Genomic DNA, 70,464 nt, shown 5'->3' on the forward strand with positions numbered 1-70,464 from the left:
TGCATCTTTTCTTTGGCCTTAGGTAATGATGATCGATATCCCAAGTTAGATCTATCATTGTTGGATCTTTAGCTATCCAAAATCTTATCAACTCCTTTAGATTTAACAATGAATTTATCTTAAGACTTTTGGTCATTGAACAAATGTCAATATGAAATCTGTCAGGGTTCTCAAGGATAAAGGAGCATCTATTCCGGTATCCTTGGCATGGATTTCATTGCATTTTAGGAAATAAAGGAAAGAAGTATTGTTACTAACTCATTTTGATTAATGCAGATCACTTATGGTGATCCAAATTATCGATTGAACTCGTTAAGGAGTGTCGAACTATGGAATATAAATCTGCATGTGATAGGTCAGTTTTTACTTTTTATGTTATTAATTCTCTAATTGGTTCTTCAGAATGATTTGATATTCTTTAGTTCCCTACATTGAAATGAATAGTATGAACAAAATAATCTAGAACGACAAAAGAAGGATTGGAAGTGAGTGGAAACTGTCTTAATTCTGCGCATGATTTACTTCATCCACAATTCTAGCAATGTCATTATCAAATTGTTGACCTATCTTCAAATTTCCTTTTGAGTATGTCATGAATTAAAAAGAATTTGTTACTAACCCAACCATGACTTTTCAGAATTATGGTGGGTTTGCATATGCTCTAATGGAAATCATGTGTTCATGAGTTAAGACCAAAATTATTTGTCATTCTTTCAACTAAGCTTCATGCATCTTAGCATTTCATCAAAGAATGAATTATAGCTCTTCTGACGACTAATGCATATTGTTTGTTTGTTAACGGGTAGTTCATTGGATTTCGGCTGAGCTAACAGTGGTTTCAGTTTTATTACGTTCACTCAGAATCACAAATGTCTCACTGTCACTTTTAGTCAACATGATTTGGTGCTTCCAATCAGATTCAGGGATGTTTTACTGTCATTTTTCCACAATCATGTTTCCTTCTTGTTTGCTTTTATGGGTGTGGAAAGGAAGTAAAAATTTTCCATAAGCTCCAAGACAATTCTTCTATAATCTTAATATTCTTACATGTTCGAACCTGAATCTATCTCTACATGAGTCTTCATATCAATTTGTACTATTTTGTTTCTCACTATTATATGCCTAATTGAGCTCCAGAATCATGAGTGTTTCTTTATATTCTTTCAGATCTTCATAATCTTTTAGATCTCTGTGTTATAACCTAGCTTCACCTAGCTACTTTAAACTATTGAACAAGAAGACAATGATGGATTTTGCTTGTCATGGATATTGGATCCTCGTCGATCATAGTCTTGATGCAGCTATCATGTTGACCTACTTAGTGTGCTTGATTTACAATGCCTGTGGATTTAAGCTATAGATACCCATTATGCATCAAGTATTTAGTTTTGTGAAGTATGATCATCGCTTTGTCCATACAGAGAGACTGAAGAAGAATTCAGGGCAAGAAATTTGGGAACTGACCACGCCACTGCCGTTAGATGAGGATGGTACATCGGTGGCCGCAGTTCTAGGTTCAAATCCTGAAGTCCATTACATATATGTCTGCATCAAGGTTAGTGATCGTATCAAAATTGTTAGAAAGACTCATGAACTCTTCATCTAGGTATCATTTTGTTCCCCACTTGGGCATTTTTTTCAAGGTGAATCCCTAAGAGCAAACCAAACTACAGACATTGGGACATCAAGATCACAAAGTGATACTTGATCAGCTCGGGATACCCCATCACATGTATTGTATCAGTATTCATCTTGCGGCGGTCGGTCAGATTCCTAACAAATGGAACTTGAGCTGTGTTTCCACAAAAAATCCATGTGAAGAAGTTTTGTGGTACCTCTTCTTCGCAGTTTCTTGTTAAGTTTGTTCGAGAACGAATATCTAAATTGAGTCTTTCTACTAACAATGAATTCAGAGTTAGAGACTCTTCTGAAATGCCCAATCCAACCCATTTTAACCTATATGATTATTTTGTTTATGAAATTATTTTAATTTTTGAATCATTTAATCAAAATTTAAAAAGGGAATTGAAATCAATCATTTTTTATTTATTTATAAATATGTGCACTTATATATCAGATATTCAGATTTTATATCAGATATTTAAATTTTATAATCTGATTAATCCTGAAATAAATTCATCCATAATTATTAAAAAAAAATTGTGTTATAATACCTCATAGTTGAGATCGAACTTTAAATATTTGATTAAGCGCTTGAGTATCTAACCGTTACATCGGAGGCACGGAGCACAACTTAATACATACATAGTCCAAAAAGATGACGGACATGTCACGTCGTTCATGTAACCACGTGACATGAACCAAGACGAAATTTTCAAAATCTGGACACAAGGCCAATTTAATTTTCAAAATCTACCCCTACAGTTTGTCATTTCAAATCAAACTGATAAATTTACTTAGCGTATAAATTAAAATCAAACTCATATTTTTTTAATACTAACCTTAATTATTCCACTTGAGGAAATATATAACGTTATTTTATTATCATGAAAATTTACTATGTAATTATTTTATTAGATGAGATAATAATAATGTTGATGGTTAAAAGATAAAAGAATAAAAAATATATTTTCACGAGCCGTGGTAAAAATTGTGATGAATTTGAAATTACAGGAGCACTCTGGAAAAGCAAGAAATTTCATGGGGTAGAATGACATTTCCAAAGCATCTCTTTAATGAGTCATTAATCCGTTCGCTTTCCTCGCCATCGCTGCGCTGCTCGCTCAGGCAGTCAGGCACTCTCACTCCGCAGCTCCAAATCCCAACAGAAGACGACGAAATCGAGCGATTTCCGAGAGATATCGACGTAAAAGGAGGCATCGAAATGCTCCCCTCGCCGTCTTCCTCGCTCCGAGTTTCTAGTCTTCTCTTCTTCCTCGCCCTTTCGCTCATCGGCGCGGGCTACGGCGGAGATCCCTACGTCTTCTACCAGTGGGAAGTGGGCTACGTTTCCGCCTCCCCTCTCGGGGTCAAGCAACAGGTCAGAACTACCCATTTCTCCTCTCTTTTTCCTGAAGGGCGCATTTTGAAGTTGGATGCTAGTGCTAGGGTAAGTAGAAGAAGATTAGACGGAGATGCGATCTAGCAGGACCTCAAAAGAGACTTCTTTGGTGCTTCCCTTCCCTTCTCTGTTCTGTTTGGTTAAGCTTATGGCGGTTGCTAAATGTAGATCAAGAATTTAATATTAGGGAAAGTAGAAGAAGATTGGGCGGGGCTGCTATCTCGCAGGAGCTCAAAAGAGTCTTCTTTTGGCCTTGCCTTCTCTATTATGGCTGATTATGCGTAATTGCAATGGTGATAGTGAAATGTAGATCAAGATTAGACTATAAGTGATAGAAAAATGTAGGTTATAGTATCTGAGAGTGTGTGATAGGTTAACAAGGAGAATGGTTGCTGTAAGTTAGTAACCATTGCTAGTTTGGTGGCTTGGTCACAATAGATTTAAAAGGTAAAGTACCAAAGTAATTCATTAGTTTGGGTCACAAAATGGACAGCCTTTGATGGGTACAAGTTGAGCTCAGTTGAGATCGAGTGGAAGCTATGTATTCCACCTGAAGTGACCAGAGGTTGGACAATGTGCCTTGTGAGGCTGTTGAGTTCAATTGAGGTCCGGTCACATTAGATTAAAAGGAGTATGCCAAATTAATCAATTAGGCTTGGATCACAAAATGCACATGCGATTAGATGAGTACAAGTTGAGTTGAGTTTGATCGAGTCAGAGTAACTGTTATGTATTCTGCTTGAAGTGACCGTAATTGGGTCAGGGTGCCTTGTGAGGCTGGTGAGTGCACTTGAGGTGGGATACATTTTGGCTAAGGGAAGTGGCTTCCAAGGGATGAGTTTTGCTCGTGTCAAGTAGACGGTTCGTCGGAGGTGGGAGTTGATGTTGGCTCAGCCAAGGTGCTTGGCTTCTCGAGGAGGGAAGCATATGGAAACTCCTGTCAAACTTGGGTCTAGGAGATAAATCCTTGTTATGATGGGCTATGATATGTAGAAACACTTGGAAATTTTAACACTGTTAGAAAATCCTTGGAAGAAGTTACACTTGGTAAATCTTAAACTTAACAGAGCAAAAGTACCAAGGACCTTGTTTCATATTGATCTTATAGTTAAGAAACTTAGAACTTTTGGGTTTGTAACTACAGGTTATTGCAATCAACGGACAATTTCCAGGACCAATTCTGAGTGCAACAACAAATTGGAACGTTGTCGTCAATATCCTGAATAGATTAGACGAGCCTTTTCTAGTAACATGGTACAAACGTCATCCATAGTTCTTTTTGGTGCTTAATATTATTGTTACATAAACAAAACTATGGAAATGTACAATAGGAATGGTTTGCAGCACAGAAAGAACTCTTGGCAGGATGGTGTTTTAGGGACAAACTGCCCCATTCCTTCTGGATGGAATTGGACCTACGAATTCCAAGTCAAAGATCAGATTGGAAGTTTCTTTTATATTCCTTCAATCAACTTTCAGAAAGCTGCAGGCGGCTATGGTGGAATTATAGTAAACAACAGAAATGTGATTCCTTTGCCATTCGGGTTGCCGGATGGAGATATAACAATCTTGATTTCTGACTGGTACATCAAAGATTTCAAGGTCATTCTATACTTATTCAGGACTCAGTCTTAAGCATGATAGTGATTTTCTCGCCTACTGACTGAAATATTGACAGGACTTGAGAAAAATCATCGAAGATGGAAATGATCTCGGAGTTCCTGATGGAGTTGTCATCAATGGTCTGGGACCCTTCCGTTATAATGAATCAATCGTCCCTGAAGGCATCACCTATGCTACAATTACTGTGGATCCAGGTATTCTACTCTACTATAATTGCTACGTTCAGATAAGTTGGCAAACAAATTATCATTGTTTCAGTAAGATGCAAATAGTTATGCTACAATAACTCCCCTCTGACTTCCTTGAAAGATCTTGGATATCATCTCTCAAGGATTGATTAACAGATGATTATGTGATTTATGCATTTCTGATTATATTTCTTTATTCTATTTTCTTTAACATCAAAACCATTTCTGATTCGCATGGGTTTCATGGTTGTGGCTCTTGTATCAGGAAAAACATATCGGTTTCGAGTGCATAATGTTGGATTCTCAACTAGCTTAAATTTCCGAATACAAAACCACAACTTGCTGCTTGTAGAGACAGAAGGTTCTTACACTGTTCAACAGAATTATACAAATATGGATATCCATGTGGGTCAATCATACTCCTTTCTTGTCACAATGGACCAAAACACAGCTAGTGATTACTATATCGTAGCAAGTGCTCGGTTTGTCAACTCAACTACTAGGGATAGATTAACTGGTGTAGCTCTATTGCACTATTCTAGTTCCCAAGGACCGGCATCAGGTCCACTCCCGGATGGTCCAGATGAAGGTGATACATACTTCTCTGTTAATCAAGCAAGGTCCATCAGGTACCGTCATTTCCTCTTGTTCATCAGGTCCACTGCCTTCCTAACATTCATGTTGTTAACTAACTGTAGATGGAACGTCTCTGCTGGTGCTGCTCGGCCTAATCCACAGGGATCTTTCCGGTATGGTGAGATCACTGTGACTGATGTCTACGTACTAGTTAATACACCAGCGGAGGTGATCAATGGGCAGATGCGAAATACTTTGAATGGTATCTCTTATATTGCCCCTTCGACACCCCTTAAACTTGCACAACAATTTAATATACCAGGAGTTTATAAGCTTGATTTCCCCAATCGAATGATGAACAGACCTGCAAAAGTGGACACATCCATTATTAATGGAACTTATAAAGGTTTTATGGAAATTATTTTCCAAAACAATGATACTATGATTCAAAGTTACCACATGGATGGATATGCATTCTTCGTCGTGGGGTACTAACTTAAAATCAGAATTCTTGTATTGGACAATTTACTTATTGTGCACACATTATGACTTCTTTGCATGAATTTGATTGTAGGATGGATTATGGAACTTGGACAGAAAATAGCAGGGGTACATACAACAAGTGGGATGGAGTTGCTCGTAGTACAATACAGGTGTGCGAAAAACAATGTTTTCTTATTGAAGTTTCCTCATTGATATCGTGAAAGATACTGTCTATACAATGACTAGAATAATGACTTAGACTATAGCCAAGAGTAAATTTTGCAATCAGAATACCTCCCAGTGCTAGAGTTAGCCTTTTGAGTGTATTAAACATATTGACTTGACATACTCCTAATGAGGATGACCTTAGATTCAATCTCAGGAATTGGCCTTTCTAATTTAGGTTTTACAATTTCCCAGTCAACCCGCTTAACAAGTAAATACTTGAGGAGTTAAGATAGTATTAAACAGATGACTAGTTTAACCTGCAAGCATTGTAGCATAGGGATTGCTCAAGAATATCCATGGAAGAGTTCAATTTCTGGAAAAGACAGGTATCTTTCATGCAGGTTAAAATTTGACTGTTTGCGATGCCAGATTCTTTTACTATTTCCTTATCTAATTGTTCAAAAATAGCAAAACTAGAAATGTTAACCTACCAAGAACTTGGAAGTTAAATTTCTGAAATTTTCAATCATAGTATGATATTGTTTCTTGTCAGAGTTAAACCATCACCGTATCCAAGACTATCTCAAAAAATTGAAATCAATACCAATTGCTGGATGCAGGTATATCCTGGAGCCTGGACAGCCATCCTTGTTTATCTTGATAATGTCGGCATATGGAACTTGCGTGCAGAAAACCTTGAAACATGGTACAGGGGCCAGGAAGTATACATTAGTGTGAGCAATCCAGAGGACAGCAGCAACAAGACTGAGCTCCCTTTACCTAATGATTCAATATTTTGTGGCGAACTCTCAAGCCTACAGGGGTAAGATGCACAACCATCTCGTTCTTCTAATACTCTATAGCTAGCTAAAACGATGATTAAGTTTAATATCATCTAACATTGTTGTTTCCTCATGACAGAGAACAGTCTCATAAATTTAGATTTTCTGAAGCATCATCAGTCACAAAATTGAGCAAAATCTTAGTGATGTGGCTGCTATTTGCTTGGCTTGGAGTTTGTACATTGTAACTTTTGTAGGTCTATGTGGAAGAGAATTGAAGTACCTTGAAGTTGATAATTGTAACTGTGTCAGCATCAGGTATGTTGATCTCTCAAACTTGAGTTCATTCTTAGAAGTTAGTTGATTCCTTGAGCATGTTTTCTTGGTTTGACTTGCTGTTCGTGGCTTTTTGGAGTTTGTACACACATGTTGTCATTGATTAGTTCGACTCTACAAAATAGAAATGATTTATTATAAGGTGCAATGTTCTAACAAGGCTGGACTGCCTAGGTGACTTCTTAGGCAGTGTGGATAAGGGATCGCTTTGCCTACTCAATAAGGTCGGTGCAGGAAGTTCAACTAGGCCATCCAGTAGAGTTCATCACTCAGCTCTTTTCTGTCCCTCGTCTTGCATTTTGTTTCCTCCAATTCTTTCATTTTATTTTCTTTTAACTTTCACTTGGCTCTACATGAGTTGCACCTTGGTTGATTTTCACACAATGAATCAATACTTCTCGGTTTGTCTTAACAATCAACAAACTGCACTTGACATATGAAAGATTTCTCCTCTGGTAATATTATTTCAACCATGATAGATAGCCTTCCTTAAGAAAACTTACTTCGTCCTATTTATTTTTCCGGTAAACATGTTATTGGTTTTCTGTATCAGTAGCAAGTCTTGAAACTCAGGTATACTTCACCAGTAATCTTTGCAAGAACATTCTCCTCCCTTGAAATGGTGGAAACGGTTCCGGTCCCTCACAATGATGTCCCTATTGAAAACTTTAGAGATGAACTTACTTGCCACATGGCAATCTTTGCAAACTCTCAAGTTCTTTGAAATCCTTATAGTGTCGCCTGAACTAGTATTTAGTAGCCCAAAAGCTATAGCAAGCTTCTCACTGTGATAGTATAAAGGATTTTCTTTCTCCTCCTCATCGATATCATGAAATACTCCACTAGTGTCCGGTACATAACCCTCTGCCCTTATCCTCTCCAGCATCTCATTGACCATGGCGTATATTTCTCTGGCTTGAGGGTGAGACTTGCCACCAGCAATGAACTCATGGACTCTACCATCCATTTCAATCATTGAACATCCAGGCTCTTTGTTCACCCCTCTATCATTCATCAATGTCCTCATTTTGGCCACATCATCCCACCGTCCGGTACTAGCAAACAAGTTAGCTAGAAGTACGTATCGACCACCATTATAAGGATCCAATTTGATAACCTGCTGACCGATTTGCTCACCCATATCGACGTTGCCGTGAATCTTGCATGCCCCAAGAAGGGCCCCCAAAACTGCAGCATCAGCATCCACGGGCATCTCTTCTATGACCTTCTTCGCTTCTGCCAAAAGCCCTGCTCTCCCTAGCAAATCAACCATGCAACCAAAATGCTCCATCTTCGGCACAATTCCATACTCATCGACCATGTACCTAAAATAATGCTGCCCCTCTGCGACCATTCCCACGTGCGCACAAGCACTGAGGACATTCAAGAGTGTGATATCGTCCGGCACCATTGCTCCCTTCTCCATTTCCTTGAACAGTTGAATAGCGTCCTTCCCGTGCCCGTGCATTGCAAGCCCTCCGATCATACAGTTCCACGACGAAAGCCCTTTCTTCGACAACCCGTGAAAGACTTCGTAAGCCTTGTCCAAGCAACCACACTTGCAATACATGTCTATGATGGTTGTAGCCAGTTTAGGATCCAACTCAATTCTCTTCCTCTCAATGTAGCCATGGATCCATTTGCCCTGTTCCAATGCTCCCATTCCCGTGCAAGCCGCGAGCATGCTCGCTGCGACGAACCTGTCAAGCTCGATGCCTTGTGATCGCATTCGGTCAAACAACTCGAACGCTTGCTTGAATCGTCCGTTCTGCGTGTACCCCGAGATCATTGCATTCCAGGAAACAGAGTTCCTTTGGGGCATTCTGTCGAACAGCTCCCGTGCATCGTCCACCATGTCCAGCTTTGACAGCCCACTGATCATGGTGGTCCAGGAGACCACATCTGGTTGATCCATTCTGTCGAACACACTGCGCCCATCGACTGCGAGGCCGCAGTTGAGATAGAAATGGATGAGATTGTTCTGGGAGAAGGGGTGGGTGTGGAATCCCAGCTTGAGGAGGTGGGCGTGTACCTGGCGGCCAGAGCGTAGATCGCGGGCGGCGGAGATGGGGTTGAGGAGGGAAGGGAAGGTGAAGGCGTTGGGGGCGACGGATCGACGGAGCATGTCGGCGTAGAGGGGGAGGGAGAGGGCGGGGCAAGGAAGGGCACGGAACAGGGTGTTGAAGACGAAGGGGTCCGGGTGGGGTAGGAGGGCCAGGAGGCGGAGGGCGTAAGGGATGTCTCCGGAGGGGTGGAAAGCGAGGAACTTGATGAGGCGGCCGGCGGCGTCGTTATCGGAGGATAGACCGAGGCGGATGAGCTGGGAGTGGTACTGCCGCAGCTCGGCCAGTGATCTGCACGAGTCGATGCTGCTGCGGAGAGTAGCTCTTTCAGTGGCGAGGCGGCGGCCGGAGGCCGCCGAGGAAGGAGCCGGCGCGGGCGGAGGCGAAGCGGGCACCACGGCGGAGGCGGCCATTGCGAGAGGCGACGAGGAGCGAGAATAACTGAACTAAAAAAGAAAAAAGAAATAAAAAAAATATTTGAGCCATTGAACCGGAAAAATATCCTTTGGGGAAATTTTACTTCTTAAAATTCATTTTGAAATTAATATTATTAATTCATAGAACAATACTGTGATACGATTCAGATATTTCGACTAATTTTAAAAATAGATATTTTTTTGATAAATTCGAAATATAATATATATATATATATTATAAAATAAAATAACTTAATGAAATTGAAAATTGAGAATGAAAAGGAGAATGGTCCCTCTATCATTCATATGGAATGCTATTAGTAGAATGATTAATTTTATGTTTGCCCACTTCGAATTGTTTGATTGTTCTAGTGGATCCTCAACAATCAAGTCCTCTTATGTAATCTTTAAGTTCACGTAGATCACATGGATTGTCAAACCACTTAGCCTAGCCTGCCCTAGCTGCCTAGACTGCTTGAGTCGTGCAACCCCAATGGATAGTTCAACTGGACCGCCTGACGCGCTTACCTTGCCAAGATTGATCGGCCAACTCAAAAGGCCAAACGAGCCTAACTTATCAACCCATCAAAATCGATTGGTCTGCCTGGTTCGAACTGCCTTATCCCCCTAGTCGACCAACTCGAACCGCTTAAGTTGCAAAGGCTCACTAGATTGATCGAATCAACATCCCTCAGATCACCTTGCACACCTGACTAATTCACACAGACTTGGAAATATGAAAAAACAAAAAATTCCTCTATCAAACATGGAACATTGTTCTTGTTTGTAAAAACTTGACCCCATATAAACTTTTTAAATTTTGTCTTTTAGTTTGGCTTCAAGCGACTTGAGTTGGCTCACTGAGTCAATAGAGGTAACAGCCCTTATTGTCCAACAATAAGGGGTTTTTATGAGGTGCTTGTCTATAAAAGATTCAGAACATAAATGACAATCTACATTCATTCGTGGACCATATAACCATATTCGATATTGCCTAATTCTAAGCATAAATAGTTCATAAAGGTGACAAGATCAATAGCGAAAGAGATGCAAACACAGACATCAGTCATTATGGAGTTAGAACACAAGAATGATCTTCAATGGAGGATGCCCCACTACAAGATCAAGGACAGATGGAAAATCCAAATCCAGGAATGTAACATCCTAATGAAACTATTTTCTTCATTACCTTTTGTTACTGAAGCCTGCTCGAATCCTCATTCTTGTTTCCATTAACTACTAGATTGTCATTGATTACTTAGAACTGTCTAATATTGATAGCTCTAGTTGCTCTTATGTAACACAAGAATCCGTTCTTCTTGATTACCTTGAGTTTACTGAAACATCTTTGAATTCCTAATTCTTGTTTGCATTGACTGATTCCTAATGTATATGCACACACCCACTTCAGATTAAGCTATAAAGACATTAAACAAAATATAATGAAATATCTTGAGTTCTTAATCTCGTTAGCATTGACTTCAGTAGATAATCCCTTTACCCACACCCCAGTACAAAAGACAAAACTATAGAGAATCCAATTCAAGAAGGGTTGATTAAGATCCAAATGAGGCTCTACTCAATTGCAAAGGATTGTTATGGACATGGTGAAAGGTTTAACCCTATGAATCTCTTCTTGAATTGACAATTGACCACACAATTATTGAGGCACATAGCGGTCAAGACCAAAAAAAAGGGCTACTCCATTATATCTGAGATCAACCAGTAACTAACCTTAAAATGTCTTTTGTTTATTACCTTCTGTTTGGGGATGCATCTTTAAGTTCTCAATAGTTCTTTGCATCGGCGTCGCCCTCCATGGAGCCAAAAAGACGAGTCTTTTTCACTTCTCGTTCGATGCGTTTCTGCTTTGAAGAAAAAGGTGCGATTTTTACTGGATTATTTGCGTCAGCTGCTGCAACAGTGGCTTCCGCACCGGCAAGAGAAGGGGCCTTAGACTTTCTGCGATCGGTGGTGCCCTGGGGCAGCCCGTGCTCCGTCGAGATCGGCTCGTGCATTCTCATCCACTTTTCGCGTTCCCTGCTGTGGATTCGCCTCTGCTCAGCCGCCATGGGTTTGCTGCCTTCGTTAGATGAAGGACTGTTTGAGTTGGGAGCTTTCATCTTCTTCTCTGGATTCACTGCCGCCGCCATGGGAGTGCGAAGCTTGTTATTGGAATCATTCGCTCCGTGGACCTTCTCGCTTTCCTTATGAGATATCAAGGCGGCCCGCTCGAGCATGTCCTTTGCCTTCGTTCTGGCAATTATGGCATCCTTCACCTTCCTCTCGGCTTCCACCCTGGCACACGCCGCAGCCCTCTTCATCGAAGCTACCGAGAGCTTTGACGCGGCAACAAGTGCTTTTGCAGATTCGGTGTCGATCGTCCTCGTCTCCGCCTCCAAGGACTCGATCGGGACCTCTCCGGCAGGGTAGTAGGAGAAAGAGTCGGGATTGCGGCAGCAATGGCAGAGGAAGCGGGAGGCCAGATTGGGGTGGGGGAGGCAGGAGATGTGGGAGGCGGAGGGGCACTTGGAGCAATGCGCGATGGCCGGTGCTGGGACGGCATCGAGTACGGCGAAGCAAATGACGCAGAAGGAGCCCGCGTGGGACTTCAGGACGCAGGACGTGCAGAAGCGGCGGACGCCGCCGCGGTAGCGAATGTGGTGGAGGGGCCAGGGGTGCGCGGCATCGCATCCGTCTCCGTCGCAGCGTTTATCGGGGTTCGACCTCGTCGTCGTCGCCGTCGTCGTCATGGCCGCGGCCGGATGGAGGAGGGAGAGCGTCGTTAGGGTTTGCGTGGGGAAGGAGGAGATTGGGGAAGAAAGGAGGCGGCGAAGCGGATAGCGGATTCGGTACAATCGGACGGATCCGACAAAAGGGGTGTGGAAAATTACTATATTAGCCAATGGAATATCCAAGATTTATCTAGATTTTTACTATTATTTACTCGGAAACTAAAATTCGGAAATTACATTTAACCCCTCATATGTTTCCTTATTTCAACTTGTCAAACTTTTTTATATATATTAGGATTGTATTATTCATGAAAATAAGGAACCTCTTTGATTTTTATTCGATAATCTTTGACCACCGTAATCGACGGCCCACATTCGTCGTACGGATATGTCTCCTCTTATTGGTCGCACTGTGACGTCCCTTTCCGAATCCGCCGTCCGTCTTGTCATCTCAACCGTCTGTTCGAGATCGTACGGGACAGATTCTCGAGCTGGCTCTGAACACCACGACTTCCTCGCGTACGAACCTGAGTCTTCGTCCAATCTCTGCTCCAGACCAAACCCTAACCCTAATTTAACCCCAAATCCAGATCGAAGCCCAAACCCAAACCTTCTTCCCCGCTCGATCGATCATCGATCCAATTCGTGGAAGGAAGGGAGAGAGAGGGGTTGAGACTTCAGAGTAGAAAAGGGATGTCGACCGCCGAAGCATCAGAGCTGGAGCGTGCCGTCTCCGAGGACGAAGACTTCGACGACGATGGCGACAGTGAAGAACTTGACGATGGCACTGACGGAAGGAACGCTCATGTGAATCAGACCCAGACCGCTCCGCTGGTTGGTTATCCGAACGCCTCTGCGGCACCCGTCCACGCTCCGGATCCTATCCGTAGCGTCGATCCCGCCGCTGCTCCCCTTAATGGTGCGATACCTATTCAAGTCGTCTCCTTCCCCGCCGCATCCTCCGGTTCTCCCCTGTTCACGGCCTCGCCCACTATCCCCATCCCCGTTTACTCGGCCGACATCAGCAGGCCCCTCACCGTAGTCACCTTCGATGAGTCCCGCCGGCTCTTCCAGCGGCTTTGGACCGACGAAGAGGAGATCAAAATCCTGCAGGGTTTCCTCGAGTTCACCTCAAGGCGGGGAACCACCTTCGCCTCTCACCAGTATGACACTGGCCCATTCTACGAGGAGATCAAAAAGGAACTCCATTTCGAGTTCACCAAGAACCAGCTCATCGAGAAACTTCGCCGGCTGAAGAAGAAGTACCGGAACTGTGTCAACCGGATGCGATCCGCGGGGAAAGACTTCGCCTTTAGGAGTGCTCATGAGCGGGCCATCTATGATATCGCCCGTAACATCTGGAGTGCCATAGCAAAGCGGGCGCAGGAGAGCGATGGCGAAGACCTCAATAACCCGAAGAGCACTCTTTCGAATGAGATATTTACGGTTCCCGTCAATGAGGGTTCTTTCGGATCTGATAGAAGAATGCCAAGATCGAGAAGGCGTGGGGGAGGGATAGCGCCGGAAGAGACTGTTGTGGCACCCGTAGGAGGAGCCGTCGCAGAGAACACCGCTCCGGTGAACGTGATGGCTGCACCGGTGGTTTCATCAGTTTCTACGCCGACTCCGAGCGCCATTGAGGCGACTGTGAAGAGCTGTCTTTCACCTTTGTTTAAGGAGTTGATCAATTCTGCCATTGGGGGGCCATTTGCTCCAGGTTTTGGTGGGACATCACCATTGAACCTGTTTCCCATGAGCCTTGGAGGTAGTTCTTTGGTGGGCTCAGCGGTGCCTGTGGATGACCAATGGAGAAGGCAGCAGATTCTGGAGCTGGAGGTTTACTTGAAGCGGATAGAACTAGTAACAGACCATGTCAAATCAATGTTGGAGGAGCTCAAGTCTTCATCCAGCTGATTACAGGTTCTTATGCTTCCATGCTGCAAATCTGCCACATGGTTACCGGCTCTCGGCTACGCCCCAGGCCAGGTTGTTATGCTTCCGGATCATGCTCATGCTCATGCTCATGCTCATCTGGATAGTTCTAACTGTAGCTGGATTTTGGACTTACTGTGCTTTCACCCTTTGTAGTAATTTCTACTTTTTCTTACTTCTTTAGCTGTCTCCCACCTCTTGAACATTCCAAAGGAGAAATGCCCCACATGGAAGCTGGCATCTTTACTTTTATGGCAAAATTGGGGTCATCATGCTTCCTTAGACATTACACTAGTGGTAGCCTTTTGACTCCTGCACTAAGGTGCATGTTGTTCATGCGTCTAATAGTTTTCCTTTTGGAATCGCTTGTTATTGCTGGTCAGGCTTATTTGCAAAATAGATTTTGTGATTGGACAATTTTTTCACTTAAGTTGTTATTTACTTAATGATTGTTGCTAGGGCTTCGGAAGATATCATCAGTGTGGGTAAGTGGTCATGTTTGAAATGTCAATTCCATATGGAGCCTAAATTTCTGATTCTTCATTATGCTTAAAGTGTTAGCTTATCTTGATAGTTAATATGGTAGTACAAGGTAAAACATGAGAGATCTAAACTGTTGTTTGATGCTGTTAGATTTTCTTGATGTTCCGGAGAATTGTTTTATGAAATGTAAAATTCTAGTAGAATAATTGTTAGCATTGATGATCCGATTTTCTTCATGTCATCCCTTTTAATACCTTATAAATTTAAGTCATCCCTGTTTGTATTGGCAGCACATGAAGATTATAGATTATAGCTTTTAGTATACATATTTATGTTTGGTATAGGATAAACATTTGTAAAGGTCTTTAAAGAGTTCTGTTCTTGTTCATGGCTGTTCTTGAGTTAAGATTTTATACATGTATATGCCCATATGTTGGAAAAGAGAGACATGGGGCTATTTGCGACGTTCTAGTATAAAAAAAACAGTGTGTTAGTATTTTGGTCTTTTCTGTTAGTGTAAATTATTTACAAGCAGGTTAGCACTGTTAACCTTGTGTCTAGTTCTTGTGTTAAAAGTCAATCTGCATCAAGGTTGAGAATGCAGAAGTAAAGGCTAATGGAATAGTGGCATGATTACCAAAGAGGAGTCGTATGACACAATTACTCAGTAGCATTGCATTGTCGAACATTGATTGACTTTGGTAGTTTGAGTGCATGATGTTATGTACCATTTTAAAAGTCCTCTCCGTGGCAATTTGATAGAAAATTCTTTTAGCAGTGAAGTACGACACATCTTCTACCTTGCCAATCAAGCTCTGATTTCGTTTTGTGACAGATATTTCCATGCAGGCTTGGGTTTTAACATTTTCCAAGTTAGTTGCCAAAACATTTGTATTAACAATTTCTGTACAGAATTGAGATTTCAGTGAGAATTCTATTGATAGAGTTGCATTGTTATGTCCTCAGTTTATGGGTATTGAGCGATAGTAATGGACTAATGGTTAGCGTAACCTGTTAATGCTGCTCTTATATACCTTCAATTGCCTTCGTGCATCTAATTTTGTTAACGATTCTGTTCTTATGATGATTCATTTTAAACATTTACCGTGCCAGTAACATATTACTGCCGTTCATTACTACATTCATTGGGTTAATCACAACACTTTTCCTGATGATAGCAGAATTGAGTGTTCATGCCAAATTCAAACATGAGTAACATCTTGATTAACCAACTTGGTGCAATCCTACATAGGAGTCACATTGATTTACATTTTAGTTGCATTCCCTTGTTGCTCTAGTGGAGATGACAACATCTGAGTTTGCACATTGCAGCTGAGTTTATAAGCATCCATCAACCCTATATATAATGGTCTATTCAATCCTGCCTATCCAAACAAAATGACAAAGTGAAGATGACAAAGATCGATGTGGCAACCACTGATTGATTTTGAAAGCTCACCAAATCAAGTTGGATGCTCTAGAATGCACACAACAATGATATATCAGTGTTATATCTCTTTCTTAAAGCAATTTCTGATTCTACTTTGTCAATTCCAGGACCAGCCAGACTCTTCTTTATAAGGTATATCTAACCACCAGCAATTCAGATGATTCTTGTGATTTCTTTCCCTAGAAAACAATTGTACATTTAAACCATTTTCGGATTGAGCTGGGTTATGCCCAATGTCAGAAATTCTTCACAAGAGCATTGCCACATAGAACCAGTAGATGTTTCCAATGCAACTGTTTTGCCTTATTAGGGATAAATTAGTTGTAGAAATCACATCTCCAATTGAATCATTCAAACTGTTCTCGGATTATCAGATTGAACATGTTATGTTCAGTTTTAGAATCACTGCACAGGAACAATTTCACGTAGAACCAGTAGATGTTTCCAATGCAACTGTCTTATTGGGAACAAGTAGTTGTAGAATCACATCAACTATTAACAGGCAATACCATTAAAGTAAAAGACAAATGTCAATCCATCAACATTCATACAAATGCAGATCACAAAGTTGACAACTAGGTGCTAAATTTGCCACCATTGCATCACCACCATCTTCATCATTCCGCATCATGCTCTGCACACTTACCATGAACATGAACTCAAATTTCGTTTCTTCCACCAGTTCATAAAAGAATAGGAAATTGGAGAAAGATTTTTTGACACCTGAGAGAATATATTGAAATTGGTTTATTTGGTGATGGCATAGATTGCATAGATGATCCCTGGGAGGTAGCCAAGCAGTGTCAGCAAAAGGCAAAGCCAAAACTCCACCTGTTTAGCGTCAAAGGATTTGTTGAAAACAAAAGACCCAAAACTCAAAATTTAACTCCTCAGCTAACAAAAAAAGAATTTATACTGGTTATTTTTCATGATTGATAAGGTTGGTTACCTTGCAGCCAAACTTTAGGAAGACTCCGAGAGGAGGAAGAATGATGGCTACCAGTATATCTATGCATGTGGCAGTCCCCATTCCTGGCCTCAGACTTATGGAACTCGAGTTACCAAAATTAAGGTATGTGTTTCTGATCTCTTCCAATGGAAGGTATAGAGCTTGCTGATGTTATATAGAGGCCTCCTGTAACTTTAGGGACAAAGTTGTTCAACAGTCAGTTCTTTATTAAGAAAAGGCTGTGCTTTGCTTCATGTGGTTGTGCTCGATCAACAGTGATGGGATATTAGTGTTAAGAATAAGGCTTATTTATATATAATATATAAATGCAATATTATTGCATTAAAAAATAATGACCATGGAATTAGGTGGGGTTGTTTTTGATGTTGTTAAGTAGGGAGAAATGTTTGGCTATGCATCTTAAAAAATTTAATTGGATTAAGCTTTGCATTGTTTTGGTAGAATTTATATATATATATCACGAACTTTTGCATTAAAATTAAATAATAAACTTTATCCATTCTTAGCTTGTAGTATCTAACTTGGACTCTTCTTCCTTTTTCTCTATCAATGAGATGACTCTATACTTGACAAGTGGGATGCTTGTGATGATTGAGAGAGAAAAAAAACAAGGTCGTCTGTGCTCATGTGACTTAAGATTGCTTGTTCTTTTATTGGACCACATGTTTTAATATTGAACATAATTTAATCAAACAAACTATTTCCCTCATAGAAAGAAAGGAATGGAACTTTTTGTTTTAATAAAAATAGATTTTTTTTTTGTCCTTGTTAATTGTTTGCCATTATCCTAGATAATAAACTGAAAGATTATATATCCTGTAAGTATTTTATTCATTTAGAAATGGTGGCAATAAATTTAGTATTTAGTGACATTTAAAATGCCTTTTATTTAAGATAAAAATTTATATTTTATACTTATCTCAATTTTTTTTTTGAGTTTGTCTCCTTCATATAATTTGTGAATAAGTATGCTATTTGGTTTGGTAAGATATTCTTTATCTGTATTCAATAATATAAAAATCAATTAAAAAAATAAGTTTGAATACTAGTGATTTTGTTTTATTAGTATTCGTAAGTAAAATTTATAAATAATTTATTGTCTAATTCGTTAACTTGTCTAATATCTTATTTTTAAATATAAAAATTATTATTTATTAATTTAGACGACGACAGCTTCTGCTGCGAGGGTGTTCATCAGTTAGTTATTAATTTATACTAACCCTCATAATTTTTATAATAATGAGATTCCAAAAAATATCTGGTGTCAGAAAATATTGAATAATGGAGGATGTACGATCATCCTTAAAGGAAGGTTTCATTGTGTGCAAATGTCAAAGTAGCGAAATATTTCTTAACGAGTGGTTGTTATTCTATGATAAATTGTTACGATTCTCTGACATTGTTATCTCCTGGAGGAAATCTGATTGACCTTGTAGCCGATCAGTCGTATGATGGGAGATTGTATATGAGAAGTGTTGAGCTTAGTTCCATAGGTCTGATCTACACTTTGGGCAGATCAGCCATATGATAGGGGTTTTGCCTTTGAAGAGTGTGGTGTTAAGTCTCGGAAGGTCCGATCGACTCTTTGGCCAATCGACTGTATAATATAAAACTTACCTTTAAAGAGAGGGGAGATAAGTCTCAGAAGGTCCGACCAGCACTCTGGGCTGACCAGCCATATGTTGGAGGTCTTATCCCTGAGGAGTGAGGAACTGAGCTCTGGATGCCCGACCAACTGTATGTTGTGTGTTTTAGCACTGAGAAGTGGAGAGTTGAGCCTCGTAGGACCGACCGACACTGGGGTTAACCGATTATATGCTGAGAGTTGTATTGTAGAAGTGGGGAGTTAAATCCCGAAAGTCTGATCGATGCTTGGGTCGACCAACGTTATGCTGAATGTTGTAGCGCTGAGAAATGGGGAGCTGAGCCCTATAAGTCCGATCGGCGCTGGGGCCAACCGGCTATATGCTGAAAGTTACCTTGTAGCAATAGGGAGCTGAGCCCTAGTGAGAGTGATTCGTTCAGCTGCATATACACAGACTTTAACTGTTGAATCGAAAAGAGTTTAGATATCTCCATAATTGCATGATATTGTCTACTTTGGGCCTAAACCCTCATGGTTTTGCTCTTGGGCTCTCCTTAAAAGGTCTCATGCCAAATGGAGATATCTTTCTCTTATAAACTCATGATCTTTCCCATGTGTTTTCAATGTAGGACTATGTTTGCAACCTTGCAACCCCAACAATCCCCCCCCCCCCTCAAACAAAGGGTCACAGGCTTTCCATGTCCGATCCTCAACCCACCAGGTGTTCCTGCCCCTTGGTCCACCCGACCTACTAGGACTTCCTGCATAGTGTCTGGTCCTCTTGATCCGAACATAGGAACCCCCACTTTCTTTGTTCGAGGTCAATATTATACCCACATGGCTCAATCAGATCATAGCTCTTCTGCACAATCGGCGGTTAAATCTTCTGGCAGTCCGGGCTCTGATACCAATTGTTGGATCGAAAACAGTTTAGATATCTCCACAATTGCATGATATTGTCCACTTTGGGCCTAAGCCCTCATGGTTTTGCTCTTGGGCTCTCCCCAAAAGGCCTCATGCCAAATGAAGATATCTTTCTCTTATAAACCCATGATTTTTCCCATGTATTTTCAATGTGGGACTATGTTTGCAACCTTGCAACCCCAACATTAACTGTCATCTTATCATGACTTTAACTGTCACCTTACCTTGACTTTGACTTCTATATTATCTTGACCATGGATCCTACATTACCTTTGGGGTTATTCACAACATACTGTATCACTATCCTCTCCTTCAAGTCTAGTCGAAGGAGGTTCATGTCTGACTGACTAGACCTGAGTCTTATTTTCACTTGATCGTCTGATCAACTGGTCTTACCGGCTGACCACACATCTGATCACCCATTAATGTTATAATCAACTTTATCTTCTTTTTTTTTTGGAAAAACTCATGTCAGATGCTTGATATGCTAGGCAGTGCGTCGATGATACATGGGAGAGTATTTTTTTAGTGAAATGATTTGGTTGTCTTGTCCATTATAAATGTCATTTCCTGGGCAAATGTCATGTGTCTCCCGAACTCCTCATTCTCTATTATGACAGTTAACACGCATCTTTTTGTATGAATCGACTGCACTCCCTCTTCTCTGATCCGACGGTTACAACCAATCAGGCTGTCTTGATCGGATGGTTGAGCTTAAAGAATCTCTTATGACTTATGTTTAAAAACCTCAAGTGTCTCAGGGGTAAATCACTCGTGCTTCATCATCTACTTCAATCTTCTTCTTCGACGGCTTCTACCAACTATGCTACTTTTCTCGTAATCTGCGTTAATTGGGCTCGGGTGAGCTTAACTTCGGGCAGCTGGAGCATCACCCAAAGAAGAGCGAGGAAAAGTTAACCGGTTTTGGAGGTTGACTGTTCAAGCTGGCTAATAAAAGGTGCTCTCAAGATGATGGAAGGCGCCCTCTATTGGTGTAATTTTCCTAGGTCAAGGTTGACCGGTTGACTAAGCTTGAATTAGCTCAAGCTTGAGTCGTAATATGCGTGTTTTGATATTTGACAATATATGAAGATTGTTTTGACAATGTATGGAGATTGCAGGAGCAATCATCCGTTTGGAGAAATTGGTCAAGGTTGACCAGTTTAATATGAAGAAGAGTCAAGTAAATCAAAGTTGATCGGATACTTAACTAGAAAGTCTAACGGGAAGGATGGCAAAAGATGAAAATCCAAGTGGGTCAGTCTTGATCGGACACTTGGTGGGAAAGTCTTGGCGAGTGAAGCTAGGCAGAAGGGAAATCCTGGTGAGTGAAGTTAGGTGAAAGACCTAGTGAGTGAAGTTAGGAAGATAGGAAATCCTGGTGAGTGAAGTCAGGTGAAAGACATAGTGAGTGAAGCTAGGCAGATGGAAAATCTTGGTGAGTGAAGATAGGTGAAAGTCCTAATGAGTGAAGCTAGGCAGATGAAAATCCTGGTGAGTGAAGCCAGGTGAAAGCCCTAGTGAAGCCCTAGTGAGTGAAGCTAGACAGTAAGAAAGTCCTAGTGAGTGAAGTCATGTACATGGAAATCCAGGTGAGTCCAAGAGGACCGGACACTTGGCACAGAGAGAAAAGCTCAAGTGGATCAAAGGATTGACCAGACGCTTGGTGACGAAGTTCCAACAGGTCAAGGTTGACCAGATGTTGGGTTAGAGAACCCTAGACTTGAGTTAGGCAAGTTAGGGTTGATCAAGTTGATCAGGAGATCAATTGAACCAGAGCCCAATCGATTAGTCGATCGATTGGGAGAGTGCTGCGAGAAAAAGGGACCCAATCGATCGGCTAATCGATTGGGAGACATTCTCGCGAGCATAGAGAGGTTCCCAATTAATCAACCGATCGATTGGGCATTGTCAATCTATCGGTCGATCGATTGGGGTTTGATTTCTGGCAGTGACGCGAGGAAAAGCCAGAATCGATTGGTCAATCAATTTCGGGGTTTTTTGTGAAATCATAAAAAGCCTCTGGATCGATCAGCTGATCGATCCAGCTACACCCAATTGATTGGGATATGACCGTTGCACAGGATGTCAGTTTTGGACGGTTGGGATCGTTAGGATCTAACGTGGCAACCGATTGGGAGGAGGCCCAATCATTGGGAGCCCTAGATCGCGCATATAAAGACGACTGCGAGGTTCAAATGGAAGATCTCTTGACTCCATCTTCTCTGCTACTGTTCGTCGGACCTAGAGCCTTGGAAGATAAGTGTTGTTGCACTTTCCAATTGGTCTAGAGGCATCTACAAGCTACAAGAGATAAAGCAATAAGGTTTTCATTTGTATTATCGTGTATTTACTTCTTGTTTTGAGTTGTATGCTTGTGTCTTGTACGAGGTTTCTCCACCTCCGGTTGTTCCGAGAAGGAGTTTGTGTTCATAGTGGAGAGTGCGCACAGTGTGGATTCTTGGATTAGTCACCTCTTCTTGAGATGGATACAAAGTAAATCTGTGTATTAGCATTGGGAGCTTGCTTCGAGTCTATTCCGCTGCAAATCATCATCATCAAAGTGAGAGAAGCTATTTATCCCCCCTCTAGCTCCGAAGTGACCCAACAAGTGGTATCAGAGCAAGGTCGCTCTTTACTTGACTCATCACTGGAAGGGCAATGAGCTAGAGGAAGAAGAAGTTGAAGCCCAAATTTCATTAAGTCAAATACTTCATCAAAAACTCAGCTTCAAGATGAAATTACGAGATGGACTCGGTTTCGACACAAGAGTGCCTCCACCATTCGCAATAACAAACTTCAGTTCTTGTAAATCAAGAATCAAAAACTTCTTCATAATGGAGATAGAGCAATGATTTGCTCTAATGGAAGGTTTTGAAGCTCCAAAAGATAGCAAAGGTAAAATCATCAAGAATAACAAATGGAGCAAGAAGCAAGCTCAAAGATGTGAGGTCAATGACAAAGTGATCAAGTTATTGGTCAATTTATTGCCTAGCGACATCTTTAGTAAGATAGGGGAATACAAAGACGTCAAGGAGCTTTGGAGCAAGTTGGCGAAGATCCATGAAGAACCCTCCACTACACCAAGTCAAGAAAAATCCAAAGAGCGCAACTCATTGGATCAATAAGAAGAGGACTCCGAGATTGAGAGGTGCTCAACATCGGAAGAAAAAGAAGAATTCCAAGAAGTTTCATCCTCAAAGGAGTGCAACGAAAAAGGTAAAGAAGGAGCATACTCTTTGTTTCATATACAAGAGGATGAAGATGGAGAAGTCTCCACTTCAAGGATTGAGGGGGAGCATAGAATATCAATGTCAGATCAAGAAAAAGTCTCTTCATCCAGATCAAATGGAGAAAGTGTCATCCTTACAAGTAAAGGTATAAAAATTTCAATTGTAAATAATAAACATCATATCATTTGTTTCGAGTGTAGGGGAAAGGAGCACTACAAGAGTAAGTGTCCTAAATTGACCAAGAAGAAGGGTCAAGTGGCATCAAAGGGCAAGGAGAAGCCCAAGGAGGGTGACCTCATGCTACAAAAGAGCAAGGAGCACATTGTGTGCTTCTTGTGTAAACAAAATGGACATTATAAGAGCCAGTGTCCAAAGGGAAAGAATCTGGCCAAAATCAAAGGAGGAAGCACAAGTCAAGGGGGAGCTTTTAAGAGCAAACCCAAGGTATCGTTTATTGAACCAACTCCTTTAAGTAATAATAAAAAGCATGCTAGAAATAATTTATATCATTTTAATGCTATTTATCATGAAAATAGAAGGCATGATAGGATTAAAGAAAAATATGTAGCTTTTCATGTCAGGATCGCCTCACTTAAGGTTAGGAAGGTAAATAACAATCTAGGCAAAAATTCTATAGATTTTAGATATAAGCCTAGAAATAGAAATGCTCAAGGACCAAATGAAAAATTAAAATCTAAGGATTTAAGGATGGAAAACCAAGCCTTGAGGTCAGGGCTTGATAAATTGGAAAAGATCCTAAAAAGAATGGAAAATATCTTTAAGGGGCAAAATGAGCACAACCTAGGTTTAGGAATGCAAGAGTCATCCTATGGCCATAGATGTTTGGGATACGAACCTAAAGCCAAAAAGAACGTGCCTTCTTATCATAGAGCTCCATATAGTTATGGAACTAACCCTAGGTCTAGGGGTTAAGTCAACGATACAAGAGAAGTTATCCCTAAAAGTGTCTTTGAGAAGACCAATGTGCCTAAGACTTCAAAGAAGTCTAAAAAAGTCACTAAGAAGGTCACAAGAAAAGTTATTCATAGTTGATCTAGAGGAGAGGAGCATGACTAAGGCTTCTAAGAAGCCTAAGAAGGTCATAAGGAAGGTAACTAGAGAAGTTATCCCTAGTGAATACCTAGAACACTCAAAGAGCACCAATCGATTTTGGGTTCCTAAGAGTGTGTTCTCTACACCCTAGATGAATTTAGAGAATGTCAACTCCAATTGGAAAGGTAGTTAACCCTGTTGGAACCCCAAGGTTATTTTGGTGTGATCAACATGTTAAATTAGGTCCTGTGTGTTTCTAACCTTGTGTCTAAGTGTGCAGGAGCTTAGGAACACAGGTAGTCGAGCGGAAGACGCAGCTAGCGAGAAGGACGGCAGTCCGATGGACGAGGTGCTGCGGAAGAGTACACCGGCGGACGAGAAGGAAGCGCGCGGTGGTTCCGAGGGACGAAAGCCAGAGCGGAAGATTGCTCGGGCAGCAAGAGACGCAACTAGCGAGAAGGTCGACGACCGAGGGACGAAGACTGCGGATGAGTACGCTGGCGGACGAGAAGGAAACACGCGACAATTCCGAGGGACGAGAAGCCGGAGGGAAGCCCGCTCGAGAAGACCGGAAGTTGGGTTCGGGTGAGCCCTTTTCCGGATGGCAGAGATCACCCAAGTGAGCGGATCCGGAGGAGAAGAACCGGACCGAGGTGGGACTGAACCAGAGAAGAGGTCCCGGATGAAAAAGTCACCAGGGCGCCCGGAACCCTTCCGGGCGCCCGGACCCAGTATTTTCACCAGATCGAGTCAAAACTCGATCTGAACGTTGGGGGATAAAATTTATCCCCCCCAGGGCGCTCGGACCCCTTCCAGGCGCCCCGACCAAGGCTATAAATATAGCCTTGGTCCAGAAGCTTTTGATAGATTCAGAACTCACACATTTCTTTCAAACACTTGTACGCTTTCTGTAGTTAGCTTCTGTTGTGCGCTTCAACTTTGTAAGAGCCTTCTCCGCCTGAAGGAGAAATTCTAGTGTGATCATCTTTCTTGGATTAACAACCTCCCAGGTTGTAACCAAGTCAAAACCTGGTGCCTCGTTTTCTGTTCTGATCTTAGTTTATTGCTTTGATTATTTTACAAGTGTCAGTTTAAGAGTTCGAGAAGGGTTGGTTTGTGTTTTGATTTCTGCAGGGCTATTCAACCCCCCCTTCTAGCCGAGACGCTTCAGGAGGACTAACCGCCGAACGAAGCAACGCGATGGCCGGACCAAGCATCCACCCACCGAAATATGAAGGGGACTTCGCTACCTGGAAAAAACTGATGCAGGTATTTCTTACAACATATATTGAATTATTTTTAACAATGAAATTTGGCTTTGAAGCTCCAGAGGACAAGGAAATAGATAAATGGACAAAAAAGGAGCAGGCTGAAGCAGAGTACCATCTGCTAAGCGTTCTTCCGCCTCAAGAAGTCAACAGGATCGGTAAATACAACTCCGCAAAGGAACTTTGGGAGAAGTTCCTTGAGCTGCACGAAGGGACGTCCGAAACCAAGCTCGCTAGAAGAGATCTGCTTCGCAATCAGCTCACCAGCCTGCGACTTGGGGAAGACGAGACAGTCGCACATCTGCACTCAAGAATAAAAGAAATCATCACCGGACTCACGAATCTCGGAGAAAAGGTAAGTAATCGAGATTCGCTCAGGTACGCGTTAAATTCATTTCCGAGAAATTCAAAATGGGCATCACTAGTAGATACTTTTTACATTTCTAAGGACTTAGAAAAAATTTCATTAGAAGAATTTTTTTCAACATTTGAAGTCCATGAGTCAAGATGTGCAGGAATGAAGGAGCCCAAGAACAACGTCGCCCTCAAAGCTTCGAGAGACGAACCTGAGTCGGAATCATCTCTCGACGACGAGGAAATGGTAATGATGGTAAGAAGATTCAAGAAACTTTGTAAATCTAGATCTACTAACCATCCGCAGGGGAAGAAGAAAAGGACAATCCGCTGCTACCACTGCGACGAAGAAGGGCACGTCAAGGACAACTGCCCCAAGCTGAAGAGCAAGAACAAGGAAAAGGGTAAGAAGTCTATCCAAAAGAGAAAAGCCCTAAAGGCGACGTGGGATGATACGTCGTCGGAGTCGGAAGTCGAGGCATTCTCCGGACTTGCTCTAATGGCAAGTCATCAAGACGACGACTGCGAGTCAAGCTCTTCCGAAATGAGCATCGAGAGCATCGATGAAGGGGGAGCTTCGTCAGAAGAAAGCAGCAGTTCAGGGGGAGACACGGAAAACGAACTCGATAAGGTAAGTCAGGTACGTTCTCTTCCTCCCGATAAACTTTATAAATTTGTTAAGTTATTAACTAAAGACTGCTGTAAATTAGAAAAAGAAATAAAAAATTTAAAAATAATTTTAGCTAAGTCTTGCCCTCTAGAAGAATTAGATAAATCAAAATTGGAAAATGAAAAATTAGAAACATTTCAAGAAAATATGTTCCTAAAAACTTTTTAGTTAATCCAGTAGGCTGGAACCTATATTGGGTTCCGAAGTCATGCTTAAATTAATTTTAAATTAAAATTAGCGCTTTAAGTGAGAAAATTAAACAAAGAATTTCTTTATGAGGCTTTGTCTAAGGAAGTGGTTGTTGCTCCAATAACCAAGAAGGCCTAGTGCCTCGCCACGACCTGGAAGCCAAAATATTGAAATAAATGTTTAATTAACTTACTAATGAAGCATTAATACAAGAATTAATTAGTGCTTTAAAAAGGGTTATTCAAAACATTTTTTTTTCAATTTAGAAATTTACTTACTTAGAAATTTTTAATTGACTAAATCATTTATGTGCTTAAAAATTCTCAAAAATCATTCCTTCTTAAGTTAAAAGATTTTCTGAAACTTTAACCCTTAGATTGTTTCACTTGGAACCCCATTGTTTTTGTGATCAAAGGGGGAGAAGAGAAAGTATAAGTCTAGGGGGAGGTAGATAGATTTAATTTTTTGTCTATCTTTTTTACTGAGGTAGATAGAGTTATTTTTTTTGTACTTAAATTGCAAATTAAGTTAAGTTACTTAATTTTATTTAAAGTCTATTTTACCCTAGCTTAACTTAGGTTGATCACACCAAAAAGGGGGAGATTGTTGGAACCCCAATGTTGTTTTGGTGTGATCAACATGTTAAGTTAGGTCCTGTGTATTTCTAACCTTGTGTCTAAGTGTGCAGGAGCTTAGGAACATAGGTAGTCGAGCGGAAGACGCAGCTAGCGAGAAGTACGGCAGTCCGAGGGGCGAGGTGCTGCGGAAGAGTACACCGGCGGACGAGAAGGAAGCGCGCTGTGGTTCCGAGGGACGAAAGCCGGAGTGGAAGATTGCTCAGGCAGCAAGAGACACAGCTAGCGAGAAGGTCGACGACCGAGGGACGAAGACTACGGATGAGTACGCTGGCGGACGAGAAGGAAACACGCGGCAATTCCGAGGGACGAGAAGCCGGAGGGAAGCCCGCTCGAGAAGACCGGAAGTTGGGTTCGGGTGAGCCCTTTTCCGGATGGCAGAGATCACCCAAGTGAGCGGATCCGGAGGAGAAGAACCGGACCGAGGCGGGACTGAACCAGAGAAGAGGTCCTGGACGAAAAATTCAATGGCTGTTGACTTTGGGCTCCGGGGCGCCCGGAGCAGCCCGGGGCGCCCGGAACCCTTCCGGGCGCCCGGACCCAGTATTTTCACCAGATCGAGTCAAAACTCGATCTGAACGTTGGGGGATAAAATTTATCCCCCCTAGGGCGCCCGGAACCCTTCCAGGCGCCCCGACCAAGGTTATAAATATAGCTTTGGTCCAGAAGCTTTTGATAGATTCAGAACTCACGCATTTCTTTCAAACACTTGTACGCTTTCTGTAGTTAGCTTCTGTTGTGCGCTTCAACTTTGTAAGAGGCTTCTCCGCTTGAAGGAGAAATTCTAGTGCGATCGTCTTTCTTGGATTAACAACCTCCCCGGTTGTAACCAAGTCAAAACCTGGTGCCTCGTTTTCTGTTCTGATCTTAGTTTATTGCTTTGATTATTTTACAAGTGTCAGTTTAAGAGTTCGAGAAGGGTTGGTTTGTGTTTTGATTTCTGCAGGGCTATTCAACCCCCCCCCCCCCTTCTAGCCGGCCCAACGGTCCTACAAACCCAACCTTGAAGAAGTTGATGCTTGGAGGACATTTTCAAGGTAGTAGTACTCCTTGAAAATGAGAATGATTAAATGTCTACTATTTTGAAGAGTAAAATGTGCCAAAACTTGAGGAATTGGAGTTAACTTACATTAGCACAAATAGGAAAAAGTTAAGAAATGTCAAGTTGAGATTTTAACATTTTCTTAAAAAAATGAGGACAATCTAAGATTAATTTTAAGTTAGCCAAGATCTAGAGATACTTAGATGGATAATCTAGATATATTTATTTATGCTAAATTATCATGATTGTTTGCCCATCATATGTCATAACATCATATTTTGCATTCATTTTATTATGAAAAACATAACAAAAATATCATGTCATGTCATATATACATCATATAACTATAGGATTTTTCTTTTAAAAAATATTTATTTTGATGTATGTCATAAGTCATCATGCATTATTTTAAATTCCTTATAATTAAGGAAAATGACATTTAGCAACAAATATGGTAAAGAAATTTATCAACAAGTGACATCCTAAGTGGATAATCAAGTTTACAATGCCTAAATAGATATGCATGAACCCTTAGATTAGGACAAAATCAAAGTCTACATCTTACAAAGACTATAAATTGACTTGTATATATCTTAGTGTACATTAGATATAAGTGAGATATTAGGATCATGAACAAGACTCAAGACGTTAATTTAGTGTATCCATTTGAGTTTTAGCTTTATCAAAACACATAGTTTTATCTTATCCAATAATTGGGAAAGTTAATATACAAGTCATGTGCATTGATCCTAAAGAACATATTTGGAAATTGGTTTTGAAAATTATTTCAAAATACTTTTGGAAAACCTTGATGAAAATTATCTTTTGATAGTAATTATCATTGAAAAGTTTGACACAAACTAGTGCAAAACATTGAAGTTTTCAAGAATTTTTAAGTTTGTGTCAATCTTTAAAAATAGGAATTATTTTATTAGAAAATTATTTTTTCTTGATAGTATATGTCTTAAATAATGTCTATAAGAATATTCATGATTTTTAGAATTTAGTAGAATTATTGAGACATTTCTTAATTTCGGCTAAAATTTAATTTCATGAAATCAGAAACTCAATCGCTCAACCGATCGATTGGGAGAGTTCGATCGATCAGCCGATCGATGGACCTGGATTTTCTCGTGAGCGGAAGCTCACGGAATCGATCAGTCGATCGATTGACCCTGCCTGGAGCGATCAGATGATCGATTGAAGCTCGCAGAATTAATCAGTGGATCGATTGAAAGGCTGATTTTGGCTGAAAGGTTTGATTTCAGCCCATTAAGTCCTTTTTAGTCATATTAACCATCATAAACCCTATGAAATTTATTTTTGAACATTTAAAGGTAGTTTTCTTGATGAAAATAAAATTGGATTGGTTAAAGAAAACTAAGTTGAAGTTTCGGATGAGGTGTAGTTTTAGTATTTGATTTCAGACATCAAAACTTTAAATTTTGGATTTTCTAAAGTTTTAGAAATTCCAAGTCATTGTTGGTGTAATGATAGAAATTTAGAGTATGTTTTAAGGGAGAGCTACTCCTTAAAAACATGAAAATAATCTTTGAAACCATGGAAGGTTGCAAAACCTTCATTATGATGAATGCTCAAGGTTAAGAATTGGAAAACAATGGAAGATTGGATATTTTTATTGTTTGAATGTGAATGCTCTAGGATGAGCATTGTGAAGTGAGTTAATGCTCAAGGGTGAGCATTGGAGACAATGAAGGGTATGAGACCTTCATTGTGATGTTGTGAACAATATGTGAGGTTGTGAACACGTATGGATAACTCTTCAAGGGGAGAGTTTTTGATATGTACTAAAGGGGGATAATGTAGGGTTTAAGTTAGGTCTTCATTACCCAAAGGGGGAGTTTTCTCTCTAGGAAAGGGAGAGAATGAAGAAAACCCCTCATTCATGCTTTGGCATGAAGAAGAAGTTGAGGCTATGGATTAGCCTAACTTAAATGTATTGTCAAATATCAAAAAGAGAGAGATTATTAGTACAATTTCCCTAGGTCAAGGTTGACTAGGTTGACTAAGCTTGAATTGGCTCAAGCTTGAGTCGTAATGTGCGAGTTTCGATATTTGACAATATATAAAGATTATTTTGACAATGTATGGAGATTGCAAGAGCAATCGTCCATTTGGGGAGATTGGTCAAGGTATACCAGTTTAATGTGAAGAAGAGTCAAATAGATCAAGGTTGACCAGATACTTGATTGGGAATTCCAATGGGAAGGTTGACAGAAGATGCAAATCCAAGTAGATTAGTCTTAACCGGACACTTGGTGGGAAAGTCCTGATGAGTGAAGCCAGACAGAAGGGAAATTCTAGTGAGTGAAGCTAGGTGAAAGACCTAGTGAGTGAAGCAACGCAGATGAGAAATCCTAGTGAGTGAAGCTAGGTGAAAGACCTAGTGAGTGAAGCTAGGCAGATGGGAAATCTTGGTGAGTGAAACTAGGTGAAAGTCCTACTGAGTGAAGCTAGGCAGATGGAAATTCTAGTTAGTGAAGTCAGGTGAAAGCTCTAGTGAGTGAAGCTAGGCAGATGGAAATCATGGTGAGTGAAGCCAGGTGAAAGCCCTAGTGAGTGAAGTTAGGCAATAAGAAAGTCCTAGTGAGTGAAATCACGCATGTGAAATCCAAATGGATCCAGGAGGATTAGACACATTGCACAGAAAGAAAAATCCAAGTGAGTCAAAGGATTGACCGGACACTTGGTGACGAAGTCCCAACAAGTCAAGGTTGACCGAATATTGGATTTGAGAACCCTAGACTTGAATTAGGCAAGTTAGGGTTGGTTAAGTTGCTCAGGAGAACAATTGAACCAGAGCTCAATCGATCAACCGATCGATTGGGAGAGTGTTGCGAGAAAAAGGGGTCCAATCAATCGGGTGATTGATTGGGAGACATTCTTGTGAGCATATAGAGGTTCCCAATCGATCGACCTATCGATTGGGGTTCGGTTTCTCACAGTGACGCAAGGAAAAGCCGGAATCGATTGGTCAATCGATTCCGGGGCTTTCTGTAAAATCACAGAAAGTCTCTGGATCGATCAGCTGATCAATCCAACTACACCCAATTGATTGGTCAATCGATTGGGATATGACTGTTGCATAGGATGCAAGTTTTAGAAGACTGGGATTGTTGGGATCTAACGTGGCAATCAATTGGAAGGAGGCCCAATCAATTAGAAGCCCTAGATCACGTAGATATAAAGGCAACAACGAGGTTCAAACGGGAGATCTCTTGACTCCATCTTCTCCACTACTGTTCGTCGGACCTAGAGCCTTAGAAGACAAGTGTTGCTGCACTTTCTAACTGGTCCAGAAGCATCTACAAGTTACAAGAGATCAACCAAGAAGGTTTTCATTTGTATTATCGTATATCTACTTCTTATTTTGGGTTGTATGCTTGTGTCTTATATGAGGTTTCTCCACCTCCAGTTATTCCGAAAAGGAGTTTGTGTTCATAGTGGAGAGTCTGCACCGTGTGGATCCTTGGATTACTCACTTCTTCTTGAGGTGAATATCAAGTAAATCCATGTGTTAGCATTGAGAGCTTGCTTCGAGTCTATTTTGTTGTAAATCATCATCATCGAAGCGAGAGAAGCTATTCATCCCTCCCCCCTCTAGCTCCAAAGTGACCCAACACCCTCGCGCCTTGTCATGGAAGGCACCCTCACACCTTTTAATGGGAGGCACCCTCAAGCAGGTTGGAGGCGCCTCCAGTAGTCGTTAACCTCCCATTGGAGAGGAAAAAACTTCATCAGATTAAGGATAAACTCTAACCTCTTGGAGGCTCCCTGGACCTCATTGAAGACATCTTCAAGCGACAAAAACAAACGGTAACATCTGCCGAGAATGTTTTAAATAACATCCTAGAGCTAAGAGTTAAAAACAACAACTTCTGTAATCAATTTCTAGCTGCTTTCTTGAGCTATCAATGTTTGTAAAAGGTTTCTCCGCCTACAACGAAGGATATTCTTTTAGTGTTTTCTTTGCCTTATATTAACAACCATCTAGGTTGTAATCAAGTAAAAATCTCTGCCTATTATTTTATTTCTTTATGTTGTTATTAATTATTTTGTTTATCTAATATTTGTGTCCTTGCTAAGTTCTAAGCGAGAGAAATTTCTAACTTCAATTGCAGGACTATTTACCCCTCCCTCCCTCCCCAGCTCCAGCTGGCCTACCAGGTCCTACAAGATGTGTTTGCTCTTTTTATTCGGATAAATTTTCGAACCTCTAACAATGAGGCCGAGTACGAAGCTTTGTTATTGGGACTCCAGCGCACGAGACAGGTAGGAGCTTCTCGAGTCATAATCTATTCAGATTCTCAGCTAGTGGCTCAACAGATAGTAGGGAATTTTGAGATCAAAAATGAGAAATTGCAAGGTTACATCAAGGCCCTTTGAAAAGTTACAAGTGCATTTTCAAGAAATCAACCTTCAAAAAATATCCTGGGAGGAAAATCACAAGGTGGACGAACTAGCTAAGTTGGTTAGTACATTATCAAATTGGAGAACAGAAGACTGCATATCTCAAATATTATTAATTTCTCAAGTTGACCAAATCATGAATCTAGAGGCGACGACCGATTAGAGGACACCGATTACGGCTTATTTACAAATAAGGAATCCTTCCGACCGACCCAGAGTAGGCTTGGGTACTCAAAAGAAAAGTGTCTCGATTCACGTTGATCGGGAATGCTTTATATCAGAGGTCTTTTGCTCGGCCCCTCCTCAAGTGTTTAGGTTAGGAGGATGTTGATTATGTACTGTGAGAAATCCATGAAGGCATTTGTAGTAACCATGGTAGAGCGAGGACATTGGCTTGAAAGGTGTTGCTTGTCGGGTATTTCTAGCTAACCCTATAGGTGGGCACGACCCGATTTGTTGCTGCTTGTTCCATCTTGTCAATAGCATCAAAACTTATCTCATCATCCCACTAATTCCTTGAAGACTATTACAAGGCTTGCCCTTTTGATCTGTGGGGGATGAACATCGTGGGATATTTTCCTATCATCAAATAATAGAAGATATTCTTACTGATAGGTATAGACTATTTTTCTAAATGAGTAGAAGTCATACCTTTGGCCCATATAAATAAGCAAGAAGCCATGAAATTTTAAGGCAAAACGTAGTTTGCCAATTCAGTATACCTTACCGATTAGTCTCTAATAATGGGCAATAATTCCAGGGTTGACGACTGAAAGAATAGTGTGAAAGTTTCAACATTTAGCAAACTTTTACCTTAATGGTTTACCCGCAAAGCAATAGACAGGTGGAGGTAGTGAATCAAGAAATAATCAAAGGTTTAAAAACCAAGCTGGATGATGTTCACGGAAGTTGGGTAGAGGAGCTGCCAGTGTTCTGTGGCCCTATCGGACAACCCCCCGAGAAAGTACAAGAATGACCCCATTTTATCTGGTCTATAGGGGTGAGGCAGTGGTTCTCATAGAAGTTAGCGATGAATCCGTCAGAAGAATGACATATGGGTCAGATAATGATGAATTACGCCTCATCGATTTATATTTGATTTCAGAGACTAGAGTGAAGACCGCTACTCGGGTCACGACATATCGATAGAGGATGTGTCTCAACTACAATAAACGGGTAATACCCCATTCGTTCCAAGTTGAAGATCTAGTGTGGAAGAAGATAAAACCAATAGGAGATGTGGGTAAGCTGGAACCATGATGGGAAGGACCGTTTCAGGTGACGGAAAAGGTGAGCACAGGAGCGTATTATCTAACAAATTCCGATGGTAAAGGACTCGATCAACCGTGGAATGATAACCATCTGAAGTCGTATTTCTCCTAAGTCTGGCTCCTTATCTTGTTTTTTTCATGTCTTATGATTATTATTTGTTATGTTGTTATTTGTCTGTTAAAAAAATGTGCTCACTTCTTTTATGTGAATGAAAAGCTTTTGTTGACCAGACTGATTCCTCAGGTTCCCCCCACTTCCTTATATTCTTTTCAGGGCCCAAACTCCTCTAACTTGGGCATACTCAAGGTCGAGATCCTTTTCAGTTGCGATAGTAACCTCACTCCTTCTCAGGAGTCGAGCATATGTTGTATCATCCGTGTCCTTTTTAGGGCTCAAACTCCCCCGACTTGGACATAGTATGAGTTGAGATTCTTTTCGGCTGTAGTAGAAACCTCACTCCTCAAGAGTCGAGCATATATTGTATCATCCGCGTGCTTTTCAGGGCCAAAACTCACCTGACTTGGACATAGTCGGGGTTGAGATCTTTTTTCGGCTATGGTAACAACCTCACTCCTTCTCAAGAGTCGAGCATATGTCGTATCGTCCGTGTCTATTTCAGGACCCAAACTCCCCTGACTTGGACATAGTCAGGGTCAAAATCCTTTTCGGCTATGGTAGTGACCTCACTCTTTAGGAGTCAAGCATATGCTATATCACTCGTGTCCTTTTTAGGGCTCAAACTCCCCAAACTTGGACATAGTCGGGGTCGAGATTGTTTTTCGATTGCGGTAGCAACCTCACTCCTTCTTAGGAGGCGAGCATATGTTGTATCACCCGTGTCCTTTTTAGGGTTCAAACTCTCCCAACTTGGATATAGTCGGAGTCGAGATTCTTTTCGGCTGCGGTAGCAACCTCACTCCTCAAAAGTCGAGCATATATTGTATCGCTCATGTCCTTTTTAGGGTTCAAACTCTTCTAACTTAGATATAGTCTGGATCGAGATCCTTTTCAACTACGATAGAAACCTCACTCATTCTTAGGAGTTGAGCATATGTTGTATCGTCTGTGTCCTTTTCAGGACTCAAGCTCCCCCAACTTGGATATAGTCGGAATCAAGATTCTTTTTCGATTGCGGTACCAATCCTACTCCATCTCAGGAGCCAGTCATATGTCATATCATCCGTATCTTTTTCATGGCTCAAACTCTTCCGACTTGGATATATAGTCGAGGTCGAGATTTTTTCGACTGCGATAGCAACCTCACTCCTTCTTAGGAGTCGAGCATATTTCATATTACCTATGTCCTTTTCAAGGCCCAAACTTCCTCGACTTGGATATAGTCTAGGTCGAAATCATTTTCGACAGCCGTAGTAACCACACTCCTAAAGAGTCAAGCATATATCGTATCGCCCGCATCCTTTTCAGGGCCTAGACTCTCCCGGCTTAGGCATGGTCAGGATCGAGATCATTTTCGGCTGCGGTAGCAACCTCACTCCTTCTCAAAAGTTGAGCATATGATATTGTTGGGACATTGACGCCCGCTAGAGGGGGGTGAATAGTGTCTCACCCAAATCGATCGCTTCCTATAATGTTAGTACACAGCGAAAATACAAAAACAAATACTAACAAGAGAAAACAAACCTAACACGTTGATTTAACGTGGTTCAGAGATAAAGCTCCTACTCTACGGCTGTCCATAAGATGGACGATCCTGATCCGTCGGTGGATGACTCCTCGAAAAACCTCCAGCTAGCTCAAGCTCCTTGTCGGTGGAGAAACCTCGCCACAAACACTTGAATACAAGCACACCGATCACACGAAGGCTTGGGAGACTCTAATAGGCTTTAACCAAGTCTATTTCGTCAACCATGCACAAGCACCTCGAGCTCTATTAAATAGAGCTCGAGAGGAAAACACTAAGCTATTTTCCCGCTACCAGTCGACTGGTCCTTTAAGTGAAGCCAACCGTTACCCAACGTTCGACTACCAGTCGACTGCTACAGTGTACCAGTCGACTGCTACAGTGTCACAACAGTACTACTGCATTGTCGCTACAGTGTTGCTACAGTAAATCCTAAAGCGCATAGAATTTTACCTTGAGTACAATCACTCAGCGCTCATCCTCGCCCGACCAACCTAGACCTAGCCTTCTAGTCTCCTCCATCAGCCTCGCGTCCCTCGGATGTCTCCCCATCCTTCACGTCTTGCCTTCTGGAGCTTCCTTTGGCCTTGTCCATATTGTCGGGTCTTCCTTTGCCAAGAGGCTCCTCACCTCCGGGACTTCATCCATTGCCAAGTCACACTTGGACTTACGTTGCCAAGACTACATGCTTGGACTTACACCACCAAGACTCATTCTTGGACTTTCCTCATTTGCCAAGATCACACTTGGACTTTTCTTGTTGTACCTGTATCCTGCAGACTCGCAATGCATATCAAATACAACAATAAACCTAACTTAAACATTTGCCCAAACATCAAAACCTAGGGTACCTAGATTGCTCCAACAGATATATCACTCATGTCCTTTTTAGGGCTCATACTCCCCCGACTTGAACATAGTTGGCCGAGATCCTTTTTCGACTATGGTAGCAACCTCTTTCTCAAAAGTCGAGCATATGACACATTGGTCGTGTCCTTTTTAGGACTCGCACTCCCCCGACTTGGATATTGCTAAGGTCGAGATCCTTTGTTGGCTATAGTAGCAACCTCACTCCTCAAGAGTCAAGCATATGTTGTATCGCTCATATCCTTTTCAGGATCCAAACTCCCTTGATTTGGACATAGTTAGGGTCAAGATCTTTTTTGGCTGCGATGGCAACCTCACTTATTCTCAGGAGTCGAGCATATGTCGTATCGCCCGTGTCTTTTTCAAGGCCTAAACTCTCCAGACTTAGATATAGTTAGAGTCAAGATCCTTTTCAGTTGTAGTATCAACCTCACCCCCGTTAAAGGGTCGAGCATATACTGCATCGCTCGCGTACTTTTCAGGGCTCAAACTCCTCTGACTTGGACACAATCAGGGTGGGGATCTCTTCGGCGACCTAATTGTCCCGACTTGGACATAGTCGAGGTCGAAATCCTTTTCAGCTGGGGTATCAACCTCACCTTTGCTAAGGAGTTGAATATATACTGTATCACCCATATCCCTTTCAAGACCTAGACTCTACCCGTGGCCTAACTATATTGAAGTACCAATTGGTTTGGTTGCTAAGAGGTTAACTAGAGTGAGCTATTGGGTTTTATCCAAGGTCTAGCTCCTCTTAAAGCGGGCAATCGGCACAAGATCTAGATTAATGAAGTAAAGAACAAAGTAAATCTAGGCAAGGATACAAAAATCTCTTGAATCGAGTTCATATACAATAGTTAATTACAAAGGGATAGAGGAGGGAATAAGAAAAATCATGAGAAATCTGCCATGTCTCCCTCTGGAATGTTGTCCAAGATTTTGGAAAATTGAATCGGTGGCAAAGGCTGATCAGCAAGAAGGTGGCCAGACTCGTGCAGTTGCTTTAAGGTCTCATTCACCCCATGTTGTACCATGAGAACTAAGAGGGTCCCAATCATGGTATAAAACTCCTCTGACTTGAGGAGTTTTCTTTTCTTCATAGACCAGTGCTCCTCCTCAGTGGCCCAATGCCCTTGTAGCTCCGTTGACAAGCTAGCTGATTGATCTTGTTGATCCTTGAGGGTAGCATGTAACTCCGCTTGGAAAACTGTTAAGGATGCAATTTCTGTTTGAAAGACACTGGTCGTAGAACGAGCCTTATTCAGGTCGAGAAGTTGTTTTTCGATCATTGCTTGGGCGGCTTGTGTGGCCCGGTGTGCAAATTCCAAGGCTCCTTACAGCTCGCTCTCGACTCTCACCAAGGTGGTCTCTGCTTCACTGTGGGTCGACTCTAGCTCACGCAGACAATCCTCAACCAACACTTTATTTGATTAGGCTTCCTCCCGCGTAGTAATCAATACACCTCTTACAGATTGAGTCTCTTTTGGCAAGCCTCTAGCCCCTCCTTGGCATTGTTGACCTCCGCTGTCGCTGCCATCAGCTTGGCCTATTCCTAGGCCACTAAGAGTTTAAATTTTTTATCTCCCTCTGCTGCTTCTTCTTCCCTGACTCCAGAGTCTTAACCTAAGTTTCAAAGTTATCAATTTGTACCTATCGTTGGCTTACGTTATGTTCAGCTCGTAGCTTGTTCGCTCTAGCCTCAGCAAGGTCTGATCGAAGGGATAAGGTAGTATCGGGGTTCTCCTCTAACTACTTCAGACGAGATAACCTTCCCTGGGATATGGTAACGTCTGCTTTGGCGGCGGCCAGCTAACCCATCAAATTGTCCACTCGAGCTTGAAGTTCACAGCAACCTTACCACCACTCGGGTAATCATTGGCTAAAGAAAGCCAGTCGGGACATGTGATCCGTCCTAGTATTTAACATGTCATTGACCAGGTTCTTGTAGTAGAGGTTCTCGACAACAACCTCACCATCCGCCCATCTTCTAGCCGTAAGACCAACAAAGGTCACTGCATATTGAAAGTCCTCGGTGTCTTGAGGTCCTGGGGAGACCCTTATTCCACTAGGGTTAGAGCCCTCGGGTACGAGAGATACAATAAACCCGACTGGAGGTTGAGAAGTACCGATGCCTGGATCTCCCTGTCGAGAGGAAATAGGAGTGGAGGCTCCGGCAGGGATAGATCTAGGCTGCATTGATAGGGTTGTAGGACCGGTGGACTGAGCCTCGACTATGAAAGTCTGGGAGTGGGAGGATGACATAGCCTGAGAGGGGGAGGAAGATCATCGAATGATTCAATGAGAACGATGTTTTTCGACTTATACATAGAGGGACCCTAAACTCGTCGGATAATGTCTGATCTGGGTTTGCAGGAGGAGCTTTCTCTGGTAGAAGGACTAGAGGCAAAGAAGTACCCTCTGCAAGGGGTGATGGAATGATCTTTGTCGGAGCTGAAGGGGGAATGAGTGTGATGACGAACGTGGGGGTATGCGCGACATCCATACCCGTCTCTACCTTGGTCGGGTAAATAATCTCGCTACGTTGCACCCCTAATTCAACATCAGTCATTCTAAGAGCATCTTCAAAAGCAGCTTTCAATATGATGGCAGCTGTAATAAAAGAAGTATTTTCAGTTAGAAAACAAGAGCCAAGGAAAAGAGCAGGATAGTACCAAAAGATAGTCGAAGGGGAGTTGGAAGAGGGCTCGGCCCAAACATATGAAGTAGCCCCTCCTCAAGTAAAGAAATGTTGTCAAATTTCATGTCTTGAAGCTGCTCAGAAGCATGGAAATAACTTTGCACTAGATGATTGTCTCTTGTTGGAGTAGGTAAATCTCACTACCAACAGCTCGGCCAAGACATGGGAACAGAAGGCCGGGTGAAAAAAAATAGGGTTTCCAGCCTTTATGAAAGGTGGAAAGGTTCTTGAGCAGGTCATGGCCACTTGGGCGGAGAAAAAATACCCCATCTTCCATCTTTTTTGGATTAAAGAAACAGTGAAAAAGACAAACACTTAAAGGTATGCAATATAAATGGAACAAAAATAGCTATTCCAATCAAGATGCGGAAAGAGTAAGGTCCTAACTAGGCCAAGGGAATGCAAAAATATTGTGATATTTCAGAAAATAAAGGGTGAATGGGGAAGTGTAGTCCACTTATCAGATGATTGTGGAAGAAGGTGACACGACCCGGTGGTGGACGATTAGGACAATCATTACTATTAAGGAGTTTCAATGTGTGGTTATCTGGAGCACCGTAGGTGGTTCTTAGGCCATTTGAGGTACCACTAAAATTGGACTCCACCGAATGATACCAAGGAATGGAGGAGATAGAAGACCTTGCAGTCGTCACAAAGGCCAACGCTAAAATGAACTAAAGATAGATTGGTGAATGTTCAAACAGCGGAAGAAGCTAGGAACTTACTCAGGTATGAAAATGCAAGGAACCGAAAGCGGAAGCAAAGACGAAGGTCTACGGACACAAGAGTATGATTGCATAAAATGACAAGGTTTGTTCCACTATATTTATACCAGTTATTGTTTAATCGAAACCTTCATATCAGGATCAGGAAAGGAATAAGGAAATGCTATTAGCCATTGAGATGAACCCATGCTACGAGGATGAAATAATCATTATGTTGGAGTTAGACAGTCGCACCTCCTTCGCCAAAAGGTCACATCACATTAATTTGATATAATCTCAAAGATAAAAGTATTCCCTCGGATTGAAAAGTCAAGACTGACAAGGCATGCTTAGCATTTATGAGGTATGTTAATAATTAAGATGAGAATCTCATTTAAAGATGAGCTAAAGATTTTCTGGGCCATGTATACCATAGACCAAACCTAGACCTGGTCATATAATGCTATAGTCTAATCAATCAAACTTGTACCTCCTTCGGCTAAATTTAAGAGGGAAATTAATGATGTCGAGGTATCTCCTCAAGCACCATGTGGCCAAAGAGGTCAATAATCTAGCTAGGATGGCATGCGGGATCAACAAAGAGCGCTCCTAGCTACTCCTGACTCCCAATTACACTCAATGGTTGACTCTTTGCGACTCCCTACTACGCTTAATGGCTGACTCCTAGCTACCTTGACTCCCGACTCCCGGCTACCTCGACTCCCGACTCCCAACTACCAACTCCCGACCACTCCCAACTCTCACTTCCCAATTATGCTCGATGGTCGACCCCCAACTATCGCGAACTATAGCAACGAAGCATTACACTACTCCGAAAGGATAATGAATGACGCAATAGTTATCGTGAGAAAGACAAAAACATAACTATTAATTCAAACATAAATAGATGGTAATGGACATTTATTTCGAGAAACATAGCCACGATACCTAAAAGAGAGCACAAGGAAAGCACTCAAGGCGTAGCACAGACAGTGGACGCATAACATCTCTGACGTAATGACCACAGATCGATTCTCAGGAACTGACGACCTGAAATTTACCGCACCATATGTTTGACGTCTATATACCTACATGTACCTCCCTTTATATCCGTGGAATCGATACTAGGGGAATCGTTAATGTAACAAATCTAAAAAAAAAGAGCACAAGGAGAACGAGGAGAGGAAGAGATCCCGTCTATAAAAGATATTCAACTCTCATGAACAAAAGCACGCACCTATACATCTAAAAATCCTATTTTAAGAACACTTCTTCCTCTTCTCATTCTTTCCTCCCAAGCCATGAGACAACTATTCCTACGCTTTTCACTAATCGACATCAACAATACCTCACCAGTGAATTGACCATCTACAACCTCATGCAGGATCATAAGTGTCGGTACCTGCCCCCACGGGTTAGATCAGCTGGTTAGGTGCCTGCAGCTTGCCAATGAAGTCGTGGGATCGAAGGTCGCCAGTTGCACTCGGGGATAAAACTCTGGTCTGTTGTGCCAAAAATTCCTTTGACCCCCAATCACCTATCCTGCCCAGCATTAACCGTGATTTACTCCCTCTGGAATCTTGAGGGACCGGGACTAGGGGGCCGCTAGGGTGACGGTTCCACCTTTTGCCAATAAGTCTCGGTACCTGACTTGATAACAAAGGATAGAGGATAGAGGATAGAAGAAAGTACCAAGATTCAAAGCTCATCAGTAGTTACAATCTTAAAGATGGATTCAACTACTTGCAAGCTACATAAATATTCATTCCATCCAACTCACAACAAATGCATTTTGTGAAGTGAACTCAGTCTGCATCCAGCTCCGCGCCAAACTGTTCAAGCCTTGACACCTCGGCATCTATATCACGGATAAGAGCATGGTTGATAGAGCCATTGTCTATGCTTGCATGTATTTGTTTTCCACCAAACCTATAAACTCATTCGGTTAGGCAAGTTAGATGGAGAAAATCAACATCATGATTGAAATGAGGAAGTGATTGCTTGAATGCTATGAGCAAAATTGTTTATCTTGCCCTCAGTTAATCTATAAAGGGATAAAACGCCAAGACTAAGATATGACTCATGAATGAACAATTGTTATTTGTGTTATACCCAAGCAAGTCTTGCAATCCATGTGGGATCATCACCAGACAATATTTCGTCTTAAAAGTATCAAATTGCAGAGATAGAAATGCATATCGATAGTAAGCTTTAAATCAGATGTATATAAGGACTTAGAGTGTTGAGAGAGCAAACCATCTTCCATTCATTAGCTCAATGCACTTTTCAGCATCTTTCTGGTTCTTGTATTTCACTAAAATTACACCCTGTGGGTGATTCTCACACACCTGTATGCAAAACAGAATTATCAATATCATAACTATAAAAATATGTAAACGGATACAAAACAGTCAAATTAATGTGACAAGCATGGATTTACATATCGGTTTTTGAGTCATTAGCTATGAAAGAAGATACGGAAGAGGGTTGCAAAGCAAGTTCAACACAGCAGCAGGGATCCCAGTGGCATTGATGGCAGGGATTTAACAAAGGCCGGAAGCTAATTAAAAGAAAAGGTTGCAGTGAGGTAGGGAGATAGTGGCACAACGCTGAGAATGCACTGCTAGTGCTGCAACACATAAAAGGTGCTGGAGTGTGGTGGTTCTGTGAAGGCAACATGTTTAAGGTAATAATTTCAAGGCAGCATGCTGAGAGCAGCACCAAACGATGATTACAATGAGAAAAAAAAATGAGAGGTGGTTGCACAAATAGCACAAGACAAAATTGATTGGATTGTAGTGAAGTCAACTAGTAAACCATTTGGCACTCAAAATACCTGTAATTGTCTGAAAGTGAGAGGGGGCAGATTACAACTTCAGGGGAAATTATAATTTTCCTATACAGCACATTGCCTATGTACAGCATTAAATTAACACCAACTACAAGCTCGATTGAAATAGAATATACCTTGACTGAATCAACAGCCCCCAACTTTGAGCACTCTTCCCTAACATCTTGTTCAAGTTCTGGCTTAAGAGTTTCATCATCCTGCTTAGAGTGATAACCAAATTTTTAAACATACGTTTATCAGACTTAATTCACAGATTAAAATAACTAACTAGCACGATTTATCATTTGAAGGTACCATTAGCATACCCTTAACTCAGCAGGGGTGAACATATTGCGCAAAATGACAGTAGCTGGAATTTGCACCTTTGAATCATCATGTCCACCTTGAACAAGAAATCAGAATGCTTAACAAATAACGATATGACAAGTTAAACAAAAAACAGTATAAACTCTTAAGTTTTACAAAAAGTGATAGTTAAAAACTACAAAAACGCAAACAAAACCACACATAAACTTGATCTTCATTAAGAGAATCAAAGAGAAGAAACCAAAAAAACAGTAAAATATAGATGTTGGCTCAAGGTTTCAAATCTTATGTTTCAATAAACTCTAGGTTTTGAAGATGGCAAAAAAGAAGTTATCTTAATGATTACATTGAAATATTTCTTGGGGTAAAACTAGCAAAAGGGCTTGATCAAGAATAATTTCTTGGGAAAAATACTGATCTCACTTGGGTGGAATGCTTGGGACATGTAACTATTTAGCTTCTTTTTTACATCCTAACTCACAAAAATATAATTCTTAGAAGCAAAGCATGACTCTCGACACCATACTAAATTGTTCTCTTCTTTGCATGTCTTCTGCACTTGCACAGAAAGATTATTATGGAGATCCAAAAGAACAAAAAGTTTAGTCAAAAAAAAAATATATTGCTAAATCAAAAGTACAATGAGTGTCAGGCATCACCAATATGATGTACATTGGCCAAAGCAAAAAGATAGATGGCGGACCATTGACAGTAAAATAATAGCTAATGATAGAAATGCAAACAACTATTTTGGAAACAATTACAAAATTAAAATGATTCACACAATATGAAACCGTAGTAGAAAGGTAAAAAATTACCCCATCCAAGAATCTTGTCTTCAACTCTTTTCAATTTCTTTTTCTTTCTCTTGTCAGTTTGCTTTGCTATAAATACTTTCCCTGAACAAGAATTTATGTATTTAAACAATATTTTGATGTGTGAATAAACTATTAACATAATTTTTGAAAAGACTTAGCTCAAAGTGAATTTTCATCAAACCTTTTTGCTCAAACTTAGCTTGGCTTACAGACATAAGAGTCTTTCCTCCAGGACGAAGAGGTGTTCCATCCAAAAGTTGGATTGCTAAAGCAACAGATGGCTCCTACATTTCAAAAGTTAAATGATAACTACAAATTTCTATTTGGGTGCGATGTCGAATACAACAAATGTTACCTTCAAGTATGAAACAAGTGCATCACCCTTTATTATGCCTGTTTCTTTATCAGTGTAGATTTTTACACGAGGCTTTTTTGTTTCGGAATCCTGTACAAGACAACATAAAAAATTACTAAGAGAGAATAACTAAAAAGAAGAACAAGATATCATAAGCCTACAGGTTAACTTCCAGATACAATTATCTGATTATACAACAGTGAAAGAGCACAAGGAAAAAGCCAGAGTCTGTTTTGGGATAGGTTAATTCAAAATCTAAGTATCACTTGTGATTAGCAGTATCGCTTGTATCAGGAAAACTAAAAAATTGAAAACAAGGAGGAAAATAATATTTTGATGTGTAAGATAATAGAAGATGAAATGCACTAAAGATTTAATTGGCTAATCTGATACTTAATATTCAAAAGATAAGCCAACGATTATATGAACTTATTCTCTATTGTATTCAAAATCTACAAATTGTTTCGAAATAATATATTATATAGCTATTATATGTTATGTCTTGCTACGTTTTATTAATTGACATTTTATCTTGCCAAATGTTTCTAATTTCTTAACGGTTGACATGTATATCAATCTCACCTATAAGCATTAAGCAATAGGTTTTACCTGTTAAATGCATTTAGATATATTTCCATGCCTATTGAGTATTAATCATCATGGTTAAGAGGAGTAACAGAACCAGTGCTTCCATCTCTTTTTCAGATGCTTTCCAACCATTTTTAGCAGAAGCCAACTGTTCCCAGGTGTCTGACTGTTTTTCATATTATTTTTATTCCTTCAGACTTGTTGTTTGGGCAAGGGTTGACTGGAAAAATGTCTGGATCAGTTGACTCTAAAAGACCAGCCTGCCAGTCTATTAACAGGTTCTGACTGATTCTTGGTGTTTTACTTTTATTACCATAATTTATGGCCATGCCTAGAAGTTTCCAATTGGTTTCTGATTGGCATCCAATTGCTTGGACAAAATAAGAACAGCAAAGGCACATCCTGATGGAACTCAGAATATTCAAATTAGAAATGTAAAAAATTAAGAGGACAGAAATATCCCATCAAAAACCTAGGCATTTAGTTTGACAATCCCAGTACCTAAGCATGACTAATAACAATTTCATTTACCATGTCAGACAAAGCCAAGGGCCCAGCAGAATAGCAATTTATAGTGAAAAGCATGTCATAGAGGAATTTGTATAAGTGCAATTCAAAGAAAAGAATGTCATAAGAGAATTAGACGTTATAACTTCAAGAGTGGAAAGATGCCTATGTACTGAAATCATAGTCTTTACACTGATTGCTCAAGACATACTAAAGGATTAAGGAAACAAGTTAATTGATGTATTATATTATCCATATTACCCAATTTAACTTATAATTGACAGTCACTGTTTTTGGTGGTAAAAACAAGTACAAACCAAAATTTCATGTTCAATACACAGTAGACCAGATTCAAACTAAACATCTGTCTTCCTGTACTATCACTATTATAAAATCTTAGATAGCTGATGCATGAAGTTTTTGCATGGACAAAGAAATATAGTTTATTTTATCATGACAGTTGCCAATTGAATAAGTTGTCTTCAAATAAATTCTAAAGAGCTTTCAAAATTCTAATTTTTTGTCACACAGAAGAAAATTGAGAAATTAAAGAAGAGTTGAATAGTGACTAGACAAGGTCAAATTTATGTCTTTTCAAATGTAGTCCATTGAGTATCTTGTTCAAAAAAGATAAGAGAAAGAAAACCAACACTAAGGACATGTCTACTTGAGGGGAACAGAGCCATAGTGGGGGAAAGGAGGGTATCGACAGTTAAATTCTTATGTACAAGCGAAGACAAGGGAGGGGAGCAATTTGGAGCTCCTTTCCCTTTCCAAAAGAGAATGGAATGAATAGGAGAAAAATTGTTAAAAAGATTTAACCCCTGCACGTCTTGAGAAACACAAAATCAAATGATTAGCTTTGTCCAATTCTCTCATTTCCATTCTTTCCTCTCTTCTCAAATGGACAAAATAAAGGGAACTCCCCTTCTCTCTCTTCCTTTCCCTCTTCCCTAATTCACTATTGTTCCTTGCTTTCTCCTTTTCCACCATAGACAGATGATTACTTTGGATAGTCTATAAGAAGTTTCTAATTCTGTGGGTTAGAATTTAATAGTGAAAACAAATAACATTATAAGCAAGTTTCGTTGTTCATGATTTCAGAGTAAACAATATACGATTTTTAATATATTTCAAGAACAAAAAATAATTGTAGCTGAATAATAAAACTATATTCTATAGTTGTTTAATACTTGTTTAGGTCAACAATTAATGATAAAAAAAAAAAAGACTCGCAAAAGGAACCAAAAAAGGAAAGGGAAACAAAGTTGATTTATCCACCTCTTTTATGATACCGCACTTTGAGAATACTTCCACAATCTGCATGGTTTTGAAAAATCAGTGACAACCATAACAGAGTTTGTTTAAACATGATCATAAGTGAGGAAATGGAAAAAAAATACCTTTTCCTAAGGAAATATAAAGGTTAAGGTTAAGGTTGTGGTGGTCACTTACTTCAGCAGCGGTAACATCATCAGGCAACCCAGTAACATAAATGTGTGTATTCACTTTTAGATCAAACCAACCATCTGGAGGTTTATTAGCTTCCTGTATTCCAGCCTCAAAGTGTCAATGCTCATAAAGTTTAAACATATCTACTACAAGAACTTGTTGACTACAACAAGAGCTAAACTGAGCACAATTGAACATATAACAATACATGCCTATGTCATATTAGAGTTCCACTAATTCAAAAAATTCAAATGAGTGAGGATATTGTAGAAGGGATGTTCTGAAAACCATGGCATGCATGTTTAAACACATGATGCACAATGCAAAAAATTGGAAGAAGGAAAATTTAGTGAAGTAGTAAAATACAACAATAAGCACAAGGGCAAACCTTTTTTTCACTTGTCTTATCATTCAGCTTTCTCTTTGTCTCAGCTTTTGACTCCATAATGTTTGTAGCAGATTCTTTTTCTTCAGTAACAGATGACTCAGGCATTGTTGATGTAGGAAATACTTCCTCCTCACGTGTGAAGATCATATCTTCAACCGCATACTCATTTGTTTCACTTGGTAAGTTATCCTTCAAAGAAAGAGAGAAAGCAACCATCACATTTAAAAAAGAAAAGAAAACTCCATTGATATTAGAAAATTCAGGGTGATGAGAACTCTCTGTTGACATTAATTGACACGGATAAGTTGGTATTAGGTAACAGAAGTGCCCACACAAGCTGCAATAGAAGAATGAATGGGAAAATGCAACGACCACAAATGGAGTGAGATGTACAGCTAAGCAGATCAAGTATCCAAGTCTATCAAATTTTAAAGACAGGAAGGTCGACATGAAAAACTTACTTGAGGAACCCATTTCCTTAAAGCACGATCCCACTTGTATGTGCATCCATCATCATCAGTAAATTCATCCTCCCCGTCTGGAGGAGTAGAGGGTTGATTATCAGTGTCTATTTTTGTTCCTTCGTATACACCCCCATCCTTGTCCACAAGACTACTATGACCAGTGCCATTTTTTAATGCCTCAGCCACTGCCTCGGCTTCTTGGACCTCCTTCTGCCATTTAGTGAAGTCATCCTCTTCTTCTGGCATGTCTTGCATATAAGACAATCAGATAAGGAATCTGCTGTGTATTCAATGAGCAATAGGAAGGTAAGTTCACCTGCTGAAGCAGAACCATTAAATTTCCGATTAGGCATGCCTGAGTATAACTCAGGGATTGAAGACAATGGAGCCCACTCTTTCATCCCTTCTGACCACATAAGGGTGCTTTCTGAGATATATCCATTTGCAAAATGTACTGTCAACAAAGAAAGTTAAATATGTTAACACTAGAAGCCACATCTACAATACATTATGACCAAGAAAGCTGGCATCATTATGCAACAAAACCTTATACACAATGCTCAATTTAAGAGAATTTATAACAAAGATACTAGGAAAAAAAATATATCACTGAAGTATGAACAAGCTGGGTTGTCTTTCCTCCTTTTTTTCTTCTTCCTTGAACTGACCCCCTAATTCAACTAGCTACATCAAGAAGTCAATTCTGAGCTTCTTAGTCCTAATTTTCCATCAAACTGATAAAGCAGACAAGTTTTAAAAACAGAAGAAAAAAAAAATCACCTTGCAAATCCGAGAGGGAATATGGGTTAAAATTTTCTTGATTCTCACCAAGAATATACCAACCCACCCCTGTGGCAGCTACGTTGGTGCTGTCCATGAGTGAGAAGGGGCAGACAAGGAGGCAGAGGAGAGATGGGCAGCAAGTGAAAGCTTTTCTTGTGGTCCTGAAGATCTGTTGAGGTGAGAAGGGGAAGTATCTGGAATCAGACTAGAATCTAGTATAAATTTATAATTTTTCATTAATACTAAATGATGATTATAATATGCTAAGATTACCGCAATAACATACTGGGATAACAATGCTATAATTTAGTTAGCAATATCATTTATCATGGCTTCCTTGGGATGCAGTAAAAAAACAATCAATCTGAAAATGAAATTCAAAAGGTTGACATTAATATCAAAGCAACCAAAGTAAAAAAGATATAAATTCAATCAACACAGAAAGAATACTGCAGATCAGAAGAGGGAAGTAGCAGTGTATATATCTGGCAGCAAAGCGAGCTTTGCTTCCTATCCCAGTGAAGGAGGACAGGTTGGTGAAGCAAGGGTACTCTTCAAGTGAAATAGCTCGTGTAAAGATGCACTCCAAAGATATCACTTTTGTGCAACATTGACAGTGTTGTTCTTTGTGAGGAAATCATGTGCAGCAGGGCAGGAGTTCTCAGATGAGAGATCACATATATAGGGTAAGAAAAGTAGAAGCAAGGTAAAGATATCACCCAAACTATCTGTTTGCCCATTGCTTGTTTGGTCCACTAGATTTTAGTGGACCAAAATGAGTGATAAAATGGAATCTTTATTCAACTAACCATCCTTTGTGTTTAATTGATCCTTTCAGGTGAACATAGAGGATAGTAATCAGTCAAGTATAGACAAAAATCCCTAATATGAAACTTGTGTCAATATATTTTTTTCCTTATTCTTATTTCCTTATTTAGTTTTTACAGCTGTAAATCCCTTGATTGCCTCTCTCATTATTGTTATATTCTTGCAATAATGATTGTTGTATTTCTTCCTATATTAGACCCTAGACCCTAGGATTAAAGGATTTGATAATCCCTGATATCTATATATTATAATTCTCTTAGTGAATGAGATAGAAAATATTTTTCAGAAATCCTCTTTTATTTCTTTTTCATTTTCTTTGTGAGATCATTTCATCTTGTGTCTAGTTTCTTGTCTAGCTCCAAGATCTTAGTGTTTTGTTTTGTTCTCGTGTTCTTCTAAGTCTGTTTTCTTTGACCTGATCTCGTAGTACTTGTTTCTGGTTGAATTATGACTGCGGAATGATCTAAACATTTTCTTGTTCGATTTAATGGAAAGAACCATTCTTCATGGGCATTCCAATTTCAGATCATCATCAAGAGAAAGGAATTATGGGATCATACTAATGGGACAAATCATGCACCTAACAATGAGAATGAGAAGGAGAAATATGTGAAATAGGAGATGAAGGATGCTCAAATTATGTCTTTGATCCTTGGAAGTATGGAACTCTCCATTCTTCTCAATCTCAAAACTTAAAAGACCTCTAGAGAAATGTGGGATTACTTGAAGAAAATTTACATCCAAAGCAATTCAGTACGAAGGTTTCAATTGGAACTCGAGTAGAGTATGTCAATCCAAGAGTTTTTTATTCTTCCTTTGGAAACCTTTGGGCTGAGTACATCAATATTGTGTATGAAAGTGTATCTTCTAAAGGACTCATTGCTATCCAAAGTATGCATGAGACTAGCAAGTGTCACAAGTTTTTAATTAAGTTAAGGAGGGAGTTTGAAGCAATTAGGTCCAACCTGATGAGCACAGAACCAGTTCCTTTATTGGATATTTGTGTAGGAGAGCTTCTCAGGTAAGAACAACAGCTCATTGCACAGGTTGTCCTAGAACAAAAGGCTTAACCTTCTACTCCAATTCATGTTGCCTATGCTGCTCAACGGAGGTTTAAAGGAGGCATAGATATGACTCATGTCCAACGCTATAGTTGCAAAGGATTTGGGCACATTGTCACTAATTATACTAAAAAATTCTACAATCATTGTAAGAAACCAGGGCATATCATCAAAGATTGTTTCATTCGGCCTCCAAAGAAATCTGAAACCGCCTACAATATCTCGGTTGGTTCTTCAAATGTTTCTAGTCCTGTCAGTCTTCTATTACTCTTGAAATGGTCAACAAATGATAGTTTTTGCCCTTTCTGCTTTAGGCCTTTCAGGTAATAAAAATTTTAATCCTAAGCCTTGGTATTTTGATTCTAGTGCTTCCAATCACATGATCAACACTGCCTTACCTTTAAATAATGTTAAAAATATAAAGGAGATCTCCATATTCATACTGCCAATGGTAATTCCATGCCTATCACTGTTGGTGATATTTCGACCTCTTTAAATATTGTTTTTGTGTCTCCTAAGTTGTCCACTAATATTATATCGCCAATTAGTTGACAACAATTGTAAATTTAATTTTCAAATTATGGTTGTCTTATGCAAGATCAAGTGTTCGGGAAGACGGGAAGATGATCGTGAAGGGACCTAAAGTGGAACGTCTCTTTGCTTTACTTCTATCTCCCCCTCCGGTGTCAAATTATGTTGCTTGTAATGTTGTTCAATGTGATAATCAAGTGCGGACATTTAGGTCACCCTAATTCTCACGTACTTCGAGCCTTACTTAAATATGTTTTAGATGGAAATAAAAATTCGACTTCTTCTACTAATAATGATATTGTTGATTGTGCATCTTGCAAACTTGGTAAAAGCAAAACACTTAGTTTTCCGATGCATAAAAAATGCACCACCAAACCTTTTGAACTCATACATACTAATGTATGGAGGTACAAATATTTTGTTACATTTATTGATGATTTCACTAGCTTTACTTGGGTATTTTTTTTAAGTCTAAAGTGAGATACTTTGTGTTTCAAATGCTTCATGGTTTATTGGAAACACAATTTTCTGCCAAATCAAAATCTTGCAATCTGATTCAGGTGGTAAATATATGTCGAATGAATTTCAATTTTTTCTTCAGTCATGAGATCATATTACAACGTTATTGTCCTTTTACTCCACAACAAAACAATGTGGTTGAAAGAAAGAATCGTCATTTTCTTGATGTTGTTCGCACTCTTCTAATTGAGTCTTGTGTTCCTTCTCATTTTTTGTGTGAAACTTTGTCTACTGCTGTTTATTTGATTAATAGATTACCATCTCCTAACTTGAATAGTGATTCTCCCTACTTTCGTTTGCTTGGGCATGCACCAAAGTATTCCAATCTTCATATTTTTGGATGTGTTTGTTTTGTTCGCCTTCTTGCACATGAAAGAAATAAACTTACTGTCCAATCTGTCAAGTGTGCTTTCTTAGGATACGCTGGAATCTAAAAATGATTTCTTTGCTATGATTCTCATGCCCGTCAAACTCGTATCTCAAGGAATGTCATTTTTTTTAAATCAGCCCTTCTTTTGCACACAACAAACCTCAGAATTCCCTTCTTTATCTGCTTTATCATATTTTTCCGAGTCACCAACACCAATTCCAAGGTTTAAACCCGATTATGTTTATCGTATATGCACTCCTCCTACATCTAATCCACCTACAGGTCTCACTAAGGTTCCTCCACAACTTCTTGCGGCTTCTAATCCTGTTTCCAATGATCCACCTCCTTTTTAAAGAAACTCTAGACCACATAAACCTCCTGAAAGGTATGGTTTTTCAAGCCCTGTGGCTATGTCTACTACTTTGTCTTATATTTCCATTCCCATTTGTTATAAACAGGCTATGGAAAATGAGTGTTGGCAACAAGCAACGGAAGCAGAACTTCAAGCAACAACAACAACAACAACAACAACAACCAAGCCTTTTCCCACTAAGTGGGGTCGGCTGTATGAATCCTTTTACGCCATTGAGCTCTATCTCCTATTATATCATCATCTATATTTAAATAAATTTTATCTTGTTTTATTGTTGCTAACCAAGTCTTTTTTGGTCTTCCTCTTCCTCGTTTTATATGCATGTTTATCATAGTTTCACATCGCCTAACTGGAGCATTTATTGGTCGTCTAAGTACATGTCCGTACCATCTTAAACGTGTCTCTCTGAGTTTTTCCTCAATAGATGCAACTCCGACTTTCTCTCTAATGCTCTCATTTCTTATTTTGTCCATCCTCGTATGTCCACACATCCACCTTAACATCCTCATCTCTGCAACTCTCATCTTCTGCTCATGTGCTCGAGTCATAGCAGGTCTAACTGCGGTTTTATAGAACTTACCTTTAAGTTTAATAGGTACTTTACGGTCACATAGAACACTCGACGCTCCCCTCCATTTCATCCATCATGCTTGTATTCTATGTAAGACATATCTCTCAATCCCTCCATCATTTTGTAAAAATGATCCTAAATATTTAAATCTCATGGTTCCGAGCAACTCGTCCTCTCCTACCTTAACAATTGTTTCATTACTTCTAATATTGCTAAACTTAAATTTCATATATTCTGTCTTTAATCTACTAAGCTTAAAACCTTTTCCTTCTAGTGTTTTTCTCCAAGATTCTAGCTTAGCATTTTCTCCTTCACGTGTCTCATCTACCAAAATAATATCAACTGCAAACAACATGCACCACGGTACTGTGTCTTGAATGTGCGTAGTGAGTTCGTCCATAATTAGTGTAAAAAGATAAGGACTTAGAACTGATCCTTGATGTAACCCTATCTTTATTGGAAATGGTTCAGTTACTCCGCTTGAAGTCTTTACTCTGGTCGTGACATCCTCATACATATCCTTAATTAGTTCAATATATGTTACGCTAATACCTCTCTTTTTTAAAATTCTCCATATAATTTCTCTTGGGACTCTATCATAAGCTTTTTCTAAGTCAATGAATACCATGTGTAGATCTTGTTTTTGCTCCCGATATTTTTCAATTAATTGTCTAAGAAGATGTATAGTTTCTATTGTCGACCTTCCAGGCATGAACCCAAATTAATTTTCTGTCACTGTGGTCTCCTTCCTTAATTTTTTTTCTATTTACTTTTTCCTAAAGTTTCATAGTATGACTCATTAGTTTAATACCCCTATAGTTTGCATAATTTTGTACGTCTCCCTTATTCTTATATAAGGGAACTAGAGTACTTATCCTTCATTGATCAGGCATTTTTTTCGTTTTCAATATCATGTTAAATAATTTTGTAAGTCATTCAATACCTTGTTTCCCTAAGCACTTCCATACCTCTATCGGAATATCATCTAGTCCAACGGCTTTTCCATTGTGCATCTCATTTAAAGTTTGTTTTACTTCTGAAGTTTGAATTCTACGATAAAAATTAAAATTTCGATGCTCATTTGACCTAATTAAATTACCTAAATTAAGTTGGTCTCCTAAACCTTCATTAAAAAGTTGATGAAAATACCTCTTCCACCGCTCTTTTATTTCTCCATCGCTTACTAATACCCTATTACATTCATCTTTAATATATTTTATTTGGCTAAGATCTCTTGTTTTTCTTTCTCTCACTTTAGCTATTCTATAGATGTCTCTTTCCCCTTCTTTTGTATCCAATTTTTTATATAACCGTTCAAAAGTTTCATTTTTTGCTTCACTCACTACTTTCTTAGCTTCTTTCTTGGCTATTGTATATTTTTTTAAGTTTTCCTCGTTCTTACAAATATATAATTCCTTATAAGCTATTCGTTTTCCCTCACTCTTGTACTTTCTCATTCCACCACCAAGATTCTTTACTTAGTGGTGCATGCCCTTTGACTCACCGAGGACACTCTTAGCTACTATTTTCAACTTTGATACCATCTTATCCCATGTCATATTAGAGTCATCGTATATTTCACCTAATGCTTGTACTCCTTAAATATATTTTGCTTCCCATCCTTTAACTTCCACCACTTAATTCTAGGAATTATATATATTTTCTTTCTATTGATACTATGTTTGAGGCGTATATCCAACACTACTACCCTATGTTGGGTAGTTAAGTTTTCTCCAGGGATGACTTTGCAATCTTTACAAATCTTTCTATCCTTCTTCCTAAACATAAGAAAGTCAATTTGCAATTTATTATTCTCATTTTTGAATGTGACTAAGTGTTCTTCTCTTTTCTTAAAAAACGTATTAGCTAATATAAGGTCATATGCTATCGCAAAATCTAATATAGTTTTCCCTTCCTCATTCCTTGTTCCAAACTCATAACCCATCATATTCCTCATTTTTCACTCCGATAGCCACATTTAGAACCTCCTATTAAAATCCTTTCAGTTGGTGGAATATTTTGTAATATTTCATCTAAGTCCTCCCAAAACCTTAATTTGGTAGCTTCATCTAATCCTACTGCAGTGCATATACGTTAATTATGTTCATAGTTTCTTTCGCCACTATTATCTTAAGAGTTATAATTCTATCCCCTTTTCTAACTACTCCTACAACTTCATCCTTTAACAAACTATCTACAATAATACCCACTCCATTTCTTGTTTTACTTTTTCCAGTGTACCATAACTTAAAACCCGAGTTCTCTATCATCTTTGCCTTCTCACCTATCCATTTTGTCTCTTGTACACATAAAATATTAATTTTTCTCCTAATCATCATATCTACTACCTCCATTGATTTACCAGTGAGAGTTCCTATATTCCATGTTCCAAATCTTAGATTATTAGTTTTCCTATCATATTTGTTCTTATCTAACCTATGGTGTGAGAACTCTTGCCTATTTAACACTACACCCAAGTTCTCATGGAGATGTAGCGGTCCTTGCTGAGACGCTACAGTCGGACCCTGTAACGCGAACTCTTGCATATTTATCACTACACCCGAGTTCTGGAGATGTAGCGGTCCTTGCCGAGACGTTACAGTCGGACCCTGCAACGCGTTCCTTCCGGGGAACAACCTAGCATTAGCACAATAGTTTAATGGATTCATTCATGAAATTTTGTCATAGTTTGACGCTGGCTGGCAACCTAACGCAACCCTCCTCCTTTATCCGGGCTTGGGACCGGCCATGACTGGTCATCATGGGAAAATCATACTTGGGATATTGTTTCTTGTCCTCTAAATGTTATATCCATTGGTAGTAAGTGGGTCTATACTGTGAAACTCAAGTCTAATAGATCTTTAGATACAAAGTTCGATTGGTTGCTCTTGGCAATAAATAAGAATTGGCCTCAACTACGAAGAAACATTCACACCAGTTGCTAAGATGACCACGGTGACAACCATTCTTGCCATTGCATCTCTAAATCTTGGCCTTTACATCATATGGATGTAAAAAATGCCTTCTTTAATGGGAATCTCAAGGAAGAGGCTTACATGAAACTTCCGTCCGGTATGTCAATGACAGCTTCTCATGAAGTTTGCAAGCGAAGACGCTCTTTGTATGGGTTGAAGCCGGCACCAAGAGCATGGCTTGAGAAGTTTCGTAGCACTCTTCTCACCTTCTCTTTCACACAAAGTCAATATGATTCATCACTTTTCTTTTACAAAACAACGACTAGTATGGTCTTTCTCTTAGTCTATGTTGATGATATAATCATCAACTGGTAATGACAATGGGCTGATCACTAAGCTTCAAAATATGTTGCATAGTACATTTAAAATGAAAGATCTTGGGCATCTCACATATTTTTTGGGGTTGAAAGTTCACTCTCAAGATTATGGTTTCTTCATAAATATATCCAAAATCTCATTAAACTAGCTGGTTTAAGGATGTTACTGATGTTGATATGCCAATGGAGGTGAATGTGAAATACCAAAAAGATGAAAACCAGCTTTTGCCTGATCCTTTTTTATATAAGCAACTTGTTGGAAGTCTTATCTATCTAACAATCACAAGGCTTGATATCTCATATGTTGTCCATATAGTTAGCAAATTTATGCAATCACCTCGACATCTTCATCTTGTTGCAATTCGTCGCATTATTCGATACTTAATTGAATCATCTACTCGTAGGTTGTATTTTCCTACAAAATATGTTTTTCTTTTGATTGCGTACAATGATGCGTTGGGCTGGCTGCTGGGATACTAGGAAGTCTACAACAGGCTGGTGCATTTTTCTAGGAGATGCATTGATTTCCTAGAAGTGTAAGAAGCAAAATTGTCTCTAAAGCCATGTTTGCAGGTTGTTCTAAAATTGTATAGTTACATGGTCTTCTTTCTGAGCTTGGATTTCTTCCACCGAATCTCACTCCACTTCATGGTGATAATACTAGTGTCAATCAAATAGCTGCAAACCCAATATATCATGAGCGCACAAAGCACATCAAAGTGGTTTGTCATTACATTAGGGTGGCCTTTATTTGAGGTGTTATCACCCTTCCTCATGATCTTCAAATAGATGATGTCTTTATGAAAGCTTTGAAAAGCCAACGACACAAGTTTCTCAATAGAAAATTGATGTTGATAGACTTATCCGCATCAATTTGAGGGGGAATGCAATATATTATTTCCTTATTCTTCTATCCTTATTTAGTTTTATAGTTGTAAATCCCTTGATTGCCTCTCTCATTATTGTTATATTCTTGCTGTAATTATTGTTGTATTTCTTCCTATATTAGACCCTAGGATTAAGGGATTTGATAATCCTTGATATCTATATATTGTAATTCTCTTAGTGAATGAGATAGAAAATATTTTTCAGAAATTATTTTTTATTTCTTTGTCATTTTCTTTGTCGCGTTTAAGAAATTTGAGTTGGCCTTGCCCCATTTCATTTAAAGCATAAGATAATCCCCAAACCCAAACGTAGGCCAGATTTATTCAAAAAATCCCCAATTTTGAAATTTTTTGCTTGATTTCAAATTTGCCAAATTTTCAAGTATTTAAGGTTTAATGGGGCATACTTGCAAAGCATATAAAAGTTTAATCATTTTAGTAATCAATAAATGAATCATTTATTATTTTTTAATATTCTTTGTCACTTCATAAGTAATAAATAAATAGTATACAATAATATAACCAAACCCAACACAAAATATCTCACATCCTAAAACCCAACCATATATCCCATTTATAGGTCAATTTCTAATTTGGGTCGGACATTTTGGTTCTTTGCCCAATCCTAGTTAAATGTCCCTACTAAGTGCCCTTTTTCTTTTCAAATGATTACTTGAATCCACAAGTTTACACAAGTAAGAAATCATCACAAACAGATCAGATGGTTCAGGGTATCTGAATAAGTGGATAGCGTAAGAAGAAAAGAACAATGAAGTAGCTTACTGATTTATGAAACATCAAATATTTTTCAGCATAGAGCATGTACAGCATTTGAAAGTAAAATTGTTTCATCACTGATAACCAAATCATCTCTACTGCTATGGATCAAACAACATAGAAAACTTATGTTCACAGTAAAAAATTTCTAAAGTAACTAAATCACAGTATTGTAAGGGGAGTCTTAACGCAATAGTAAAGTTGTTGCCGTATGACCTAGAGATCACAGGTTCGAGTCTCAGAAATAACCTCTTCCCCATAACACCGCATTGGCGGGAACTTCGTGCATCGGGTTGCCCCTTTTTGTTTTAAAATAAATCAGAGTATCACAAGGGTATAATCACCACAAAACCAGTTCTTTCCAATGGACATAGAGCCATATTTAGGATTTCAAAATATGAATGAATAAACCCTAAACCCTTTATCTACGATTCAATCCAGAATGAATGACCACAGTTATGGATTCAGAACATGAATGAATGAACCCTAAACCCTTTATCTATGATTCCAGAATCCAGAATGAATGACCATGGGAACACCAAAATAAAAAGGGCAGCCCGGTGCACGAAGCTCCCGCCATGCGGGGTCCCGAGGAAGGATCCATTGTACACCGCCTTACCGTGCTTTTTTGCAAGAGGTTGTTTCCAGGATTCAAACCCGTGACCTTTTGGTCACATGGCAGCAACTCTACCGTTGCGCCAAGGCTCCCCTTCCATGGGAACACCAAAATATCAAGATGATAACAGTAAACTGAGTTTTTACCAGTAGCATAAGGATATAATCACATTGAGACCATTTCTTTTAAATGAACACATATTCATATCTATGGTCAGAAACATGGATGAATAAACCCTAAGTATTGTCAGAAACATAGATGAGTAAACCCTAAACTATTTATCTAAATTTCCAGGATCCAAAATTAATAATCATGGGAACAAAGACATCAAGTTAATGATATAAAATTGAAGTTTATATCAGTAGCATAAGGATATAATCACAACAAAACCAGTTCATTCTTGCGGGCATAGAGACACATTTATAGTTAGAAACGTGGATGAATAAACCCTAAACCCTTCATCTACTCTTCCAGAATCCATAATTAATGATCATGTGAACACCAAAACATCAAATTAATACTAGAAAACTGAATTTTTTACAGTAGCATAACATTATATTCACACACAAAAAAAAAAACCGAAAATATAGCCATATTTATGGTTTAGAAGCATGACTTTGTATGCACTTCCAGAATCCAGAACAAATGTTCATGAGAACACCCAAACATCAGCTAATAACAGAAACATACTTACTCGACCGGCGGTAAGGAGATCGAAGGCAATTCTTCGAGGTTGCACGCCGAGAAGGGGGAGGTTCCGGAGAGAGGATGAGAGCGAGGTCGTCAGAGGAGAAGGCGGCGGCGCCACCCGGCGAGGCCTCAGGAGAGGGAGAGATGCGAGATAATTCGAGAGAGGTGCGGCGATGGGGGACTGGCAAAAGGGTTAGTTTCGGACAATTTATATTAATATTTATTAAATAAATACTGATTAATATTTATTAAAGAGAATTTCAATTTCACCATACAAGAAAAGTTTTTTTTAAAACCACCCTCCTAATTTTAATATTATTAAGTCTCATCATTTTGATCTATTATTGAGATATATCTATTATTTCTAAGGTGAAAAGTGACTTCTCAGTAAAGTTGTGTGTTTTCTTAATAATCTATGTGTCAAGCTTCGTAATCTTATCTTATCTTTTCTCCTATTAAGAAAATTTGAAGTATAATTTATCTACACGTGAGTTTGGTGGAGTTGAGAGCCTAGATCAAGTAGTATAGCGTGACCGTAAGGAGTTTGATGCATTTGATGCGATTAAAGAGGTTAAAAAATATATGGAATCGTCGCATTAATAGTCTCTTATAAAGGATTCATGTTATATGAAGGGAGGTTCAATAGGAGTACAACTGGTAAACGCATAACGGAGTATATGTGGGTGATGAAATTCCTAGGATTTGATGCATATACAATTCAGACAGAATACTATATACTTTGTCAAGCTCTAGGGCTTGATTAAAGAGATTAAATTATAGCAAAATATGATTATGCTCACTCTAGGTGTCCCTCATTGTCCCGGAGATAAATCACAAGATTAGCTTATAGTCAACCACTAAGTTAGCTAGAGATAAAAAGAGATTTTGCAATTAAATAGGTTAAAGGTTTGATGGGAAGAAGTGTTAGATCAAGTAGCTTGAAGTGAATTTAAGAAGTTCAATGTACTTGATGTCTCAATACATGTATGTGCTTGAGACATAGGGTGTTACTATATGAGGTCTTGGGATCAAAACTCGGCACGTCTAAGCGTACTTTCTCTCATGCCTTGGCTACCTGCACTAATAGTTAGTAGCTACCTTTGATTTATCTCTTCCGTATTGGTCTAGAGACGGATTAGTGGGGCACTGGGGGCGAGCAAATCACCTTTTTGCCAGTTGAATTTATTTGCAGGTGGCCTTTCGGTCTAGTCTAGTTGATATTCGAATGATAAGTTATTTTATTAGACATGGATCAATTCTTGCAGCTCATTCTCGTGAAGATTAAATGTCCTCCCACTTAGGAAGTCACTCGGTACATAATTTACCTTCCTTTATCTTGCTAAGAAGGCTTGCCTTGATTGTGAACCACTTACGAGGACTTCTTTGTATTCAATTTGATGCTAGAGAATGAAAACAAGTGTGTTTCTGTGAAGCCTTGTTTGGAATAGTTAAACTTTGTTTGGATTGGAATTTCTATTTTCCATTTTTTTAGAAAATATAATATGAAAATTGAAGAGAAAAATATAATATTATTAACTTTTTTTGTCACCTTGTGATTTTATTAGTGCATTTTTCTCTGAAAACAAAATGAAATTCTTCCCTTCATACGTATTACATTCAATCAAATAACTTTTTATGTCATAACACAATTTAAAGGAAATATAACTCAAACTTAAGGATTTAAAAATGTATTGACTATGAGGTCAAATGTTCATTAAACGATAAATAAATAATTCATGGTCAAGAGTAACTGGTATGTGAGAAGGAACCCAATCGAAGAGTTTTGTATTTCCCTTCTCCTAATTCTGGAAAAAAATCCCTTCTCCTAATTCTGAAAAATCCCTCTCCCAAAGAACACATCTACTTATCCCTTATGCCATGAAATGCATGTCTTTCATGTTTATAGCCTTACCACATAAGAATTTTAAGATGAACTTATTTCACTCAACAAAGCTTGTATGAGTGAAATAAAATTGAGGTATTTGAGATTGGAAAAATTGAGTAAACTTTTTATCAAGCATAGATAAACTACACATATAAACGTTTTAGCAAGCATAGATTTACTGGCTTGTATAAGTTTAGAAAATTAAGGAGCTTGAGATCTTTCAACCACAACATGATAGATTGACACTAGCTGCAGTGCCAGGCGAAGAGGCAGCGAGTGTCGATGTGCGAGCCAGCTTCAGCCTCGCGTGCAACAGCTTGCGAGTTAATCGCTGATAGGATCCTTTAATGGATCTATTCAAATAAATCCTTTAACTTTATTTCCTTTTCTAAAATAAGTTTTAGTATTTTTCCTTTTTTTTCTAGATAAATTTTAATAAGACATTTTCTCTTGAAAATGTACTTTTTATTTTATTTTCCTTTTAGACCTTTACTTTTGAAAAGGTAGTTTAGGTCTTTATTTAAAGAGGCATTATGTAATTTTGGAGGACAAGTAATTTCCCTTTTAATTAATCAATTTCATTTGATTATTGGAGGTCGATCCCCTCGAAATGATTACCCTATCCCCTTTTTCATTTTTCTCTTTCAATTTTTCCACGTGATAGGCCCCCGAGTTCCTATTAACTTGGTATCAGAGCACGTTCACTTCATCATCGCCCTATAGTATCTCGCAGCAACTTCAACAAGCGCATGGTCTTAACCTTACTTCAAGAGAAGAAAATCTACTATGACATGATGACCGGAGGATCTCATCTTGACACCAAATGGGCTATGGAGTTTGAAGCTAAGCACGAGACAAGGATGGATAAACTCGAAAAAACTATGGCATCGTTGGTCACAGTAGTGCAAGAATTGAAGGATCGTTTATAAGCAGATTCCAACTCAAGCATACTAATCAAAAGGGAAATAAATTAGCAGTCTCGACAACAACAATATGACCATAGAGTGAACTCAAATGAAGATCAAGAGCGCAACCCTCCATGTATGAAAGTGGAATTTCCTCGTTGGGAGAACAACGATCTGATTGGATGGATTTCAAGGGCTGAAAAATATTTTTGCTTCCACAGCACATCGGACTATGCAAAGGTAGAATTAGCATCTATAAACCTCGAAGGCGATGTCATCCAATGGTATGACTGGTTTGAAGCATGCCATGGACCTCCAGAATGGGAGAAATTCAAAGAAAAACTTCTCAATCGATTTGGTCCCTCCGATTATGAGCATGGTGATGGAGAATTGACCAAAATTCGACAGACTACAACCGTATTGGAGTACCAAGGACGATTCGAGCGACTCTCTAATCGAACTCGTGATTGGTCAAAAAAGTAATTACTAGGCACTTTTATTGAAGGACTTCACCTTGATATACGACAAGAAGTAAAAATGAATCAACCCCTCATCATGAAGGTTGTCTTATCCTTTGCACTACTACAAGAAGAGAAGATCAATGAGGATGGAAGAAGACATAATAAGGTAATTCATGAAAACACATCGCATTGTTCAACACCCCGTAGATTGACAAAAGAAGAGATCAAGGAAAGAATGACAAAGGGATTATGCTGGCATTGCGATGAAAAGTGGCACTGTGGTCATCAATGCAAACAAAAGAGGATACTGATGATTGAACCAATAGAGAACTCTAAGGAAGAAGATGATTTCGATGAAGGTGAAACACAAGATAATATAAACGAAGTACAATATGACTCTATGACAATATCAGTTCATGCCTTAGAAGGACTACAAACTCCGCAAACAATGAAGGTAAAAGGATTCATTAAAAAATAATCAGTATTGATACTTATAGATTCAGGAAGCACCAACAATTTTTTAGACTCAACCTTGGCAAGCAGGCTTAAACAAAAAATAGAGCAAGCATCTACATTTGATGTTAAGGTGGCGGATGGAAGATCACTTACAAGTCCAGGAAAGTGCAATAGTATTAAAATTTTCTTACCAAATTATGAATTAATGACAGATCTATTTCTTCTTCTCCTAGATGGATGTGATGTTGTACTTGGAGCACAATGGTTGAGAACATTATGAGACATAATATAGAATTTCTCTCAACTAAGAATGCGCTTCCAAGATCAAGGAAAAGAAGTTTGTATCAGAGGTAAGAGACAAGATACTATCATATCAATCAGTAGTTATCAGACAGAGCAGTTATTAAAGAAAGATTGTTCCTTTTTTCTCATGCAACTTTCCATCAAAAAAGATCATAAAGCAAATGTTAGGTCTTATCGCTACCCTTACATACAAGAGGAAATTGAGAAGATTGCACAAGAGATGCTTTAGGCCGGTATCGTTTGCCCAAGTATAATTCCATATTCTTCTCTAGTACTGCTTGTATAAAAGAAAGACGGAAATTGGCGAATGTGTGTAGATTACTGGGCACTCAATAAAATTACAGTGAAAGACAAGTACCTCATCCCCATCATTGATGAATTACTTAATGAATTAGGAGGTTCCTCATTCTTCTCAAAGTTGAATCTTTGCTCAGGCTTCCATCAGATAAGAATTCATCAGCCAAACATTCCAAAAATAGCCTTTCAGACTCATGATAGTCATTATAAATTTCTAGTCATGCATTTTGGTTTAACTAATGCACCTTCTACATTCCAAAGTTTGCTTAATGATATCTTCAGGCCTTACCTCCGTAAGTTTATTTTTAATTTCTTTGATGGCAACCTTGTTTACAGTTTATCATTCAAAGATCATTTGCATCACCTTTATAAAGTACTCACTCTTTGCGTGAGCATTCTCTTTCTGTGAAAAGAACTAAGTGCAGCTTTGGGACAACTAAGGTGGAATACCTTGGTCATATTGTAAGCCAAAAAGGAATAGCTACTGATCCCTCAAAGGTGATAGTTATGATGGAGTGGTCCACCCCAAAGAGTATCAAGGCATTACGTGATTTTCTGGGTCTCACAGATCATTCAGATGGTGTCTTGAAGCAAAAAAGGTATTTCAGAATTTAAAGGAAGTTATGATGACAACACTAGTTATTGCACTACCTAATAAACAATTTGTCATTGAACCCAATGCATCCGAAGTTAGAATTGGAGCAGTACTTATGAATTATATGATACCATTCAAGAAAATGTTCCAGAGTTTATTGCTAAACAACATTAAGGACAAGGTTGTTTTGAAGGGCAGTGGAATGATAGAATCCTTTAATGGATCTATTCAAATAAATCTTTTAACTTTATTTCCTTTTCTAAAATAAGTTTTAGACTTTTTTTTTCTAGATAAATTTTAACAAGGCATTTTCTCTTAAAAATATATTTTTATTTTATTTTTATTTTAGGCCTTTACTGGTAGTTTAGGTCTCTATTTAAAGAGACATTATGTAATTTTGGAGGACAAGTAATTTCCTTTTTAGTTAATCAATTTCATTTGATTATTGGAGGCCGATCCCCTCGAAATGATCACCCTATCCCCTTTTTCATTTTTCTCTTTCAATTTTTTCACTTGATAGGCCCCCAGCTGGTTCCTATCAACCGCACGTGAGGCAATCGCTCGTTGCCTGGCGAGGCAGCAGTCACACCTCCTTGCCTTGGCGGGCGGCGCTTGCTGTCTCCTCGTCGGCAGCGAATGTATTTACTGAACAAGAAAAAAATTATAGTTACCTAGCGAGCAAAGATCTTGCTTCTTGCTTCTTATCGCCGGAGAGGGAAGGAGTGGAAAGGATGCGCCGTGCGGCTGCGGGGGAGAAAGACGCTTGCTTCTTGCGCGGGATTAGGGAAGGAGGCGTTGTGTGGCTGCGTGGGAGAAAAACGGAGAAAAGTGCTTGGAAGAACTTAGGTTTTAATTTACTATAAATAATAAATCGGTTTAAGTGTGAAAATTTTAACCCATTCAACCATTTTAACCCATTTAAATTTATTATTTCAGTACTTTTATATATATAAATTTTATTTTATAACTTATTATTTTATCAAATATATATTTTGAAATAAAACATCAAATAAAATTTAAAATGAGATTACATTAAATTTATTATCAAAGTTCAATTATCACTTATTACTTTATAATTAATAATTATCGAAGTAAATAATGATTTACTTATTTTTATAAGGATGAAAAAGACTTAGCAGATGAAATCATCTTTTTTATAATGAATTTATTTGTAAGTGAATAATTTTAAATATTATCCCATGTGAATTGTCTAATTATAAAGACACTGATTCGACCTATAAAAATTTATCATTGGATATTAAATTAAAAAAAATGCATATGGACGGTTCAATATCACAAGTAAATCAAATTCTTGTGCCCTGAGTGAGATTCACAAAGCTCATCCCACAATTTACATGCATTTCGGGTAGTTCAAATCTTCTGTCCCTAAATTTTTCTATCTCCATATCTCCTTACTGATCAAACGGATTAGTTTATATCTCAAGGATATCTTGCACATCACAATGATACTGCACATATCTTAAGGATGTCATGATATCTTAAGATGTAATCTGATCCGTCCGATCGACAAAGGACACGGGAATAAAAAAAATTTAGGGACAAAAAATTTGAACTGCATTTCGGGAGCATTGTCCCACGTGAATTGTAATTGATTAGCAAATCATTAGTTAATTACTCTCAGATCTACTTCTACTAATTGGATCTGGCAAATCTTATATTTATTTATTTTTTTTTAGGAAAATAACGAGATCCTTAGTAAGTAGACATAAAAGGTAGCATCTTTTATTATTAAAATCTGATAAAAAAATATCATATAATTCTATATTTAATATTATTATATTATTATATTAAATTTTAATTTTTAGATTTTTTTTATTGATACTGACTTCTAATAAACCATACTTCTAATCATCCACGTTGAAACATTGCGATGATGTGGCGTGTCGCCATTGATCGTAGTGCAGATGATGTGGCAAAGATGGAGGCTTTAAAACCTTTGTTCCGGCCTTTTTCCTTTTTCACTCTGCCAACTCCAAACGGTCAAAGACGGCCATGGAGACGTCGGACGCCGCCGCCGCCGCACCAGTGATGTCATCTTTTCCGTCTCCGTCGTCGTCCTCTTCGTCCTCTGACTTTGAGTTCACTGTGTCCGTCTCCCCCGCCGCCTCGAAGCGCTCTTGCCCGGCCGACGAGCTATTCTACAAGGGGCAGCTCCTGCCCCTCCACCCCTCCACCCGAATATGCATGGTCCGTACCCTTCTCCTCAGCTCCGCCTCCGCCTCCTCCTCCTCCACCGCCACCACCGCTTCCCGCGACTCCACCGCCAGCTCCTCCTCTTCCTCCTCCGCCTTCTCCGCCGCCGATTCGCTTCTCCCCGACAGCTGCAACTCCTCCTCCCGCCCCAGCTCCGTCGCCGAAGACGATGCCCGCCGCTTTTCCGCCCCGGCTGCCAAACGCCCAGCCGTCGTCGCCGCAGCCGCCGCCGGCGGCGGCGCCAAGTATCTCTCCTCCCTAGCCAACCGCTTCTCCTCCGCCTTCTCCTTACACCGCGGCGGCAGCAAAAAACTCGACCCCATCGAGGCCTCCCCCGCGGCACCGCCGCCGCCGCCTCCGGCAGCGAAGCGCGCGAAGGAGGTGATCAAGAAGTACGTGAAAAAAGTGAGGCCAATCTACGAGAAGCTCTCCGCCATGCAACAGAAGAACAAGAAGAAGCCTACGACCTTCTCCTTCTCCGACCGTCTATTCCCCGGCAAGAAAAATACTCCGGCGACCGGCGCCGACGCGGCGGCCTTCTCGCAGTCGTCCTTCTCCGGCAACCTTTTCGGCCTCCATCCGCCTGCGAGGAAGGAGCGGTGGGCGGCGAGCTGCCCATCGTCCATGCGGTCTTCCCCGAGCCACTCCGGCCTTCTCTACGCCGGCGACGCACCTCCGGCCGCTTCGCTGCAGCCTTCGTCCATGGAGGAGCTACAGAGCGCCATACAAAGCGCCATAGCGCACTGCAAAAACTCATTGACGCAACCGGCTAACCACAACGAGATCAGAACCACCGGACCCTGATTCAAAAAAAAAAAAAAACAGAAGCTTGGATTAGTTTCCAATCCACCGCCAGCGATCGAATCATCGTTTGTTCTTGTTTCATTCGTGTAGTATTTTTTTTTTTTTTTGAGGGGGCTCTGTTTTCAGTCTGTTTTGTGTTGGTTCTCTGCAAGTCTTTTTCTCTGCATGCATAGAGTTTTAGATCTCTCACGGTCAAAAACACAACAAAAACAATGCACCCAATTGATGCAAAACGATAATCGCTAATCAAGTACTGAAGTCCGAATTATTGTTCATTTGATACAAGTCTATCACTTCGACATCAACTCCAACGCCCTGGGGCGCAAAAATAAAATAAAAAACCTAAAGAGAGAGAGAGACCAGCCACGATATTACGCGAAACAAAAGAACCCTAAGGAGATATTCACATGGGATCACGTGGAGGGAGGCCTCCTTTAGCAGTTGCATAGTAATAGTGGTCGTGATCCAATCAACTGGATCTTCAGTTCCAATCCAAAACACCCACCTGAATCCATGTGAGGTGGTTTAAATGGCGCACCCACAGCTCTGAATCTGATCCAAGAATCTGTTTTTTAATTCACACGAAAACAAAAATAAAGATAACTGTGACACTAATGGGTTGTTTGTGATAACTATCATTGGATTCGGTTATCTGTCTGTACTTGCAATAGACTAAGCTCCACTCTGATGATTATATTAAAAAAAAACACTGACGCTTAAATTATCAAGTGAAGATGAAGACGAAGGGAAGGGTGGAGGCGTATTTTTCTTTTTTTTTTATGATTTTATCTGTAGTCGCGAGACCAAGGAGCACGGCGATGTGGAAGAGGGGACCGCTTACACATGTTTTTGTTGGCGAGGGAGGAAGGGAACGATGCCTTTCCTCTCCAGCTCTCTTGCTAATGAATGAATAAATAAATAAATATAGTGGTGCGGTAGGTCTGCAGGAACGAGATATTCGCGTGAACGGTCGAGATTAAATTCAGATGGATCCTGTGGCTGCACATGAGGACCAGCGTGGGAGGGACCAGGATTAAATAGCAGCCGATCTTGGGGAAGTACAGGAGGAACCTGCAGAACAGCTGTGTTTGTTGATAAAAGTATTGCTATTATATTTAATTTGATTTTTTGTTTTGTTTTGTGTCTTGTAATTTATAAATTTATATGATGTCAAAAACAACTCTTCGCTGTTCAAATCCTTTTATTTATTTGCCGATTCAGAGTTTCTGCCAGGCAGCCGTCTCTCTCATCCAAGATAGTCAACTTCAGAGTTCATTCCCTCTGTCAAATCTGTCAATCAGATTGGCTTCTCTACCCATTCAACTCGTTGATGAACCCCTCGATCTCATCCAAGTCACTTGACATGGATTCACCAAGAAAGATCTTTCCAATCTATCATGCCCGACTTGTCTCACCAGAGTGGGAAAGTCTGCTCTGTCAGTTGACCCTGACTCGTAATCGGTCGATTACTAGATGGGTCTATCCTGCCCGACACTTATCTCACCAGAGTGGGAAAGTCTACAACTCTATCTATCCAACGCAGGCAGCCCACTATTTTACAAAAGTCATTATTAAACAAAAATGCTACAAAACGACAGGAGTTGCGGTTGTACCAGAACCATGATTCTGAAGATAAAATTAACATACGAAAAGGAGATCCTATTCCTAACACGACTTATCAAGTGCTGGCATACAGCCTTTTCTATGACCATATAAGGAGGTGGCACACTACACCCACAATAAAAAGATGAGAAAGAAGGATTTTTTTTTTGGAAATTTAAAAGATGCAATTGTATACATTTACCTCAGTTATGACCTGCAGAAATGCGAGACATGGATTGACCTCTTCATCATCTATGACATCAAAACATGTTTTTGCTAACCATTTAGAGTCTATTATATAAATCTTATTTGTCTATTCAAGTCTATATGAGAATAAGACATGAATTGTGCACAGACTAGCAACATAACAAGGAGAGAAGAAAAACAATCGGCATTTAAAATTGCATCTAACAAAGACTAAATTGTAATGTCAAAATGCAAGATCACAATGATGTCGGTCCCCATAAAATGTTACCACAGAAGAAACCTGAGAACAATCAACAAGCCTGCTTCTTTTAAAATATCAAGTTCTCTACTAATAGGCCTTGGATGCTGCTTTCAATAAATCGGCATTGGGCTTAGGTTATTGATCTAAGAATTTCCGCTGTTAATTACACACAAAAAAGTCAAATAATGTTTATGGTAAACTAGAGGGGGAAAAATCAAAGGAGAGAACCTAAGCACCCAGGCAGTGCCTCTTCAGATCCCTCATATTCTGACACTCTGTCTTGTTTTGATCATTCGCTTTAATGCTGCGAGCCAGAAGTTGCACTCATCCCAGTCGCTTGTAGTCAAAATCACCTACCAAAACATAGCAAAGCTTCAATCACCAGGATAGTTGTAGAAAGTTAGGATGATACACCCTTTTGGGGATGGATGTTTGCAACGGTTTTAAATTATTAGGGTTTCCTTAACGAGGCCAGGTTGATAGTTGGTACCATAATGAGGTAACCCTTTGACGAGTTAAAATAACCGCCATTATAGAACTACAAACCTTTCCTTTTAGTAACAAATCACCTTGAATGAAAGTAAACTGGAGTATCACGAGGCAGAATAGGTGTGAAGTAGAACATGCTGATTAATTCTAAAGCTGAATCATTGTGAAATCAAAACACTAATAAAAAGTTTCTAAAAATTACTTGTTAGTGTGCAATAGTTTGTTTACTAAGCAATTACTTGTATCTTTAAAAACAATCATGGCATGCAGGAACAAGGGTATCACATTGCTATAGAAAATTGTTCAATAAAAAAAGGAAACTAAAACAGAGAAAAAGTATCATAACTCTTGAATGTTAACGAAGGACCATAATAATTAAAATAATATACCTGAATATGCAATGCAGCAGCAAAATCACCGCTATCTAATGCCTGGCAAAGCTGAGTAAGTTTTGCAGCAGCATTAGGAGAGATATCACCGCTATTGAGTTTTAGAAATAATGACCCAATTTTCCTAGAGTTATCTTCAATTTCCCTCTTTTTAGGTGCACTTGCATTTGCTCCTCCAAGAGCTGCTGAAGTTTCATTATATAGTCTTGTCAACGTGGTAACGACTGGCTTCAATTCAGCTGCAAGAGCACACATGAGAACCATGAATGTCAACAGTAATCAACCACTTTGGTAGTATGTGCAAACTTGTCAAGCACAGATAATAACTATAATAAAAAACAGTAAATTAAATTTAAACTAATTATTTACCAAAAAGAAAGTATTAATTAAAGAGCAAGTTGGGCATATCAGCCCCAAAATAGGAAAAGATTGGAAGGCGCCATAAAAGTCTCAAGTTTACCCTACTCTTTTAGGTCTCATAAGAGAACATAACTAGGAGGATTCAACTCCCCAAGCAGCCAATATCTTGTAAGGCCTTGAAGCAACGTGCCCAATAAGGACAAGTTGTTGATGATGGGGGAAATTTGCAATCCCAATGAATACAATACCAAAAAAGTCAAATTTCACCTAGATTAAAGTATCCCAGGAAATTCATACGATGACCAATGAGATCATGGTTAGTTAGACGAATGCACCCCATGCAAGACTTGATGGACTGGATAAGGATAGTGAGATGAGTGAACTGAACGAGTAAGGATCAGGCAAGCCAGGTAGATAGGACAGATCATTGCATCA

General features: G+C 39.5%; 7 protein-coding genes across 18 annotated transcripts in view; 3 read left to right on the forward strand and 4 right to left on the reverse strand.

The window, feature by feature from the left end:
- The first annotated feature begins 2,712 nt into the window (after positions 1–2,712).
- On the forward strand, positions 2,713–7,217 carry LOC121988733 (monocopper oxidase-like protein SKU5). The gene is made up of 9 exons (XM_042542317.1): positions 2,713–3,001; positions 4,167–4,276; positions 4,354–4,624; positions 4,701–4,839; positions 5,099–5,462; positions 5,532–5,897; positions 5,984–6,062; positions 6,681–6,883; positions 6,982–7,217. Exons 1-9 carry the CDS (start codon positions 2,846–2,848, stop codon positions 7,088–7,090), a joined length of 1,797 nt encoding a protein of 598 aa, XP_042398251.1. The 5' UTR covers positions 2,713–2,845; the 3' UTR covers positions 7,091–7,217.
- Positions 7,218–7,709: 492 nt separating this feature from the next.
- On the reverse strand, positions 7,710–11,554 carry LOC121988732 (pentatricopeptide repeat-containing protein At5g66520-like). Of its 2 annotated transcripts, none has more exons than XM_042542315.1 (2): positions 11,416–11,554; positions 7,710–9,687 (listed from the first exon to the last, which is right to left on the reverse strand). In XM_042542315.1, the coding sequence occupies exon 2, from the start codon at positions 9,652–9,654 to the stop codon at positions 7,759–7,761; it is 1,896 nt and encodes a 631-aa protein (XP_042398249.1). In that variant the 5' UTR covers positions 9,655–9,687; positions 11,416–11,554; the 3' UTR covers positions 7,710–7,758. The 2 variants fall into 2 exon arrangements, with proteins under 2 accessions (XP_042398249.1, XP_042398250.1); XM_042542316.1 differs by having other exon boundaries at positions 7,710–9,682; positions 11,416–11,551.
- A 1,345-nt stretch (positions 11,555–12,899) lies between these two features.
- LOC121988734 (probable transcription factor At5g28040) lies at positions 12,900–16,801 on the forward strand. 2 transcript variants are annotated; one of them, XM_042542318.1, is made up of 2 exons: positions 12,900–14,378; positions 16,140–16,801. In XM_042542318.1, exon 1 carries the CDS (start codon positions 13,086–13,088, stop codon positions 14,304–14,306), a length of 1,221 nt encoding a protein of 406 aa, XP_042398252.1. In that variant the 5' UTR covers positions 12,900–13,085; the 3' UTR covers positions 14,307–14,378; positions 16,140–16,801. The 2 variants fall into 2 exon arrangements, with proteins under 2 accessions (XP_042398252.1, XP_042398253.1); XM_042542319.1 differs by lacking the exon at positions 16,140–16,801 and adding an exon at positions 14,509–14,734.
- Positions 16,677–17,377, reverse strand: LOC121988735 (hydrophobic protein LTI6B). 2 transcript variants are annotated; one of them, XM_042542320.1, is made up of 3 exons: positions 17,207–17,377; positions 16,981–17,088; positions 16,677–16,891 (listed from the first exon to the last, which is right to left on the reverse strand). In XM_042542320.1, exons 1-2 carry the CDS (start codon positions 17,285–17,287, stop codon positions 17,005–17,007), a joined length of 165 nt encoding a protein of 54 aa, XP_042398254.1. In that variant the 5' UTR covers positions 17,288–17,377; the 3' UTR covers positions 16,677–16,891; positions 16,981–17,004. The 2 variants fall into 2 exon arrangements, with proteins under 2 accessions (XP_042398254.1, XP_042398255.1); XM_042542321.1 differs by having other exon boundaries at positions 16,769–16,898.
- Positions 17,378–41,473: 24,096 nt separating this feature from the next.
- On the reverse strand, positions 41,474–59,007 carry LOC121988736 (HIV Tat-specific factor 1 homolog). Of its 7 annotated transcripts, none has more exons than XM_042542326.1 (14): positions 58,826–59,007; positions 48,304–48,475; positions 47,840–47,977; positions 47,521–47,771; positions 47,060–47,248; positions 46,675–46,767; positions 46,501–46,539; positions 44,125–44,214; positions 43,951–44,053; positions 43,770–43,850; positions 42,951–43,027; positions 42,762–42,845; positions 42,051–42,142; positions 41,474–41,723 (listed from the first exon to the last, which is right to left on the reverse strand). In XM_042542326.1, exons 2-14 carry the CDS (start codon positions 48,398–48,400, stop codon positions 41,600–41,602), a joined length of 1,458 nt encoding a protein of 485 aa, XP_042398260.1. In that variant the 5' UTR covers positions 48,401–48,475; positions 58,826–59,007; the 3' UTR covers positions 41,474–41,599. The 7 variants fall into 7 exon arrangements, with proteins under 7 accessions (XP_042398260.1, XP_042398261.1, XP_042398263.1 ...); XM_042542327.1 differs by having other exon boundaries at positions 58,822–59,007; XM_042542329.1 differs by lacking the exon at positions 58,826–59,007 and adding an exon at positions 48,580–48,676.
- Positions 59,008–65,658: 6,651 nt separating this feature from the next.
- LOC121990510 (probable membrane-associated kinase regulator 1) lies at positions 65,659–66,907 on the forward strand. Its single transcript, XM_042544626.1, has one exon. The coding sequence runs from the start codon at positions 65,737–65,739 to the stop codon at positions 66,739–66,741; it is 1,005 nt and encodes a 334-aa protein (XP_042400560.1). The 5' UTR covers positions 65,659–65,736; the 3' UTR covers positions 66,742–66,907.
- A 1,812-nt stretch (positions 66,908–68,719) lies between these two features.
- Positions 68,720–70,464, reverse strand: part of LOC121988738 (protein transport protein SEC31 homolog B-like) — an 18,023-nt gene continuing 16,278 nt past the window's right edge. For 2 of the 3 annotated variants that reach the window (XM_042542330.1, XM_042542332.1), the window contains exons 21-22: positions 69,670–69,908; positions 68,720–69,144 (exon numbers count right to left, since the gene is read on the reverse strand). In XM_042542330.1, the coding sequence (XP_042398264.1) occupies positions 69,052–69,144; positions 69,670–69,908 (332 nt within the window). In that variant the 3' untranslated portion in view covers positions 68,720–69,051. The remainder of the gene's footprint in view (positions 69,145–69,669; positions 69,909–70,464) is intronic. The other variant, XM_042542331.1, reaches the window with a different exon arrangement.

The sequence above is a fragment of the Zingiber officinale genome, chromosome 6B, assembly GCF_018446385.1.
Source record: "Zingiber officinale cultivar Zhangliang chromosome 6B, Zo_v1.1, whole genome shotgun sequence".
In the NCBI taxonomy this organism is placed as follows: Eukaryota; Viridiplantae; Streptophyta; class Magnoliopsida; order Zingiberales; family Zingiberaceae; genus Zingiber; species Zingiber officinale.

Excerpts from the sequence above, each read along its gene's own strand:
- LOC121990510 (XM_042544626.1), top strand. The coding sequence starts at position 65,737 with ATGGAGACGTCGGACGCCGCCGCCGCCGCACCAGTGATGTCATCTTTT.
- LOC121988735 (XM_042542320.1), bottom strand. The coding sequence starts at position 17,287 with ATGGGGACTGCCACATGCATAGATATACTGGTAGCCATCATTCTTCCT. Across the intron at positions 17,089-17,206 it reads TCCTAAAGTTTGGCTGCAAG|GTGGAGTTTTGGCTTTGCCT; the intron begins GTAACCAACCTT and ends GACGCTAAACAG.
- LOC121988736 (XM_042542322.1), bottom strand. Across the intron at positions 47,772-47,839 it reads TAATGGTTCTGCTTCAGCAG|ACATGCCAGAAGAAGAGGAT; the intron begins GTGAACTTACCT and ends CTTATATGCAAG. Across the intron at positions 47,249-47,520 it reads TAAGGAAATGGGTTCCTCAA|GATAACTTACCAAGTGAAAC; the intron begins GTAAGTTTTTCA and ends CTTTCTTTGAAG.
- LOC121988733 (XM_042542317.1), top strand. The coding sequence starts at position 2,846 with ATGCTCCCCTCGCCGTCTTCCTCGCTCCGAGTTTCTAGTCTTCTCTTC. Across the intron at positions 4,625-4,700 it reads GGTACATCAAAGATTTCAAG|GACTTGAGAAAAATCATCGA; the intron begins GTCATTCTATAC and ends AAATATTGACAG. Across the intron at positions 5,898-5,983 it reads TATGCATTCTTCGTCGTGGG|GATGGATTATGGAACTTGGA; the intron begins GTACTAACTTAA and ends ATTTGATTGTAG.
- LOC121988732 (XM_042542315.1), bottom strand. The coding sequence starts at position 9,654 with ATGGCCGCCTCCGCCGTGGTGCCCGCTTCGCCTCCGCCCGCGCCGGCT.
- LOC121988734 (XM_042542318.1), top strand. The coding sequence starts at position 13,086 with ATGTCGACCGCCGAAGCATCAGAGCTGGAGCGTGCCGTCTCCGAGGAC.